Below are 62,001 nucleotides of genomic sequence, written 5' to 3'. Positions count from 1 at the left end.
AATCAAACGAGTAAATTTCTCAATCCGTAATTTTGGACCAACGGTTTAAGTCGCAATGCTTTGGAGATGATGGGAAGTTGAAGGTGACTAAGAAAGAGCTTGTTTTGAGGGTAAAAGCTACTATCCAAAGTACACAGCCCGGACCAAGCAATGAGCCCGCAACGCCTGTTCAGACCTCTTCAGTATGGGATGAGTTTGAAGCGAGTTTGAGTTCCTTGCAAGGAAACCAGCTCAGGCCGTCGTTGAGGTAGATAAGTACCTCAACGAGCCGTACTTGCACCGTAAGAATGATCCGCTGAAGTGGTGGGAAAGTAGAACGTTCACCTACCCGAATTTGTATTTTCTAATATTTAATATAAAATAAGAATATTTTCTAAAGCTGGCCAAATTTGTACAGAAAAGAGCAGTCGTCTCACTTCTGATCAGGTCAGCAAAATATTGTTTATCAGCCGTAACCTGCACAGGATGTAAAACTTTTTTACTGTGGATAATTAGTTTCGTGGACTATGTACTTTGTTGAATGCATTTTGTATAGTGCCATAAGAAATTATTTCGACATTATATTTGTATGGCTTTACAGCTCATTCGTATAATAGTGAGCATGCGTATGTGAATAAAGTTGAAATAAAATTTAGTTTTTGTACTTATTTGTACAAAGTGGATCTTAATGTACCACAAGAACAGAAAGCTCCTCTAATGAAGTTTAAGTAATTTTTGACTGGAGAAATACATCGCATTCTGTCTGTTATAGTCTCATTATCATTCTATCCCCAATGTCAGAAAATAAAGGGTAATTACAGTTCAAAAATTCGCGCTTTTTAAGAAAAGTAAATAAGTAATTGATAAATATTCTCAATGCATAGCGAAAGTACCTGTAACACGTGTAAGGCCGTGCTTCATCAACGTGTTTCTCTTTTTTTTTTTTAGCGCGAGGCCATTGCGGGCTTCCGGTCTACGCCGAGAGTTCCCTGTGAAGCACCGAGCTCCCCACTGTTAAGAAGGGCCAGCTGCAGTGCAAGTTTTGCCAACCAGTTGCGACTGTGGAGGCAACATTCCGGGAGCGTCGCCGCACACCTCTAGCCACGGCGTGACTAAGTCGACTGTGTGTGAATCCCCAATCATAACACCACGCGCCGACCAAGACGCCAGACAATGGGCGGCCGGCGGGCGCGCTGCAGTTCGGGGAATAGATGCCCCTACGGTGCCGGGTAGTCTCCCCTACGGTGCCTCGTGTCCCCTACGGTGCTTCGTCTCCCCTACAGTGCCTGGTCAACTCACCTACAGTGCTTGGACGGCCGTTTCCGTCACCTGGGTATCGGGAGAGGACCGATTCTTTAAAAACCGCTGTTGTGCGGCTGCTCAAGACACTCTCTCTCAAGCAGTCATGTTAGACTGATGTACTTTCTCAAACAGTCATGTTAGACTGATATAAATACTGTAAATAAACCCATATTCCTCGTTCTCGATACCAAGCAGTCCTTCCCTTCATCAACGTCCTCAGCGTGGATAAGTTGGACGACGGCATGGGCCAGCTACCTTCTAATTCGTGCCCAACTCCAATCTTGACAACGGATCACGAGTGATGGGATTGAACCCCCAATCATAACACCACCCGGTTGTGGTCGTTCATTCATCTTTATTCAATGTGGCCGTACGTTCCTCTGCATAACAGGAACGTTGCCAGCGCCGTAGCGCTTATCGCTACAAATAGTTTCAAATTTTCCGGAAACCCATTGGTTCCCCAGTACTGGAGCGCCGATACGACGGCGCGCAGCTTGCTCTTTCGCGCTCGGCGCTGTAGCCACGCCGCCAGGCTTCCTTGTCGAATCCCGGTTCATTCGAAGCCGGCTTGCGCCATTGCACCAGCAAAAACCAGGACTGAGATCGTCCCTAGAACTGCAGATAATGAGAGAAAAGGCACGGCGTCAATCAGGTCAGCATTTTCAAATTGAAGCTGTATGAATGTAGCAATTAGGAGGGCCACTCATATTCAGTCAATCTCAAGTGCTAGATGACCCTTCTGGAAACATCGACATGTATACGTTTTACGCAAATAGACGGTTTAACAGGAGATAAAAATAGGGAATACAAGGCGCCTACAATATTTTCTCCAATTCGGGTCAGTCGTACATGGCTCGATTGAAAAAAAAACAGACTGCACCGGTGATCTCCACTGTGGAGATTTGCATGTCGGTATCGCGCGTTCGAGTCAGAGGGCGACTTTCAGAAAGCCTGATGGTTCTGCAAATAATAAGGTACCTTCCGCCTTCATAAAAGCGTATAGGAATAAAAAGGACTGGTACTGATAGCATCGACAAAGTTTAGCGAATAAAGGTGGCTTTTTCTTTCCTCCCATATTTGTTCACGTACTCAAACTACAACGCACTTGATTAACCATTCATAACGTTATTTTCTGGTTGCCTATCTATCTAGCTATCTATATCTATCTATCTATATCTATCTATCTATATCTATCTATATCTATCTATATCTATCTATCTATATCTATCTATCTATCTATCTATCTATCTATATCTATATCTATATCTATATCTATATCTATATCTATCTATCTATCTATCTATCTATCTATCTATCTATCTATCTATCTATCTATCTATCTATCTATCTATCTATCTATCTATCTATCTATCTATCTATCTATCTAGACGCATAAATAAAAGGCTTTTTGACACCAGATGTCTACAACAAACAGAAAGATTACCTTTTTTTACTCAGCGTTGGTCACTGCATTTAAAAGAGGTTTTCACAAACCACGTACATGTAAGCACTTACTTTATGCACTAGACAAGCAGCAAGCACAGAAGCAGCTTTGAGCATTAGATTTTTGAAGGAACCACAATAGGGCGCCCGCGGCGGCCCCACGCAGCTGCCTCAAGAATATGTATGTTCAGACAGGTGAACTCGGGCGCTCAATCATCATCAGCCTGTCTTTATATCCACAAAAAGCTCAAGGGCCTCTCCCAGCAATCTCCAATCACCCATGCGATGTCTTGCGCCAGCTCATTCCAACCTTGCGCCTGCAAATTTCCTAGTTTCATCACTCCACCCAATTTTTCGCCATTCTCGACTGCATTTCCCTTCCCTCGGCACCCATTCTCCATCTCTAACGGTCCAACGGTTATCTAGCCTACGCATTACATGGCATGCCCAGCTCCATATCTCAGTATCTGTTTCCTATAATCCCGCCGCGCTCCCGCGCATGTGAGCTGCCAAATCGAACCGCCACTTTTATGAGTCCATAGCGGTAGTTTATCCGGACGTTGATGCCAGAAACTCGTGTATACGGACAATTTTTTCAGCTTTTCGTCTGCCTAACACGGAGCGCCTTCTCCGAGCACCAGCCACACGGAAGCGCTACGCTTTGTGGAAGGCCCGGATGCGAGCATGAGGGCATTAACACAGCTAACAAGTTTTAACACAGTGAACACAAGTTAACACAGTATTGTGCGCGAAGTGTTCTTGAGTTACAAAACCGTACTTTCCTTTAGCAGGCAAATCCAGCAAGTTGTGTTGGTGCAGCTCTCATCACAACAAAGTGAAGATAGTTGACCAAGCGAAATTTAGAAAAGCACTTTTCATTGAAGCTACATAACATGCGAAAGGCTGCTGAGTGTGCAATGAAAGAGCCAGACCTTCCTGTTCTATATACTGTATTTCTGCAATGTTCATAACATTTGGAATAAAAGTTACGCAGAAATAATCGATTATTTCTTGCTAATTCGACAATTACTTCCGTGGGGCAAAAAGGGTGCACTATTGCATGTAGTAACTCCAATTGGAAACTGCTGCATTCAGTGTAATTCGCTACACATATCAGTGACCCCCACTCGCTTTTGGTGTCACTGGGGTGCCATTAACGAAATATAGGATGCCATGTTTGAACATACCCCAGGATCCCATATATCTGGTCACAAAACACGATTCTATTGTGCGTTTACGAGTGCGGAACCAATGCCACGATTTTTATTTTTACTGTGTACTGTAGTTAGGAACCACTCAATTTTTTCCGGATCGTTGAAATTTGAGACTGAAAGAGCTTATTGTACACATTTTGAAAGAAATTACTGCTTTTACGTCCCGTAAGAAGGACCTCTGCTTAGTGTAGGATGTTTGTCGAAAAAGTGATAGCTCCACGTTAGATGTGCTGAAATATGCTGCTGGGACAGTTTTCCGATGCGTCAATTTCTGAATTTAACAACCATGTGGGCGTTGTGGCCTGTGAACATGCTAAGCGGACTTGGCAGTTAGCCGTCACCGTCACCATCCGACGAGGTTGTAGATATGCTGACGTATTTCTTTTCCTGTTTGCCAAGCGTTGCCCCTACTGCAATTTTGTGTTGATGTAGTGACAGGGGTTATACTGATGTTGAACTGACGTTATGAGCTGCCGCCACTAATTATGGATTATTTTCGTGCGCTTTTCCTTGTTTCTCTGCCTCGAAATATTTTACACGGTTGTTCGAATTCTATGTACACGAAGAACGACTCTACATTGACTTTGTAGACAGAAACGCTTATAAAAGTACAAATTGTTACTTTCTTGCAGTACGAATGTACATATTGTTACGGTGAAGTGAAGGAAGAAGTTGAATTCGACTAGAGGAAGACGAATTCTGGCAGTTGCCTGAACGCCGTATACACCCGTTGTAAATATACGTTATTTTACACTCGTGGGCCTGCTTTCTTCCTGCAACATCTTGGTGGAAGGTGCGGGGTCCGATCACGGAACTTCGTAGCGGACGTAATCAACCCGCCGCGACAATGGCAAATCAACCGACACACGCGACAACGCCTCGGCAGCCCGAGCCAACGGTCATCCTCACTCATCCGCGGGACACGGGCACATTTTGTGGCACGGACAACGCCGACGTCGAGGACTGGCTTACGATGCATGAGCGAATGTGCGACAACAGCAGGTGGGATCCAACAATGATGCTAGCAAACGTGATATTTTTATCTGAGAGGAACTGCGAAGTAACGTTACGACACACATGAAGCTGACCTAACGAGCTGGGATGTCTGCAAAGAAAAAATGCCAGACCTGTTCGGCAGACCTGTCGGTCGTCAGCTGGCAGCAAAAGAAGAACTTGCGTGCCGCGCTCAGACGTCCACAGAATCCTGTGTTGTGTACATTCAGGATGCGCTGGCCCTCTGTCGTAAGGCTGATAACAACATGACCGAGGCCGACAAGATTGGTCACATACTGAAAGGTATTGCAGACGATGCCTTTAATCTCCTGATGTGTAAGGATTGTGCCACTGTGGATGCAATTATAAAGGAGTGCCGGCGCTTCGAACAAGCCAAGGGCCGGCGCGTCGCTCCAACTTTCGACAGATTGCCCAATACCGCCGCGGCTGGATCAGCCCAGAGGACCGCAAGAAATAACAGGCATCGTTCGCCGTGAGCTTGAGGCCATGGCCCCGGCTCCAGTTCGTTCAGACTGTCGGGAAGGCGTGCGCGTTATCCCCCTTATACAAGTGGTCGTTCGGGAGGAAACAGCAAGTTTGGGCATTCCATCTCTGTGCTCGGTCCGCCATACAAACACCTACCAGATATCTCCGGCCGTTCGCTTTCAGACGCAAAGCTTTCCGCCAATCCGTCGCAACCCAGCTGACCTGCGCACGGCGGATGATGAACCCATCTGTTTTAATTGTTCCGGTATTGCACACATCGCCCGTCATTGCCGCAGCCACTGGTCGTCGCCTCCTCGGTGGTCGTCTCCGAGTCACTACGGCCAAGAACCAGACAATCGTACTTTTTCGCCCATACGCCGACTAGGAACATCAACGCCGACAGTGCTCCACCGAAATCCAGCCGCTCCCCGTCTCCGCAAGGTCGTAGGTCCCGTTCGCCTCTCGTTCACCGCTCCTCGTCCCCTTGTGCAACCGGTCGCTTTGCTTCGGGAAACCAGGCGGTGCAGCCCCCGGAGGTGAAGCAGCAACTCCGACTCGGCCCACAAATCCTTTGTTGACCCTGCCTACATGTGGAAACCTACTGGACATTCAAGTTGATGGTGTTCCTGTTAGGTCTCTAGTTGATACAGGGGCTGCAGCTTTCAGTCATGAGCGCTGCTCTCTGCCGAAAGCTCAAAAAGTTCTGACACCCGCCGTATTGTGCACTGTGCGAGTCGCCGATGAGAGTACTTCACCTGTTCTTGGAATGTGTACAGCACGTGTGACCATTGGGGGCCATTATACCGTTGTTTTATTTATCCTCCTTGAACCCTGTTCACCCGACACAATTATCGGCCCCGACTTCCTTTCGAAACACTCTGCCCAAATTGACTGCTCCGCAGGTGTTGTACAGTTGGATCTGCCGCTTCCTGCCGACGCAACCACTTGTGCTTCACACCGCTTATGTTCTACTGAGTTTGCAAGGCTTTCTCCACAGGCGGCTACAAATGTCTCCCTGACGCCCTGTCCTCCCGTACCTGGTGGCGAGTACGTCGTATCGCCGCTTACTGGCGTGGTTTCGTCGTGCGATATTGCCCTGCCGAGCACCTTAATCCGGATCCGCGAAAACTGCGCTCGCGTGCCCATCCTCAATTTCGGATTTTCGTCGCATGTGCTGCCACACGGTATCGCCATAGCCCATATCACTCCTTTGGAAGAATTTCAGATCTCTTCTTTGACCTCTGAATCTTTCCTCAGTACCAACGGACCTTTGTCACCCACTCCTTCGTACTCGACGCCTGCGGACGATGTTTCTAAGATGATCGCCCCTGACCTTCCTTCTGAGAAAACAACCGCTCTTCGTCACTTTCTGTCATCTTATCGGGACATCTTTGATTTGGACGACCGTCCACTTGGCCAGACATCTGTTGTCACGCATCGCATCAACACCGGTGACACCAACCCCATTCATAGGCGGCCATATCGTGTCTCCGCAACAGAAAGGGCCATCATACAGAAAGAGGTAGACAGGATGATAGACAAGGACATCATTGAACCTTCCAGTAGCCCGTGGGCATCACCAGTTGTCTTAGTAAAGAAAAAAGACAACTCGTGGCGCTTCTACGTTGACTACCGTCACATCAACAAGATAACAAAAAAGGATGTTTATCCCCTGCCTCGCGTTGATGATGCTCTTGACTGCCTTCACGGATCCCAATACTTTTCATCAATTGACCTCCGCTCAGGCTATTGGCAGATTAGCATCGATGAGATTGACCGCGAGAAAACCGCCTTCGTCACACCGGACGGTCTGTACCAATTTAAAGTCGTGCCCTTTGGATTTTGCAATGAGCCAGCTACATTCGAGCGCATGATGGACTCTCTCTTGCGCGGCTTGAAGTGGTCTACATGCCTCTGTTACCTCCACGATGTGATTGTTTTCGCCGAACTTTGAGAGCCACCTGCGACGCCTCACAACCATACTCTGCATGTTTCGCAGGGCTGGCCTTCAGCTAAACTCCTCCAAGTGCCATTTCCGTCGCCGTGAAATTAACATGCTCGGCCATCTCGTAAACGCCGCCGGAATCGAACCTGATCCACAAAAATTTCACGCCGTGTGAAATTTTCCTGTAGCTTGTTCAACGAACCATGTCCGTAGTTTTCTACGCTTATGCTCTTATTTCCGACCATTCGTGAAAAATGTTACCGACATCGCTCACCCTCTCTCACTGACTTTCTTAAGAAATAGGTCTCTTTCTCTTGGGGACCACACGAAATCGCCGGCTTCATTCCTTCCGACCTACGCGTAAACACAACACACATCCGTCCGTTTCCTTTGGCGATCGCACGGACTGAAGAGGTCAGGAAGAGTACAGCTGCTTCTTGCGTTAGACAAATAGCTTTGCAGGTGCTGAATAGCTCTTGGAATGGTCACAATAAACCACACAGAAAACAAACTGCCGCTGCAACCTAACGGTTTAGGCCTCGCGCTCCGCTTCGCTTCGAACCAGCGCCACGTTTATGCGGTCGCCGCACGGAGGCGAAAATTCACGACCGCCTCTCGTGACGTCACGTCGGCCATTACTGGCGAACCGCTCGCTTGCGGTGCGGCGTGCGGCCATGGGCGGTTTGAGCGTAAATCGGCCATAAAGGCAAATACTAAGTCGACGTGGACTGTTTAAATACCATTCCAGAAACCTCGCAACGCTTGTTTCGTGTCAAGAAAAGACTTAAGTTTACGAGTAAATTGCATCTGAAGGGTCCAAATGCCTGCGTACGTGCTATCTCCTCATACGTGGGCCGACAACGAAGACAGTGAAATGCCGGGCCGTCCACGGCGAAGGTGCAGATTAGCATTAAGGGGCCCGCATACATAGCTTCGCTGGTCATCCTTCTCCACAGAGTGGAAGGGCACCGAGTTTCATTTTTCCTTCCTCCATGTTTTTACGCTTTCGCGTGGTGAGCATGGCTGCTTACCAAAAAAAAAAAGAAACATGAAACGCTGGAAAGACGAGCTTTCAGACAAGACCAAAATGGCGGAAGTGGAGCGCGTAGTTCACGCGCTCCACACACGAAACAAGCGTTGCGAGGTTTCTGGAATGGTATTTAAACAGTCCACGTCGACTTAGTATTTGCCTTTATGGCCGATTTACGCTCAAATCGCCCATGGCCGCACGCCGCACCGCAAGCGAGCGGTTCGCCAGTAATGGCCGACGTGACGTCACGAGAGGCGGTCGTGAATTTTCGCCTCCGTGCGGCGACTGCATAAACGTGGCGCTGGTTCGAAGCGAAGCGGAGCGCGAGGCCTAAACCGTTAGGTTGCAGCGGCAGTTTGTTTTCTGTGTGGTTTATTGTGACCCTTCCAAGAGCTATTCAGCACCTGCAAAGCTATTTGTCTAACGCAAGAAGCAGCTGTACTCTTCCTGACCTCTTCAGTCCGTGCGATCGCCAAAGGAAACGGACGGATGTGTGTTGTGTTTACGCGTAGGTCGGAAGGAATGAAGCCGGCGATTTCGTGTGGTCCCCAAGAGAAAGAGACCTCTTTCTTAAGAAAGTCAGTGAGAGAGGGTGAGCGATGTCGGTAAAATTTTTCACGAATGGTCGGAAATAAGAGCATAAGCGTAGAAAACTACGGACATGGTTCGAGTTTAGAGTTCAATTTAAGGGTCCGCGTACTTCAACTTAAAGGTGCATGTGCGTGCATTCGCTGTTTTTGCCTCTTCATCATCATCATCAGCCTGGTTACGCCCACTGCAGGGCAAAGGCCTCTCCCATACTTCTCCAACAACCCCGGTCATGTACTAATTGCGGCCATACCGTCCCTGCAAACTTCTTAATCTCATCCGCCCACCTAACTTTCTGCCGCCCCCTGCTACGCTTCCCTTCCCTTGGGATCCAGTCCGTAACCCTTAATGACCATCGGTTATCTTCCCTCCTCATTACATGTCCTGCCCATGCCCATTTCTTTTTCTTGATTTCAACTAAAATGTCATTAACTCGCGTTTGTTCCCTCACCCAATCTGCTCTTTTCTTATCCCTTAACGTTACACCTATCATTCTTCTTTCCATAGCTCGTTGCGTCGTCCTCAATTTGTATTGTATTGTATTGTATTGTATTGTATTGTATTGTATTGTATTGGGTTTTATGGCGCATAAGCAACTCAGGCTATCATGCGCCAAACATATGGTATAATTTATTTCAAAATTGGGTATCCTCAGCGAAGGTCCTTGTCCGGACAAGTACTCTGAGGAGCCCAACAAACCAAATGAAGACCTCAGCCTTCTTCTCAGGACTGAGAAAATGGGTGAGGTGCATCATAAGATGCTTGAAAAAACTGGGTAATAATTTTTAGAATTAGTAGTTCTGTGATATATTATATTTCGTTTAGGATCGCTGCGTCTTTCAAAAAACTAAAAACAGATGAAGTTTCTACTAGTGGGTTATCTCCTAAAAGAAGACTGGGATGAAAGGGAATGCGTTCATTGTAAAATACAGTAAAATATTTTTTCCTTAGCCGTTTGAGTTGTGTGCACGAGAATTAAATGTGATTTACAGTGAGTGCATCTCCACATTTCTCACATAAGGGTTTGTTTTGTTTTGTCAGTAGAAAGTTATGTGTTAGGTGTGTGTGTCCGATGCGCAGGCGGCATAAAATTACTTCTATGAAACGTTCCTGATGCCTGCATGATCTCCATTCTCCTAGAATAGGTTTTACTAAATGTAGTTTGTTATTTTCTTCGCTATTCCATGTACGCTGCCATTTTTCTTTAAGCTTGTTTTTCACTAACTTCATGCAATCTGCATAGGGTATATTTAAAGTACTGACATCCTTATGGCACGCTTGAGTGGCACACGCGTCAGCTCTCTCGTTGCCTCTAATTCCTTGATGGCTTGGTATCCAACAAAGCTTAATTTCGTGTCCTTGTGTTTGAGCAGTTATTATGTTATGGATTATATTTCCTATTAAAGGTTCCCTTACGTTTCTGGCTTTCAGTGCTGTAATTGCACTTAGCGAGTCCTTGTAGATAATGCTGTTTTGAATGTTCATCTCGACTATTTTTGATACAGCCACCGAAATGGCATGACATTCGGCTGAGAAAATTGACGCGCAATGAGGACACCTGACTACATTTTCCCATTTATCTTGCACTACAGCACTTCCGACGTAAAGTGATGTTTTAGAACCGTCAGTATAAAATGCTGTGTGTTCTTTGTACTTTTTGTCTAGCGCCAAAAATTCTTGTATTATATGTTCACGTGGAGTTTGCTTTTTATGAAATTGTGTCAGTGTGTAGTCACCTACACTGGGAAAGGTGTGCCAAGGGGGTAGTGGTTCGGGTCTCTGGGCAACATCAGGCAGTGTGTCTAGAATACCTAATTCCTGGCAAATTTCTTCAAATCTGAGAATAAGGGGTCTCGTCGCATTCGGTTTGTTGTTAAAAAGCTGCTTAGACGGGCACTTCGTAACTATGGAGTAGCAGAGATGTTTTGGTAGTGAACGGGTTTTTAGGACATATGCACATGTGAGCATGGCTCTTCTATCTGCGAGGGCTGGTTCGTTACATTCGACATATAGGCTGTTTATGGGTGATGTTCTGCATGCCCCACTTGCAAGGCGCAGACCTGAGTTATGAAATGGATCTAATTGCTTCAGGTAGGACGGGCGAGCTGAGTTGTATACTATGCACCCGTAATCGAGGCAAGAGCGAACTATACTGCGGTAGATGTGTAAAAGGCAGGTCCTATCAGCCCCCCAGCGTTTATGTGAAAGCACCTTTAATATGTTTAATGATTGGGAGGTTTTCTTCTTCAGGTTCTTTATGTGTGGCAAGAAGGTCAGTTTTCTGTCAAAAATTATGCCCAGAAATTTGTGTTCACTTTTTACGGGCAATTCCGCTTCGTTCAGGTATAGTCTAGGATCTGTCTGTAGGCCACGTTTGAGTGAAAAAAGGATGGCCACCGTTTTCTGTGGGGAGAACCGGAAACCATTTCGGTCAGCCCACGTTGAAAGTTTATCTATTGTTAACTGCACTTGTCTTTCGCATGTTGCTATGTTTGAGGATGTGCAAGCTATCTGAAGATCGTCGACATAGATTTAATACATAATTGACCTTGGAATTATTTTACTGATTGAATTCATTTTAACAACAAAGAGGGTCGTGGTTAAAACACTCCCTTGGGGCACTCCATTTTCTTGAATGAAAATTCTCGACAGGGTTGAACCGAGGCGTATATGGAATGAACGGTTTGACATGAAGTCTTTTAGACAGTTCAGCATCCTGCCACAAATGCCAAGTTCAGCCAAATCGTGAAGAATTCCGTACCTCCAGGTTGTGTCATAAGCACTCTATAAATCGAAAAAAAAAACAGCAAGACATTGTTGTTTGTGTATAAAGGCTTCACGGACAGTATTTTCAAGACGAACCAGGTGGTCTGTTGTCGAGCATGCCTTTTTGAAACCGCACTGATGAACATAGAGAAGCTCACGGGCTTCTAGCACGAAGGTCAATCTCATATTCACGATACTTTCAAAGGATTTTGCGAGGCAGCAGGTGAGCGCTATGGGCCTGTAACTACTCGGAGAAGTTGGTGGTTTTTCGGGCTTTAAAAATGGAACGATGATGGCCTTCTTCCAGGCTTCGGGTAGTTTACCCGATACCCAAACCTTATTAAAAAAACCTGCCTCTACGGCAGGTTCAGAGAGTAAGCCTCCAGAAAGAGTGAGCCTCCAGGTTCCTGCCCCATAGGGGCAGAAACCTGGAGGCTTAGCGCGAACCTTGAGCGTGAACCTTGAGCGCGACACGCAAGTTCTTTTTTTTTTTTTTTTTGCCGCCAGCTGGCGACCGACAGGTCTGCCAAACAGGTCTCTTTGCAGACATCCCAGCTCATTAGGTCAGCTTCGTGTGTGTCGTACCATTGCCTCGCGGTTCCTCTTAGGTAAAATATCAGTTTGCTAGCATCATTGTTGGATCCCACCTGTTGTTGTCGCACACTCGTTCGTGCATCGTAAGCCAGTTCTCGACGTCAGCGTTGTCCGTGCCACAAAATGTCCCTGGATCCCGCGGATGAGTGAGGATGACCGTTGGCACGGGCTGCTTAGGCGTTGTCGCTTGTGTCGGTTGATTTGCCATTGTGGCGGCAGGTAGATGACGTCCGCTGCGAAGTTCCGTGATTGTACCCCGCACTTTCCACCAAAATGTTGCAGGAAGAAAGAAAGCCCACGAGTGTAAAATAACGTATATATACAACTGGCGTATATGGCGTTCAGGCAACTGCCAGACTTAGTCTTCGTCTAGTCCAATTCAACTTCTTGGTTCCCTTCACCGCAACAATATTTTCGGCCCTACTTTTGTCTTTCATGTGACGCGTTTCCCCTTAATAGTTTACCGGTTCACTGACCATAGTCAACTACACAAGAGAACGCATATAACAAAAAAATGACAACCATTCCACTCTGTGAAGATGGAATGGCAGCGAAAGCTGACGATCGACAGTCAAAGCTCTCAAACGAAAAGCAAAGTGCTTTCGCTGGCATTCCATCTTCACAAAGTGGAATGGTTGTCATTTTCTTATTGTCCTAATCTCTGGTCATCGTGACGATATAGGTACGCACACACACACTGGCGTATCGCCTAGCTCTGCTCTTAAATGTATCCGTCACGTAAGACGATGAATGGCTCACACCCTTTAGTCAACGGCTCATACCCCCGTAGGGGCGGCCTCCCAATTACGACGACAGAAAAGTGAATTCTACGATGCGATGGTGAGCGGCAACGGAGCCAGCTACATGTAGAAGGCGGCGACAACGACGACGAACGCGCGAGCAGTGGCACTAGCGAGTTCGCGCCGTTGGTGCCGAGAATTTTCAAGTCCTTTTTGTCTTCATTTGAAAAATTTGTACGAAACATTTTGAAAAAAAAAATAAAGACGTCTGTTCTTACCCGTGTGCCTGGGACCTCTTTGAGTCCCACGTGTGACAAGTGAACTATTGTTCAAGGGCGCGTTACGGTTTCCCGAGCCCACAGGGGTAAGTGCCTTTGAGCTTGGACTCTTTCTGCACTATAACCAGGATAGGCCCACATTTCTGTTGCCGGACGCAGCAAAACTACGGAAGGTTAGTCATGTACAGCCTTCGCTGTAATATATCTTACCCATGCCGAAGAGAACATTCCACCAGGTGGGCAAGCAGGTGCTGAAAAAGAAAGAGAGAAAAGCTTCTGTCGTGATAGAAAAAGAAGAGATTTTCCTCCTTTTCAAGGTCTTGTCGATTGCATGAGGGCAATATTACGGGGGCGTAAAGTAACTAAGAGAAGAAGCCTATAGCTCTTCAGAGAAGGAATGCGCCTGTTTAGTTTGGCAGTCCACAAGCTGTCGTGTTACTTGTACGAACCGAGATTCATCCTCGATTTATCACCACTGCCTTCTGACATGGCTCAATGGAATGTCACAGAAAATGGCCGCTTGCTCCGATGGAGCCTCCCCCTCCAGCAGCACAACTTCTCCGTTAGTTATAAGAAGAGGACGTTGCGTAGCAATGCGGAATTGAGCAGGCTGATCTGAAACTCATTCTGCGTTTAGGCATCCCGACTAACTTTTGTTGTTGTTGTTTTTTCGTTATTTTAAGCGAAGATGAAAGCCTCTCATTTAGCAGGACTCCATTCACGATTGCTAACTTAGTCGGTACGAAATTCTTTCAAAATTTGCATAGCGAAATGCAGTATTTGTTGTTTTTGCACTCATGCTTTCTTTGAAGCCTGGCGGGTCTAAAGCGAGATCCGGGATACTTCATCTAAGCGCAGAGCCGTGTTGTGGGGTTCCACTTGCTGTTGCTTCTCATTGTGAGATGTCTTGGGGTGTACGTGAGCATTTCGAAGCTGGTTGCTGCAAGCCACGTCATTCCCCTTGCCACCAGCCATTCTCTTCCTGCCCAGCCGTTATCAGCACTGGCCAGTCGAGGTTTTCCGAGCAGGAGCTGTTACGATCAGCCAGCAGGGGTAATGGCCTCTCCGGCCCCACTGCGCCGAATCGTTTCGTAAAACCCACAATGCGTACCCCCCCCCCCCCCCCCCCCCCGCCCCAGGAGGCCTTACGGTGCCAGTAAGTCTAGAAACGTTGGGCGGACCGAGTATAGTGAGCTGCTTCGCTGTCGCCTTCACGGACCAGTTGGGGCAAGAAAACTAAACGGGCGCTCTATGGCGTTCCACCACGGCCTGCGGTATCGCCACGGCCTTTTCACAGACGCGGTAGTTAACCAAGTTGTGCCAGCCTAAGTCAAGCGTTACAACTCCTGTGTACGAGGCGCCCCTCCTTTCGGTGCGTTCAGTGAAATAAAAGTGCGGGAGTGAGTGTGTGAACCCACGCCCTCACAGGCGGGTACTTGGAAGACTTTTGACGCTTCGACTGGACGAAGGTTGGACAATAGTTTTCCCTAGCCTGGGGATCTAGGGAGGACAGAGGGTGTTTAAGCAGCCGTTCGCGGTTTGTGTGTTTGCTTCGTTTTCAGTCATGCTAGAATGACGAAATGCGACGTCCTCCACCTTTCATGTAGATATTGTTCATAAATCCCGCACGCATCGTTCTCGATGAGAACAAGTTCCTCCCTTCAACAACGTCCTGTCGGACGTCGTTGAGTCGGACGGCGGCATGGGTCAGCTACCCCTTTTGACATGGCATATCCCAACTCTTACACTTGCCAAGAATAGATTTCCAGTGCTGAAGAAAAAGCACCTCCAGCAGTTTCCTAAAGTTTTCAGGGTTGTAGACGCTGCTATATCATCTGGCCGATTATTCCATAACGCAATGGCGCGTGGCAATGCAGATACGTTAACATAATCCGCAGCCAAACTTTACTGTTCAATTTTTTGAAATATCGGTGCCGGTCATACGCGCGAAAATACGGTAATTTACTTATACTGTCTTTCCTCTGCATTTTTCCACTCGTCTGCGTCATTTCACGTTACGTACTGGCGGACCTACCATGTCTTTTCCTTTTTTTCTGCGAAGATCCAAAATCGCGCGCTCCAATCCATGACTTTGATCTCCTGCACGAACACATCAACAACAGGCGGATCTTATTATGTATGAAAATTTAATGTTTAAACGTAACATCCTACATCTCAAGTCTACTTCAAAAAATACCAAGAAGGATTCATGAGTTCGGAAACTGAATCAAAAGCTAAATTACTCTGCAGTGACCGTAACGGGCACCAGCATGCTGCCTACAATTGCTTTATGCAGCCGCGTGCGGATGCAATTTGAGCCTTACGCCGCACATAAACAAGCCGGCTTGCATGACGCGCACATCACTGAGACAATGTTGCCAATATGCTGAACGGTATTGCTGGTGATGTATTCAACCTACTTGTCCAACTTGTATCGTCAGTTACCGCAGCCGTCGAAGAATGATACCGCTTGGTACTGGCGTATACTTTAACAGTGTGTCTATCCATTTAGTAAACATGGCCATGCTTTAAAACGCAGCTGTCACACACCCTGTAAACGAGGCGCCAGCGCCGGACCAAATTGCAAAGCCGACTTATCAGCTTCCGAAAATAACCCCACGAAAGCACGGACAATTAATAAGGGGCCCTCTGGTGCGCAAGCGAACGCCGGTTGTGCACCAAAGACCTCCCAGAGTTGTCGAAATTCTCAAATAAGCCGGTTACATACACACATGCACACTTCGGCTAGACGCATTGCAATGCAATTCAGATGGGTGCTAATAAAATTCTGGAAAACCACTAACGACAAACCCTAAGAGTTCGACATGTGCAGTAGAGAATGAATAGGGATACCAGATGTACACTCGTATTCACCCTTGAGGGTATTGAGCCAGACGTCCTCGACGTAACTCGAGACACATCTCAAAGAAGGGGCCTTCTGGAAATGCAGACGCCCGAGGAACTCGTCCGCTAGCTTGTCAGGGAATCCTCTTCGGCCGACGGTCGGCATACGCGTCACAGTGGGGCGGTCCGATTCTGCCCGATTCCAGCACGGCGCTTGTATTGTCTTCGCCGGCATTTCTCGAACTTTCTGACGGAGTTGTGTTCCAATGGCATGAACAAAGCCTGTAAATCTACCGGACATTTCACACGTTTTCGGCCATGGCCACAGAAGCGTCTTCAAAGAAGGTGGCGACTCATCCGCCGGCGCCCGCTGTGGCTGTCCCACTCAATGTGCCACCTCACGCCGTAAACAGGCCAGTGGCCGTATGACCAGCCGCTACCCTCGGCGCAGTTCCGACAGGAATGCGCCGCCTCGACTGGGACGACGTGGATGCCCGATGTTCCTAGTCGCTAAAGCACGCCACGTCAGACGGTGCAGTTTCGCTTTCCCGTCTCGTATTAATAGCGGACGCTCAGAACAAAGTGTGTAGTTTTTGTACGTAGATGGCGTACATGGCCGTCTTGAGTAGACGGGGCGCATTACCACAGGGAGCCAATCGGTCATGAACCAGGTAAAGGAAATTAAAAATTTTGAATTTGAATCTTATAAATGAAAATTATAGCCCCTGATTAGGCAGTGTTGACGGTAAGCAGAGCGATGTCTCTCTTTAGGTGTTGCGAAGCATTCCATTGCCTTAAACTTGCCGTGATCGCAAGAATAATGGAAGATCTGTCAGAGGCAGTTGCGAAAGTTGTAACAGCCATGCAAAGCGACACGACCACTAAGTGGAAGAATTCTTTTCGTATCAGGAACCATGGAGCGCAATCGTTTCCTTCTCGTTCTCATTTGTTTTCCTCTGATATCAAATTTCGCACTGCTGTAGGATCGAGTGCACATGCAAGCGATACCTTTTGGATGAAAATGAATCTCCAGAACTGTAATTTGGAAGACGTCTTCATTTCTCAGCTTCTAGGAAACTACTTTTACAGGATCCCCTTCGATAGTTTAGCTTAAACTTGGAATTTACGAGTGTTGTTTCCTTTGCAGCTACTGTTCGTTTTTTCAACTAAAGGATTATTTTCGGAAAAAAATTTCTTTTGACGAAGAGGATTTGATGCTAAACAGGCGTACTTTAAAATTTTTCTCTAATATTGACCTATTACTATTCACTACGTGCTTATATTGCCTAATGTCTCTTTTCTATATTCAGTAGGAGCTTCATTTCAATTTATATTTTTCAATATTCACTTTATATTTGTGACCCCTCACACCTCCCAACATGTTCGTCAATCCGCCAGAGTGCGCTTCGACAATAGCCGAAGAATACACAGCCCACAAACCACTGGAACCATTCTTAAGGATGTTTAGCCACATTGACAGATAGGAAGGAAAGTGTACACACACGCCTGCGTGTAGTTGTCCTCGTTATCAACGGGCCTTAGCAATCCTAAGTGTGTCTTACCAGCCAGCCCGAGTTTCAACGATTGCTAGTCTAACCACTACTGCGTTCTCACACTGCAAGGGTGTGTCACCATGGGCGTGGGTGGCTCCACACAGGCAGAATGAACAAACATATTACACGACTCAATCGGAGGATATAGGAGAGAACATGATGGTGACGATTACGTAACAATTTCCCAAAGCCACTGGGCGCTATAGGCAACGAACTTGGCGATACCATAACACAAAAAATATGCAAAAGAAAATATGAAAAAAAGGCTCATCATCAATAAACAAGCTGTACGTAAGTATTTCATTTAAAAATTTCGGAGGGACTTTAGCGCTGCACATTGTGTCATCATTTGCCCGCCCTGTCTTTTGCTTCCGGCTTCCTGTATTAAACAATAAAAACTCATTCGAACTTACTAATTGCACTTAACTGCCATCCCCCGGTGCTACCGCCGTTGTCGTGTCATCGTAGTCATTCCAGCTGCGTCATCTGGCTAATACCACGCCTTCGACGCGCCATTATCGTCAAACTGACGTGGTCAGGCCGTTTCCGTACCATTGCCATCTTTTCAGGCACGTTATGCTATCATGATGAAGCCCGAAATATTATATATATATATATATATGGCACAAACCCACTGTGGGGGATAGGCCACGAAACGATAGGTAATATGATTGCGAAATGCAATAAATAGTTAATAAATACATAAGTAATAAAAAGGAAAATAAATGAATAATCAGACAAGAAAACCAAACCGATAATAAATGAATTAAACCAATATATATTAGGGTAGGCAGCCTGGCTTAAATAGTAATAGTAGATAGTAAGGGGTAGACGTAAAAATGAGGACATTAAATTTTGAATAATAATATTAATAATATTGTTGCTTTGAATTTGTCTTTTAACTTCGTATTTTCTAAATCTACAATGTATTGTGAAAATAGACTAATATTGAAAAAAATCGAAATATTAATAAGGCAATCTTATTGTGTCACAGAGGAAATTTTAAATGGCTCGGCAAACGTTCCAGTGGCTGTATTCAAAGGCGTTGCTCTACGTGAGAGTATTCTAACAGTACTGCATAAAGAAAGTACATTTAGAAGCGGAATTTCTCAGCATCGTTTTCCGTGAGTAGAAAACCACCGACACGATAAGATTTGATCGATGGATTCCAGCTTATTGCAGAGGAATCATACAGGGGATACCACCAGACGACTTCTGTGCAAGTTAAAATTAAGTGGTGGAATACGGCAACGGGCAGCCTCGTGAATGATACTTCGAATTGCCGGTTAGGACACCATTGTCGATTCCAAGAATAATTTAGATGCATAAAATTTGCAGATTTTACTATTCAGTGGCTTTTGTTGTGTTCGGTCAAAGAAAACTGCGTTATATCTGGCTGCAGTGGAATATGTGCAGTTGCCAGCAGCAGAGACATGGCCGGACCTTTTCAAGAAGCTCGTGCTTAAGAATCGGCTGTTTCATTACGATGAACGAATTTCATTAGGTCTAGGTGGCCTGATACCTATATTAACCGAACTAAACTTAAGTGGAGAGGAGGAAATGAATAAAACGTGTTCAAAGGTATCGAATTCGAATACGCGTTAAGCACATTGCATACAGCACGAGAATCTCCGACAATCACAACTTTTGTAACACGAAGGGGTAATTTTCGCAAATCAAGAACTATTGCCACAAGTTAGGCCTGAAAGGCTGACGTGTAATCTGGCAGGCGGACTGTTTCTAATACCGCGCGCTAGTCATTTCGCCTTGCTCGCTATGTTTCCTGTCAATGCTGAAATATCTTCGGAGCGTGATCGTCCTTGCCGCACTACAGACGCGGCAGTATCCACCGACTCACCCAGCTCACCGATCTCCCACGGTGATAATATCAATGGGGTATAAAGACGTCACCACTAACTCTTTTCCTCTACCGACTGTTCCGTCGATCCCTTACCTTACTCGTCAACTGAGGCCCAGGCTGAGACAAGAAGCCGCATCGAGAGATGCGTTTATTGAGATGCGTTGTGGAATCTCGCATCGAGAGATGCGAGATTAGATGCGAAGTTATGTTCGGGTATTGGTGGTTGAGAGCCTTCAGTTTAGTTCTTCGTAAACTTTTACTCTTGTGCAGCGCGACGGTCAGGTTTGGTCGAACTCAAGGGGAACGTGAACGCTCGCTTTGGCGGCACGAAATTTTGTGGCAAAATTCGAGGTTCCAAGTTGAGTGGTTTGATGAAATTTTGATAGGAAGCCTGGTGGGTTAACAGCTGATTCCGGCGTTTGCATGCTGAGGGGTATTGTGTTGCCGGTATCGACTCTTCTGTACAGGTTGTTGTGCGATGGTTGCAGGCATTCCAAGTGCGCAGGGGTTGCAGAGAGCAAAGCCATTTTCTTGCTCGCCAGCCATTCTCTTCCTGCCCAACGGTTGTCAGCACTGGCGAGTCGAGATTTTCCGGGTTAAGGAGGAGCTGTTAGGAATGGCCTGCCGAGGTGCCAACATGTATGGTTTCTCAGCCAGCTGCAGCAGCAGGGTTGGCGTTTTCTGGGAAGCCACCGTGATCCTCTAGCCGAACGGCGTGACTCAGTCTACGGTTTGCGGAGGACTATACGTCGCGTCAGCGACTCTCCGTCGCGGACAAGCCGAAAGGAGTTCGACGAAACAGGCTTTGTTACTGAACCCGCCACCGCCGATATCGTCTGCCGTGAGCGGGGGAGTTCCCGAGGGAAGGTAATTGGCGGCATCTCCCCAAGCGCCTTTCAAGACGTAAGCCCCGAGTTCTGCGAAGCCCGTCTCACCTCGGTGTGGGCAGTGAAACCAGTGCGTACGTGTGTGTGTAAGCCCTCCCGCTCAAAGGCGACTCGGCTACGATGACTGGTCGAACGTTTCCCTCACCTAGAGATCTATAGGGAGCACGGAGTGTTTATAAGCAGCTGTTTGTCGGCTGCTAACGTGTGCTCGTCAGTGTGCTCGTCATCGTGCTCGTGAGCTTTGTGCTGTAGGAGTCGTCGGATGATCTCGCCACTGCCACAAGGTGAAGGGGTTGTAGGTCGTAGGAAGGAACTTGGGAGGACAGGACTAGGCGTACAGGGTTTATTTACAGTATTTGCATTTTAAACAAGAGACATTCGACTGTCTAGCGTGGCTCCCAAATGGCGCACGCAAGACGAGCATACAGCACACAGCTTACCAGCACGCTGACGAGCACACCTAGCAGCCGACAAACAGCTGCTTATAAACACTCCGTGTTCCCTAGATCCCTAGGTGAGGGAAAAACGGCACTTCACCGCCGATTCGCAGCGTCCAAAGTCAACGCAGTCGACCCGTCGGTTCTCCATTATCTTGAGTCTTGAAGGGCGCATGGGGAGGTTCCGCCAATTACCTCCCCTCGAAAACTCCCCCGCTCACGGCAGACCAGGTTGGCGGTGGCGTGTTCCGTAACAATAGTTGGTCCGCCGATCGCGTTTAGTCACAACGGCGCCGAGGGTGTGTTGAAGCGGCACCTCCTCGAGGTCCCTACGAAATGAGACATCGCAGCAATTGTGATAAGCTTTCATGGTTCCCTTCGGAGAAGCTCGCAACGCTCGCAGCTGCAGCTGGCTGAGAAAACTTGCAGGACGCATGTCGGCAGGCCAATCCTAACAGTGCTCGTATGCTATATGCTTCGTCTTGCGTGCACCATTTGGGGATCACGCTAGACTGTCGAATGCATGTCTTGTTCTAATGTAAATATCTGTATATGAATCCTGCTCGTCTAGTCCTGTTCCCCGAAGTTCCTCCCTACAACCTACAACCCTCACTATTGGTGGCAGCGGCGAGATCGTCCAACTCCTACAACTAACTATGTCAGCGGTGGGATCGTCCTCCAAAATCTGACAGCCTGCGACCTCTCTGGGTCCCACGTGCGACAAGAAAATAGTTCAAGGGCGCGTTACAGGTTCCCGAACCCACAGGGGTGTGTGCCATTGAGCTTGGACCCTTTCTGCACTATCACCAGGTTCGGCCCACATTTCTGTTGCCGGACGCGGCATAACTACGGAAGGTTAGTCATGTACAGCTTTCGCTGTAATATAACTTACCCATCCCGAAAATGATATTCCAGGAACTTGGCATGCACGTACTGAAAAAAACAGAGAAAAGCTATTGTCATGATAGAAAAAGAAGAGATTTTCTTCCTTTTCAAGGTCTTGTCGATTGCATGCCCACTCGCCCACAAAATATTACGGGGAGCGCGAGCTCGTGACGAAACAGCCCTCCTCCCCTTCTAGCGGCGCACCCCCGTTGTCGAGATGGATCAACGCCTGCGCGCATGCGCGTCCTTCCAAGATTGCAGGCACGCATGTTTCCGCGCTTCCTCCTTGCGCGCCGGCGATATGCGAATGTAGCCGGGAGGCGCCCCTCTTGGGATTGGCGCTGTGGCGGCTTCGGCGGGCAAAGCTTGGCTTATACAACGGAAATCGAGAGGTCATTTCCGTCTTGCCTCTCTCCTTGTATGGAGCGCGTTTTCTGCCACGCTCTCATGCGGGAGAAGGCCCCGTTCGTAAGAAGAAAGCAACAACGAAGATTGGCAACGACAAGGCCAGAAAAAAAAAAAAAAGACTTGTTGCGTCGCCGCTATAAGGGGAGGAGGGCTGTTTCGCCACAAGCTCGCGCGCCCCACAATATATTGTGGCCGACTGTACTTGTTAGGTGAGACTAAAGTACCTACCGTCTTCATTAAGTCTGGAGTGCAAAGGTACGTCCTCACTTGCGGAAATAAGCGCGCGCTTATTTAGGCAGCGTTTGTGGTGTCGTCTTCTCGTTTCCTGTCTACGTTTTGCGCTGTCAAGCAGGATGGAAAATTAACAAGCCCAAGCTGTTATTCTAGAGAATTTTTTAAACGCGCGGCTTTGCGCGCGTTTATTTCCTCAAATGAGGCCGTACGTTAATTCATTGTTGTCGGTTCGTGCAAGCGCGCTACTGCGGCCGGGAAGTCCAGTCTTGGTTTAGGTTAGGATAAGACGAGATTCGGATTTAAGTCTAGACTTAGAGGCTCCCGTTTGGGCAATCGGCCCCTCGTATCGACTCTCACTCCGCCAAGGTAACCGCGTGAAGCTGACTTCCTGGCTTGACTGCCCGGCTGCGTATTTCCAAATGCTAGTAGGTACAGCGGGGCGTGGCACTTGCGCAGACGACGGACGTTTGCGCGCATGCGCGAGTAAGAGCAGGTGCGAGAGAGGATATGTGAGCACTTTTGCTCCTTGAATATACGCCTCCGCCTGGCACTATGGAGGAGTTTCTTGGCGCATGTTATGTTTTTGTCCTCAACGCGTGCCGGCAGAAGTCGCGGGGCGCGGTAGTGCTGACCTTAGCATCGCAAGTTGGCGGCTCGACGCAATTATATTTATTCAATCGTGTTTTTGACTAATTTAAACAACGAGTCATTATTTCGCATTATGGGTGGCGCTTCCAGGACACCAAAGCGGTAACGGGCACATCAAAGCTAGAACCCGGACTGGTCGGTGGGTTGGGGCTCGCAGAGGCCTGCGCGTGCCAGGAGAATATAAGATCGGCTGTCCGCAAATTTTTTATGCGAACACCCCCTTGAGCGCTTCGGCCTCCGCGGCCCCAACACACGGCCAGCCCTGCTTCCAGCTTTGATCCCCCCGGTACCGCTTGTGTGTCCCGCAGATTTTGCGCCACCTGCTTTAACATAACCTCATATCCTCTCCAATGCCTCCGTTTGCCGGTTACATGTGCCCTCCTGGAGCATCGCTCGTAAAAAATTCAATCTATCCTCGCGACGAAAGAAGTTACTCGCGACTTATACAACACCATTCAGAACCTTGCCCCTTAAGACAAAGCGATCACCAAATAGAGCGTCCGTGGCCACTGCCTCACCGCGCGGGCAGCCAGCGGCGGAGCGTAAACAAATTGGACCGCACTCCGCAATGCCGGCATGCCTAGGGGACAAACGCAAACAACACGCGTTAAGAAACCTCCTCTGTTGTACCTAGCCAGACTCACATAAGGAGCAATGGCCCCCAGATATTCTCTCTCGCACCCGCTCTTACTCGCGCCTGCGCAGAAACGTCCAGCGCCGTGAAAAGCGCCACGCCCCGCTGTACCTACTAGCAATTGTAAAACGCTGCCCGGCTCTGCCTTGACCTAAGGAAAATTTAGATTTCCTAAGTATGATACAGCCGGTAATATTGCTACGGACCAGCCCCATTGATGAGAAAGAGGCCAATCGGTTCTACGATTGACGGCGACAATTCTTGAGCTGACGCAAGATGTCACTTTTCAGTCAGGTATTCGTATTCGTTTGTCTACCGGATTTTTGCGCGTATAACCCGCCACGACGTATTAACCGCACCCCGTATCACAACAGCCTTGAAAGAATAAAAAATATATCCCCGCGAATAATAGGAAGAAATCTCAGTAGACCACACTGCTGAAATTTTTGCAAGAGCAGTCTCCATTCGCAGATGCGCGACCCATCTACGTCATCATCATCAGAGTCAGCGCAGTTAAATACATTGTGGCTCTACATCTCGTGCGGGGATACTGCCAAGTTCCCCTACCAGAAATTGCTATGAATCATTTATCTCACCTGCAGGCAGTTTTCGCCCACTCGTTCTCAGCTTCGGGCTGAAGAACGCGTCATTTAGCTTCTCTTAGTTGACGGATATTGCCGCAGTTGAGGGAAGCAGCTTAACGATGAAAGTGGAAAAATGTATGTTGTCTGGCTGCTCGCAGGTTACTTATCCGGGCCATGTTGTCGGCCAGAGCACGAGACGGCCGGCCTAGCTGAAAACAGGTACGATTGGAGATTTTTCACAGCCATGCACGAAAATAGACATTCGTTCATTTTTAGAACTCGTTGTACTATGAACGGTACACATTCCGAATTACTCGCAAATGGCAAGTCCTTTCACGGACGCACTCCTAAAGGGTGCACCAAGTAGAGTGCACTGGGATAATATCAAAGAGAACACTTTCCAAGGTTTGAAAATGCTTTTAAAGTTTCTTGTCCTAGGCTTCGCGCGCCAGACTATACAAAGGAATTCATAGTTCAGTGCGACGAAAGCGACAGGGGAATGGGCGTGGTACTAAGTCAGGTCGGCGATGATAATGAGAAACATCGTATTCTCTATGCCAGCCGTAAAGTAACTAAGAGAGGAAGCCTATAGAGCTCTTCAGCGAAGTAATGTGCCTGTTTAGTTTGGCAGTCCACAAGCTGACGTGTTACTTGTACGAACCGAGATTCATCCTCGATTCATCACCACTGCCTTCTGACATGGCTCAATGGAATGTCACAGAAAATGGCCGCTTGCTCCGATGGAGCCTCCCCCTCCAGCAGCACAACTTCTCCGTTAGTTATAAGAAGAGGACGTTGCGTAGCAATGCGGAATTGAGCAGGCTGATCTGAAACTCATTCTGCGTTTAGGCATCCCGACTAACTTTTGTTGTTGTTGTTTTTTCGTTATTTTAAGCGAGGATGACCGCCTCTCATTTAGCAGGACTCCATTCACGATTGCTAACTTAGTCGGCACGAAATTCTTTCAAAATTTGCATAGCGAAATGCAGTATTTGTTGTTTTTGCACTCATGCTTTCTTTGAAGCCTGGCGGGTCTAAAGCGAGATCCGGGATACTTCATCTAAGCGCAGAGCCGTGTTGTGGGGTTCCACTTGCTGTTGCTTCTCATTGTGAGATGTCTTGGGGTGTACGTGAGCATTTCGAAGCTGGTTGCTGCAAGCCACGTCATTCCCCTTGCCACCAGCCATTCTCTTCCTGCCCAGCCGTTATCAGCACTGGCCAGTCGAGGTTTTCCGAGCAGGAGCTGTTACGATCAGCCAGCAGGGGTAATGGCCTCTCCGGCCCCACTGCGCCGAATCGTTTCGTAAAACCCACAATGCGTACCCCCCCCCCCCCCCCCCCCCCCCCCACGTGGCCTTACGGTGCCAGTAAGTCTAGAAACGTTGCGCGGACCGAGTATAGTGAGCTCCTTCGCTGTCGCCTTCACGGACCAATTGGGGCAAGAAAACTAAACGGGCGCTCTATGGCGTTCCACCACGGACTGCGGTATCGCCACGGCCTTTTGACCGACGCGGCAGCTAACCAAGTCGTGCCAGCTTATGTCAAGCGTTACAACCCCTGTGTACGAGGCGCCCCTCCTTTCGGTGCGTTCAGTGAAATATAAGTGCGGGAGTGAGTGTGTGAGCCCACGCCCTCAAAGGCTTGGAAGACTTTTGACGCTTCGACTGGACGAAGATTGGACAATAGTTTTTCCTCGCCCAGGGATCTAGGGAGGACAGAGGGTGTTTAAGCAGCCGTTCTCAGTTTGTGTGTCTTCTTCGTTTTCAGTCAAGCTAGAATGACGAAATGCGACGTCCTCCACCTTTCATGTAGATATTGTGCATAAATCCCGCACGCATCGTTCTCGGTGAGAACAAGTTCTTCCCTTCAACAACGTCCTGTCGGACGTTGTTGAGTCGGACGGCGGCATGGGTCAGCTACCCCTTTTGACATGGCGCATATCCCAACCCTTACACTTGCCAAGGATAGATTTCCAGTGCTGAAGAAAAAGCACCTCTAGCAGTTTCCTAAAGTCTTCAGGGTTGTAGATGCTGCTATATCATCTGGCCGATTATTCCATAAGGCAATACCGCGTGCCAATGTAGATACGTTAACATAATCCGCAGCCAAACTTTACTGTTCAATTTTTTGAAATATCGGTGCCGGTCATACGCGCGAAAATACGGTAATTTACTTATACTGTCTTTCCTCTGCATTTTTCCACTCGTCCGAGTCATTAAACGTTACGTACTGGCGGAAGCAGCGTTCATTGCGCTCGTCACGGAGCTACTCAGCAGGACCTACCATGTTTTTTCCTTCTTTTCAGCGAAGAGCCAAAATCTCATGCTCCAATCCATGACTTGAATCTCCTGCACGAACACATCAACAACAGGCGGATCTTATTATGTATGAAAATTTAATGTTTAAACTTAACATCCTACATCTCAAGTCTACTTCAAAACATAGCAAGAAGGATTCATTAGTTGGGAAACTGAATCAAAAGCTAAATTACTCTGCAGTGACCGTAACGGGCACCGGCACGCTGCCTACAATTGCTTTATGCAGCCGCGTGCGGATGCAATTTGAGCCTTACGCCGCACATAAATAAGCCGGCTTGCATGACGCGCACATCACTGAGACAATGTTGCCAATATGCTGAACGGTATTGCTGGTGATGTATTCAACCTACTTGTCCAACTTGTATCGTCAGTTACCGCAGCCGTCAAAGAATGATACCGCTTGGTACTGGCGTATACTTTAACAGTGTGTCTATCCATTTAGTAAACATGGCCATGCTTTAAAACGCAGCTGTCACACACCCTGTAAACGAGGCGCCAGCGCCGGACCAAATTGCAAAGCCGACTTATCAGCTTCCGAAAATAACCCCACGAAAGCACGGACAATTAATAAGGGGCCCTCTGGTGCGCAAGCGAACGCCGGTTGTGCACCAAAGACCTCCCAGAGTTGTCGAAATTCTCAAATAAGCCGGTTACATACACACATGCACACTTCGGCTAGACGCATTGCAATGCAATTCAGATGGGTGCTAATAAAATTCTGGAAAACCACTAACGACAAACCCTAAGAGTTCGACATGTGCAGTAGAGAATGAATAGGGATACCAGATGTACACTCGTATTCACCCGTGAGGGTATTGAGCCAGACGTCCTCGACGTAACTCGAGACACATCTCAAAGAAGGGACTTCTGGAAATGCAGAGGCCCGAAAAACTCGTTCGCTAGCTTGTCAGGGAATCTTCTTGGGCATGCGGTCGTTATACGCGTCACAGTAGGGCGGTCCGATTCTGCCCGATTCCAGCACGGCGCTTTTATTGCCTTCGCCAGCATTTCTCGAACTTTCTGACGGAGTCGTGCTCCCATGACATGAACAAAGCCTGCAAATCTTCAGGACATTTCACGCGGTTTCGGCCGTGGCCACAGAAGCGTCTTCGAAAAGGGTGGCGACTCATGCGCCGGCGCACGCTGGAGCTGTCCCACTCCTTTGTGTCATCTCACGCCGTAAAAAGGCCAGTGGCAGTATGACCAGCCGCTACCCTCGGCGCAGTTCCGACAGGAAGGCGCGGCCTCGACTGGGACGACGTGGATGCCCGATGTTCCTAGTCGCTAAAGCACGTCACGTCAGACGGTGCCGGACGATGCAGTTTCGCTTTCCCGTCTCGGATTAATAGCGGACGCGCAGAACAAAGTGTGTAGTTTTTGTACGTATATGGCGTACATGGCCGTCTTGAGTAGACGGGGCGCATAACCACAGGGGGGCAATCGGTCATGAACCAGGTCAAAGGAAATTAACAATTTGGAATTTGAATCTTATAAATGAAAATTATAGCCCCTGATAAGGCAGTGTTGACGGTAAGCAGAGCGATGTCTCTCTTTAGGTGTTGCGAAGCATTCCATTGCCTTAAAATTGCCGTGATCGCAAGAATAATGGAAGATCTGTTAGAGGCAGTTGCGAAAGTTGTAACAGCCATGCAAAGCGACACGACCACTAAGTGGAAGAATTCTTTTCGTATCAGGAACCATGGAGCGGAATCGTTTCCTCCTCGTTCTCATTTGTTTTCCTCTGTTTGATATCAAATTTGGCACTGCTGTAGGATCGAGTGCACATGCAAGCAATACCTTCTGGATGAATCTCCAGAACTCTAATTTGGAAAACGTCTTCGTTTCTCAGCTTCTAGGAAACATTTACAGGATCCCCTTCCATAGCTTAGCTTAAACTTGGCATTTACGAGAGTCGTTTCCTTTGGAGCTACTTTTCCCTTTTTTCAACTAAAGGATTATTTGGGGAAAAAAATTTTTGACGAAGACAAGGATTTTATGCTAAACTGGCGTACTTTAAAATTTGTCTCTAATATTGACCTATTACTATTCACTACGTGCTTATATTGTCTAATGTCTCTTTTCTATATTCAGTAAGAGCTTCATTTCAATTTATATTTTTCAATATTCACTTTATATTTGTGACCCCTCACACCTCCCAACATGTTCGTCAATCCGCCAGAGTGCGCTTCGATAATAGCCGAAGAATACACAGCCCACAAACCACTGGAACCATTCTTAAGGCTGTTTAGCCACATTGATAGATAGGAAGGAAAGTGTACACACACGCCTCCGTGTAGTTGTCCTCGTTATCAACGGGCCTTAGCAATCCTAAGTGTGCCTTACCAGCCAGCCCGAGATTCAACGATTGCTAGTCTAACCACTACTGCGTTCTCACACTGCAAGGGTGAGTCACCATGAGCGTAGGTGGCTCCACACAGGCAGAATGAACAAACATATTACACGACTCAATCGGAGGATATAGGATAGAACATGATAATGATGATTACGTAACAATTTCCCAAAGCCACTAGGCGCTATAGGCAACGAACTTGGCGATACCATAACACAAAAAATATGCAAAAGAAAATATGAAAAAAAGGCTGATCATCAATAAACAAGCTGTACGTAAGTCTTTCATTTAAAAATTTCGGAGGGACTTTAGCGCTGCACATTGTGTCATCATTTGCCCGCCCTGTCTTTTGCTTCCGGCTTTCTGTATTAAACAATAAAAACTCATTCGAACTTACTACTTGCACTTAACTGCCATCCCCCGGTGCTACCGCCGTGGTCGTGTCATCGTAGTCATTCCAGCTGCGTCATCTGGCTTATACCACGCCTTCGACGCGCCATTATCGTCATACTGACGTGGTCAGGCCGTTACCGTACCATTGCCATCTTTTCAGGCACGTTATGCTATCATCATGAAGCCCGAAATATTATATATATATATATATATATATGGCACAAACCCACTGTGGGGGATAGGCCACGAAACGATTGGTAATATGATTGCGAAATGCAATAAATAGTTAATAAATACATAAGTAATAAAAAGGAAAATAAATGAATAATCAAACAAGAAAACCAAACCGATAATAAATGAATTAAACCAATATATATTAAGGTAGGCAGCCTGGCTTAAATAGCAATAGTAGATAGTAAAGGGTAGACGTAAAAATGGACATTAAATTTTGAATAATATTAATATTGTAGCTTTGAATTTGTCTTTTAACTTCGTATTTTCTAAATCTACAGTGTATTGTGAAAATAGACTAATGTTGAAAAAAATCGAAATATTAATAAGGCAATCTTATTGTGTCACAGAGGAAATTATAAATGGCTCGGCAAACGTTCCAGTGGCTGTATTCAAAGGCGTTGCTCTAAGTGAGAGTATTCTAACAGTACTGCATAAAGAAAGTACGACATTTAGAAGCGGAATTTCTAAGCATCGTTTTCGGCGAGTAGAAAACCACCGACGCGATAAGACTTGATCGATGGATTCCAGCTCATTGCAGAGAAATCATACAGGGGATACCGCCAGTCGACGTCTGTGCAAGTAAAGATTAAGTGGTGGAATACGGCAACGGGCAACCTCGTGGATGATACTTCGAATTGCCGGTTAGGACACCATTGTCGATTCCAAGAATAATTTAGATGCATAAAATTTGCAGATTTTACTATTCAGTGGCTTTTGTTGTGTTCGGTCAAAGAAAACTGCGTTATATCTGGCTGCAGTGGAATATGTGCAGTTGCCAGCAGCAGAGACATGGCCGGACCTTTTCAAGAAGCTCGTGCTTAAGAATCGGCTGTTTCATTACGATGAACGAATTTCATTAAGTCTAGGTGGCCTGATACCTATATTAACCGAACTAAACTTAAGTGAAGAGGAGGTAATGAATAAAACGTGTTCAAAGGTATCGAATTCGAATACGCGTTAAGCACATTGCATACAGCACGAGAATCTCCGACAATCACAACTTTTGTAACACGAAGGGGTAATTTTCGCAAATCAAGAACTATTGCCACAAGTTAGGCCTGAAAGGCTGACGTGTAATCTGGCAGGCGGACTGTTTCTAATACAGCGCGCTAGTCATTTCGCCTTGCTCACTATGTTTCCTGTGAATGCTGATACATCTTCTGAGCGTGACCGTCCTTGCCGCACTACAGACGCGGCAGTATCCACCGACTCACCCAGCTCACCGATCTCCCACGGTGATAATATGAATGGGATATAAAGACGTCACCACTAACTCTTTTCCTCTACCGACTGTTCCGTCGATCCCTTACCTTACTCGTCAACTGAGGCCCAGGCTGAGACAAGAAGCCGCTTCGAGAGATGCGTTTATTGAATCTCGAATCTCGCATCCAGAGATGCGAGATTAGATGCGAAGTTATGTTCAGGTATTGGTGGTTGAGAGCCTTCAGTTTAGTTCTGCGTAAACTTTTACTCTTGTGCAGCGCGACGGTCACGTTTGGTCGAACTCAAGGGGAACGTGAACGCTCGCTTTGGCGGCACGAAATTTTGTGGCAAAATTCGGGGTTCCCAGTTGAGTGGCTTGATGAAATTTTGATAGGAAGCCTGGTGGGTTAACAGCTGATTCCGGCGTTTGCATGCTGAGGGGTATTGTGTTGCCGGTATTGACTCTTCTGTATAGGTTGTTGTGCGATGGTTGCAGGCATTCCAAGTGCGCAGGTGTTGCAGAGAGCGAAGCCATTTTCTTGCTCGCCAGCCATTCTCTTCCTGCCCAACGGTTGTCAGCACTGGCGAGTCGAGATTTTCCGGGTTATGGAGGAGCTGTTAGGAATGGCCTGCCGAGGTGCCAACATGTATGGTTTCTCAGCCAGCTGCAGCAGCAGGGTTGGCGTTTTCTGGGAAGCCACCGTCATCCTCTAGCCGAACGGCGTGACTCAGTCTACGGTTTGCGGAGGACTATACGTCGCGTCAGCGACTCTCCGTCGCGGACAAGCCGAAAGGAGTTCGACGAAAAAGGCTTTGTTACTGAACCCGCCACCGCCGATATCGTCTGCCGTGAGCGGGGGAGTTCCCGAGGGAAGGTAATTGGCGGCACCTCCCCAAGCGCCTTTCAAGACGTAAGCCCCGAGTTCTGCGAAGCCCGTCTCACCTCGTGTGGGCAGTGAAACCAGTGCGTACGTGTGTGTGTAAGCCCTCCCGCTCAAAGGCGGCTCGGCTACGATGATTGGTCGAACGTTTCCCTCACCTAGAGATCTACAGGGAGCACGGAGTGTTTATAAGCAGCTGTTTGTCGGCTGCTAGCGTGTGCTCGTCATCGTGCTCGTGAGCTTTGTGCTGTAGAAGTCGTCGGATGATCTCGCCGCTGCCACAAGGTGAAGGGGTTGTAGGTCGTAGGAAGGAACTTGGGAGGACAGGACTAGGCGTACAGGGTTTATTTACAGTATTTACATTTTAAACAAGAGACATTCGACAGTCTTGCGTGGCTCCCAAATGGCGCACGCAAAACGAGCATACAGCACACAGCTTATGAGCACGCTGACGAGCACACCTAGCAGCCGACAAACAGCTGCTTATAAACACTCCGTGTTCCCTAGATCCCTAGGTGAGGGAAAAACGGCACTTCACCGCCGATTCGCAGCGTCCAAAGTCAACGCAGTCGACCCGTCGGTTCTCCATTATCTCGAGTCTTGAAGGGCGCATGGGGAGGTTCCGCCAATTACCTCCCCTCGAAAACTCCCCCGCTCACGGCAGACCAGGTTGGCGGTGGCGTGTTCCGTAACAATAGTTGGTCCGCCGATCGCGTTTAGTCACAACGGCGCCGAGGGGGTGTTGAAGTGGCACCTCCTCGACGCCCCTACGAAATGAGACACCGCGGCAATTGTGATAAGCTTCCACGGTTCTCTTCGGGAAACCTCGCAACGCTGGCAGCTGCAGCTGGCTGAGAAAACTTGCGGGCCCGCATCTCGGCAGGCCATTCGTAACAGTGCTCGTATGCTGTATGCTTCGTCTTGCGTGCACCATTTGGGAATCACGCTAAACTGTCGAATGTATCTCTTGTTCTAATGTAAATATCTGTATATAAATCCTGCTCGTCTAGTCCTGTTCCCCGAAGTTCCTCCCTACAACCTACAACCCTTACTATTGGTGGCAGCGGCGAGATCGTCCGACAACTCCTACAACTGTATGTCAGCGGTGGGATCATCCTCCAAAATCTGACAGCCTGCGACCTCTCTGGATCCCACGTGCGACAAGAAAATAGTTCAAGGGCGCGTTACAGGTTCCCGAGCCCACAGGGGTGTGTACCATTGAGCTTGGACCCTTTCTGCACTATCACCAGGTTCGGCCCACATTTATGTTGCCGGACGCGGCATAACTACGGAAGGTTAGTCATGTAGAGCTTTCGCTGTAATATATCTTACCCATCCCGAAAATGATATTCCAGGAACTCGGCATGCACGTACTGAAAAAAACAGAGAAAAGGTTTTGTCATGATAGAAAAAGAAGAGATTTTCCTCCTTTTCAAGGTCTTGTCGATTGCATGCCCACTCGCCCACAAAATATTACGGGGAGCGCGAGCTCGTGACGAAACAGCCCTCCTCCCCTTCTAGCGGCGCACCCCCGTTGTCGAGATGGATCAACGCCTGCGCGCATGCGCGTCCTTCCAAGATTGCAGGCACGCATGTTTCCGCGCTTCCTCCTTGCGCGCCGGCGATATGCGAATGTAGCCGGAAGGCGCCCCTCTTGGGATTGGCGCTGTGGCGGCTTCGGCGGGCAAAGCTTGGCTTATACAACGGAAATCGAGAGGTCATTTCCGTCTTGCCTCTCTCCTTGTATGGAGCGCGTTTTCTGCCACGCTCTTATGCGGGAGAAGGCCCCGTTCGTAAGAAGAAAGCAACAACGAAGATTGGCAACGACAAGGCCAGAAAAAAAAAAAAGACTTGTTGCGTCGCCGCTATAAGGGGAGGACGGCTGTTTCGCCACAAGCTCGCGCGCCCCACAATATATTGTGGCCGACTGTACTTGTTAGGTGAGACTAAAGTACCTACCGTCTTCATTAAGTCTGGAGTGCAAAGGTACGTCCTCACTTGCGGAAATAAGCGCGCGCTTATTTAGGCAGCGTTTGTGGTGTCGTCTTCTCGTTTCCTGTCTACGTTTTGCGCTGTCAAGCAGGATGGAAAATTAACAAGCCCAAGCTGTTATTCTAGAGAATTTTTTAAGCGCGCGGCTTTGCGCGCGTTTATTTCCTCAAATGAGGCCGTACGTTAATTCATTGTTGTCGGTTCGTGCAAGCGCGCTACTGCGGCCGGGAAGTCCAGTCTTAGTTTAGGTTAGGATAAGACGAGATTCGGATTTAAGTCTAGACTTAGAGGCTCGCGTTTGGGCAATCGGCCCCTCGTATCGACTCTCACACCGACAAGGTAACCGCGTGAAGCTGACTTCTTGGCTTGACTGCCCGGCTGCGTATTTCCAAATGCTAGTAGGTACAGCGGGGCGTGGCACTTGCGCAGACGACGGACGTTTGCGCGCATGCGCGAGTAAGAGCAGGTGCGAGAGAGGATATGTGAGCACTTTTGCTCCTTGAATATACGCCTCCGCCTAGGCACTATGGAGGAGTTTCTTGGCGCATGTTATATGTTTTTGTCCTCAACGCGTGCCGGCATAAGTCGCGGGGCGCGGTAGTGCTGAACTTAGCATCGCAAGTTGGCGGCTCGACGCAATTATATTTATTCAATCGTGTTTTTGACTAATTTAAACAATGTGTCATTATTTCGCATTATGGGTGGCGCTTCCAGGACACCAAAGCGGCAACGGGCACATCAAAGCTAGAACCCGGACTGGTCCGTGGGTTGGGGCTCGCAGAGGCCTGCGCGTGCCAGGAGAATATAAGATCGGCTGTCCGCAAATTTTTTATGCGAACACCCCCTTGAGCGCTTCGGCCTCCGCGGCCCCAACACACGGCCAGCCCTGCTTCCAGCTTTGATCCCCCCGGTACCGCTTGTGTGTCCTGCAGATTTTGCGCCACCTGCTTTAATATAACCTCATATCCTCTCCAATGCCTCCGTTTGCCGGTTACATGTGCCCTCCTGGAGCATCGCTCGTAAAAAATTCAATCTATCCTCGCGACGAAAGAAGTGACCCGCGACTTATACAACACCATTCAGAACCTTGCCCCTTAAGACACAGCGATCACCAAATAGAGCGTCCGTGGCCACTGCCTCACCGCGCGGGCAGCCAGCGGCGGAGCGTAAACAAATTGGACCGCACTCCGCAATGCCGGCATGCCTAGGGGACAAACGCAAACAACACGCGCTAAGAAACCTCCTCTGTTGTACCTAGCCAGACTCACATAAGGAGCAATGGCCCCCAGATATTCTCTCTCGCACCCGCTCTTACTCGCGCCTGCGCAGAAACGTCCAGCGCCGTGAAAAGCACCACGCCCCGCTGTACCTACTAGCAATTGTAAAACGCTGCCCGGCTCTGCCTTGACCTAAGGAAAATTTAGATTTCCTAAGTATGATACAGCCGGTAATATTGCTACGGACCAGCCCCATTGATGAGAAAGAGGCCAATCGGTTCTACGATTGACGGCGACAATTCTTGAGCTGACGCAAGATGTCACTTTTCAGTCAGGTATTCGTATTCGTTTGTCTACCGTATTTTTGCGCGTATAACCCGCCACGACGTATTAACCGCACCCCGTATCACAACAGCCTTGAAAGAATAAAAAATATATCCCCGCGAATAATAGGAAGAAATCTCAGTAGACCACACTGCTGAAATTTTTGCAAGAGCAGTCTCCATTCGCAGATGCGCGACCCATCTACGTCATCATCATCAGAGTCAGCGCAGTTAAATACATTGTGGCTCTACATCTCGTGCGGGGATACTGCCAAGTTCCCCTACCAGAAATTGCTATGCCGCATTTATCTCACCTGCAGGCAGTTTTCGCCCACTCGTTCTCAGCTTCGGGCTGAAGAACGCGTCATTTAGCTTCTCTTAGTTGACGGATATTGCCGCAGTTGAGGGAAGCAGCTTAACGATGAAAGTGGAAAAATGTATGTTGTCTGGCTGCTCGCAGGTTACTTATCCGGGCCATGTTGTCGGCCAGAGCACGAGACGGCCGGCCTAGCTGAAAACAGGTACGATTGGAGATTTTTCACAGCCATGCACGAAAATAGACATTCGTTCATTTTTGGAACTCGTTGGGTACTATGAACGGTACACATTCCGAATTACTCGCAAATGGCAAGTCCTTTCACGGACGCACTCCTAAAGGGTGCACCAAGTAGAGTGCACTGGGATAATATCAAAGAGAACACTTTCCAAGGTTTGAAAATGATTTTATAGTTTCTTGTCCTAGGCTTCGCGCGCCAGACTATACAAAGGAATTCATAGTTCAGTGCGACGAAAGCGACAGGGGAATGGGCGTGGTACTAAGTCAGGTCGGCGATGATAATGAGAAACATCGTATTCTCTATGCCAGCCGTAAAGTAACTAAGAGAGGAAGCCTATAGAGCTCTTCAGCGAAGTAATGTGCCTGTTTAGTTTGGCAGTCCACAAGCTGTCGTGTTACTTGTACGAACCGAGATTCATCCTCGATTTATCACCACTGCCTTCTGACATGGCTCAATGGAATGTCACAGAAAATGGCCGCTTGCTTCGATGGAGCCTCACCCTCCAGCAGCACAACTTCTCCGTTAGTTATAAGAAGAGGACGTTGCGTAGCAATGCGGAATTGAGCAGGCTGATCTGAAACTCATTCTGCGTTTAGGCATCCCGACTAACTTTTGTTGTTGTTGTTTTTTCGTTATTTTAAGCGAGGATGACCGCCTCTCATTTAGCAGGACTCCATTCACGATTGCTAACTTAGTCGGCACGAAATTCTTTCAAAATTTGCATAGCGAAATGCAGTATTTGTTGTTTTTGCTCTCATGCTTTCTTTGAAGCCTGGCGGGTCTAAAGCGAGATCCGGGATACTTCATCTAAGCGCAGAGCCGTGTTGCGGGGTTCCACTTGCTGTTGCTTCTCATTGTGAGATGTCTTGGGGTGTACGTGAGCATTTCGAAGCTGGTTGCTGCAAGCCACGTCATTCCCCTTGCCACCAGCCATTCTCTTCCTGCCCAGCCGTTATCAGCACTGGCCAGTCGAGGTTTTCCGAGCAGGAGCTGTTACGATCAGCCAGCAGGGGTAATGGCCTCTCCGGCCCCACTGCGCCGAATCGTTTCGTAAAACCCACAATGCGTACCCCCCCCCCCCCACCCCCCCACGTGGCCTTACGGTGCCAGTAAGTCTAGAAACGTTGCGCGGACCGAGTATAGTGAGCTCCTTCGCTGTCGCCTTCACGGACCAATTGGGGCAAGAAAACTAAACGGGCGCTCTATGGCGTTCCACCACGGACTGCGGTATCGCCACGGCCTTTTGACCGACGCGGCAGCTAACCAAGTCGTGCCAGCTTATGTCAAGCGTTACAACCCCTCTGTACGAGGCGCCCCTCCTTTCGGTGCGTTCAGTGAAATATAAGTGCGGGAGTGAGTGTGTGAGCCCACGCCCTCAAAGGCTTGGAAGACTTTTGACGCTTCGACTGGACGAAGATTGGACAATAGTTTTTCCTCGCCCGGGGATCTAGGGAGGACAGAGGGTGTTTAAGCAGCCGTTCTCAGTTTGTGTGTCTGCTTCGTTTTCAGTCATGCTAGAATGACGAAATGCGACGTCCTCCACCTTTCATGTAGATATTGTACAAATATCCCGCACGCATCGTTCTCGGTGAGAACAAGTTCTTCCCTTCAACAACGTCCTGTCGGACGTTGTTGAGACGGACGGCGGCATGGGTCAGCTACCCCTTTTGACATGGCGCATATCCCAACCCTTACACTTGCCAACGATAGATTTCCAGTGCTGAAGAAAAAGCACCTCTAGCAGTTTCCTAAAGTCTTCAGGGTTGTAGATGCTGCTATATCATCTGGCCGATTATCCCATAAGGCAATAGCGCGTGGCAATGTAGATACGTTAACATAATCCGCAGCCAAACTTTACTGTTCAATTTTTTGAAATATCGGTGCCGGTCATACGCGCGAAAATACGGTAATTTACTTATATTGTCTTTCCTCTGCATTTTTCCACTCGTCCGCGTCATTTCACGTTACGTACTGGCGGAAGTAGCGTTCATTGCGCTCGTCACGGAGCTACTCAGCAGGACCTACCATGTTTTTTCCTTCTTTTCAGCGAAGAGCCAAAATCTCATGCTCCAATCCATGACTTGAATCTCCTGCACGAACACATCAACAACAGGCGGATCTTATTATGTATGAAAATTTAATGTTTAAACTTAACATCCTACATCTCAAGTCTACTTCAAAACATACCAAGAAGGATTCATTAGTTGGGAAACTGAATCAAAAGCTAAATTACTCTGCAGTGACCGTAACGGGCACCGGCACGCTGCCTACAATTGCTTTATGCAGCCGCGTGCGGATGCAATATGAGCCTTACGCCGCACATAAGCCGGCTTGCATGACGCGCACATCACTGAGACAATGTTGCCAATATGCTGAACGGTATTGCTGGTGATGTATTCAGCCTACTTGTCCAACTTGTATCGTCAGTTACCGCAGCCGTCGAAGAATGATACCGCTTGGTACTGGCGTATACTTTAACAGTGTGTCTATCCATTTAGTAAACATGGCCATCCTTTAAAACGCAGCTGTCACACACCCTGTAAACGAGGCGCCAGCGCCGGACCAAATTCCGAAGCCGACTTACCAGCTTCCGAAAATAACCCCACGAAAGCACGGACAATTAATAAGGGGCCCTCTGGTGCGCAAGCGAACGCCGGTTGTGCACCAAAGACCACCCAGAGTTCTCGAAATTCTCAAATAAGCCGGTTACATACACACATGCACACTTCGGCTAGACACATCGCAATGCTATTCAGATGGGTACTAATAAAATTCTGGAAAATCATTAACGACAAACCCTAACAGTTCGACATGTGCAGTATAGAATGAATAGGGATACCAGATGTACACTCGTATTCACCCGTGAGGGTATTGAGCCAGACGTCCTCGACGTAACTCGAGACACATCTCAAAGAAGGGACCTTCTGGAAATGCAGACGCCCGAGGAACTCGTCCGCTAGCTTGTCAGGGAATCCTCTTCGGCCGACGGTCGGCATACGCGTCACAGTGGGGCGGTCCGATTCTGCCCGATTCCAGCACGGCGCTTGTATTGTCTTCGCCGGCATTTCTCGAACTTTCTGACGGAGTTGTGTTCCAATGGCATGAACAAAGCCTGTAAATCTACCGGACATTTCACACGTTTTCGGCCATGGCCACAGAAGCGTCTTCAAAGAAGGTGGCGACTCATCCGCCGGCGCCCGCTGTGGCTGTCCCACTCCCTGTGCCATCTCACGCCGTAAACAGGCCAGTGGCCGTATGACCAGCCGCTACCCTCGGCGCAGTTCCGACAGGAAGGCGCGGCCACGACTGGGACGACGTGGATGCCCGATGTTCCTAGTCGCTAAAGCATGTCACGTCAGACGGTGCCGGAGGATGCAGTTTCGCTTTCCTGTCTCGTATTAATAGCGGACGCGCAGAACAAAGTGTGTAGTTTTTGTATGTATATGGCGTACCTGGTTCTCTTGAGTAGACGGGGCGCATAACCACAGGGGTGCAATCGGTAATGAACCAAGTGGTTAAATAAAGCGGATAAGGACAAAGGAAATTAACCATTTGGAATTTGAATCTTATAAATGAAAATTATAGCCCCTGATTAGGCAGTGTTGACGGTAAGCAGAGCGATATGTCTCTCTTTACGTGATGCGAAGCATTCCATTGCCTTAAACTTGCCGTGATCGCAAGATTAATGGAAGATCTGTCAGAAGCAGTTGCGAAAGTTGTAACAGCCATGCAAAGCGACACGACCACTAAGAGGAAGAATTCTTTTCGCATCAGCAACCATGGAGCGGAATAGTTTCCTCCTCGTTCTCTTTTGTTTTCCTTTGTTTGATATGAAATTTGGCACTGCTGTACGATCGAGTGCACATGCAAGCAATACCTTCTGAATGAAAGTGAATCTCCAGAACTCTAATTTGGAAAACGTCTTCATTTCTCAGCTTCTAGGAAACTACTTTTACAGCATCCCCTTCGATAGTTTAGCTTAAACTTGGCATTTACGAGAGTCGTTTCCTTTGGAGCTACTGTTCCCTTTTTCAAATAAAGGATTATTTGGGGAAAAAAATTTTTTGATGAAGACAAGGATTTTATGCTAAACTGGCGTACTTTAAAATTTTTCTCTAATATTGACCTAATAATATTCACTACGTGCTTATACTGTCTAATGTCTCTTTTTGTATATTCAGTGAGAGCTTCATTTCAATTTATAGGGGCGTCCGTCAAACAACCGCGGCGGTTACCGGAATCCGTGAGGAAACGGCATAGAACGCCCTCCTCCAGGACTATCTTGCTCCCGTCGTCGGTGACGGCGACAGCGAACCATCAATCCACACTCGATTCGCCAAACGTGTGTCGCCCTGTTGTCGCCGCAGGTATTTCCGAGGGGACGCATTGTTAGCTTCACGAAGCGATTCGTCACAGTGGTGCAGGAGAGGCCAGAAGGTCCCTCCGCCACTGGCCAATAGTAACAATTGCCATAATAGCTGTTCAGCCTGGTGAGGAGTTCATTTGTCAGCTGACCTCTCCCACCAGTGCTTCGGTTTCCCTCGCCGTTTTGTTTCTGCCCTATTTTACGCAGTGCCATCCCCATGTGCGTTTGGACATAATTCGTACAGTTCTCCTTCTGGACATCGGCAAATCCATAGACTTGTGCTTCTCGGATAGCAGTCAATGTGCGGCTGTCACCATCCCACACGATGGTTGTGTACCTCAATCCATGTCGATCTAAAAACCTTCGAAACAGTGTGAGGCCAGCTTCGACGTCCATGTGACCAGCTTTGCTGTCACTATTTTTCGGCACTGCTGTGTTCCCTTCCATTTTGCGTAGCCGTGAGATTCGGGCGTCGGCCCAAGTTCGCACTCGAAACAAATGTTTCGGCCTACAACATAGTCCAGCACGTAAACTGTGAACAACTACTATAACAGCACCGACGCCTAGAGGAGTGACCGCGAGCCATCAAACTGCCGTCATAACACAGTGTTGTGCTTCCTCTATGACAGACACATATGCGCTCATAGAATGTGGTCGCTTTCTGTGCACACTGGCTCACAGCGACCTCCGCCGCTTGCGTGGCAGCAGGTAACAAAGTTCGCTTCAAATGGTGCCGAAAAGGGCGGCGATGTATCCCACTGTGGGACAATCCCATTGCCGCAAGTGCATCGTTCGTGGCTGTCTGGCCATTTCTTGCAGACATCATCGCCCACGTAGTCGAGAGGTTGATGCTGAATATGGGTTGCCTGTCTTCTTACCATCAACTCGGGGCGAGCTCCGTCCGGCCGCGGTGTCTCCACAACTGTCGCAAACAACAGCTTCACTGCGAGGCCGTAGTCGCGTAATCACCTCTCGCTAGTCGCGCTGGTTCGTTGCACGTTTCGCATCGCAGAACTCGAAGGAGCGAATTCATGTCCCGCGGGTCCACTATGCCATGTAAGGAGCGGTAGGCTGATCTGACGCTGCTCAGCTCTGCGAAAGGCCCCACCTTTCGCGCCGTTGCCGGTGCCGCCGAAAGCCCCTCCAGTGCGACCTTCCTGACAGGCACGTGCCTCGCACACGTCTCCGACACCGATGGGTGTCTCTGCTCGCACGGCCGCAGTCGACATCGCGCGCGCTATCGCGGGAAGCGTCTTCGCGCACATCTCGGTCGCGAATACCATCGACGTTTCGTTTGCACTTTACGCGGCCGGAGTCCACACGGCGCACGCTTTCCGGGGAAGCACCCTCGGTCACCACGGCGTCATCAGGTGATGTCGGAGCCCAACTGTTGCTCACATGCTCCCGCGACGGAGTAGAGCAGCTACAGAACCCTTTCTGCCCTTGCCTTTCTTTCGCGTGTGGTTAAAATTATGCAGAGATCGGAAGTTCTTCGCACCGCCGTGCATGGTGAACCGCACGGTCGCGTCAGGGATGGCACACCACGTATAACACGCGCGTTCCTGCTATGCTGCCGGCGTCGTTCCTCGCTTCAAATGCGTTGCCTTGAAACGCGCAGAATGACCGGGGAGCCAGACCCATCACGACATAAAATTTTCAAAGCGTCGCTTTGCGCTTACCACCGCAGTTAGTCAGCGCTCTCACCTCGAAAGCTGTCCAGAGTGTGCCCGAGCGTGGTCTATTGACTCATCCAATAAGCTATTGTGTACCGTAAACTCTTATCCGTATTTTCTTTCTGATTGTTTGTTCTGCTGTCTTGCACCTATATAGAATGAAGCGAGATTTTTCGCGCGATAGTTATTCGTCGCGTGTTTGTGCGGTAAAAGCTTCTGCAGTGCGTCTTTCGTTGTGAGAGAAATAAACAGCACTAGCCTGCACACTAAACGCCGAAGTCGTCGCCTCTCCTCGAGATTTACGCGCACTATTTTGCGAGATGGTGTGGTGCGACGTAGCTACGCTGCTGGAAACGCGCATACTGAGCTCTCGCCTATTTCTTGAGGGGCAGAATGCATTGAGCAGAACGACAGCACCGACCGGGACCGTTTGCCATAACAATGGGCCAGAAGTGCCTCAAATGTGGTCAGGGTCCCCGCCCGCCAGTCCATCGTTGTTTCCTCGGCCACAAGATGGGACGAATTTCTTTTTTTTTTTCACACAGGGAAGCAGTCGCATGCGGACCTTCGACGCTCGCTTGATCGCCTGCACACATTTGCAGGGGGGCGAAATACATCACTGTTTCCCAGAAGGTGCCCCAAACGCGACGAATCGCAGGCGGAAGGGCGGCGCGATCGTCTTCACACGTTTGCAGGGCGAGTGATTTCCTCGTTTCCCTAAAATCGCCCCGACACGCGACCAGTCGTCCTTGAGGTGGCCCTCGCGGTTTATTGGGCACCGCCTCCGTTCGTTATACAGCCTTAGCACTTGTCTGCTGCATGCTTAAGAGGCAAGCCGCGTGGTGATTCGGTGCGTTAGCTGACTGACACAAAATGGACAAGACTGCTTCACAGACTTGAATTCTTTACCTCAACCTCGGCGCGCGTTTGCCACCCCTATGCAACCAAAGGGAGCCGACTAAATCTATCGCTTCCCTATCATCTGAGGGCCTATATTTACCATCATCCCATTCCTCTAAATTTTTCATGACCAAGCTTCAAGATTGTTACGTTACGCTCCCTCCTAGTTTTACAGCTAAGCTGTTAAGGGGTAGTTCCCCCAGGATAGTGTCCGTGTGTAGAAACAAAATCCCGAAGATAGTGCAATGCCGGTCCGACCCGCGGCGGAGGGAAGCAGGCGTCAAAGGGACACTAAAGGCAAATACTAAGTCGACGTGGACTGTTTAAATACCATTCCAGAAACCTCGCAACGCTTGTTTCCCGTGTCAAGAAAAGACTTACGTTTACGAGTAAATTGCATCTGAAGGGTCCAAATGCCTACGTACGTGGTACCTCCCCATACGTGGGCCGACACCGAAGATAGTGAAATGCCGGGCCGACTCACGGCGGAGGTGCAGACCGGCATTAAGGGGCCCGAACACACAGCTTCGCTGATCATCATTCTCCACAGAGTGGAAGGGCACCGAGTTTCAGTTTTCCTTTCTCCGTGTTTTTTCGCTTTCGTGTGGTGAGCATGGCTGCTTACCGGAAAAAAGCATGTAACACTGGAAAGACGAGCTTTCAGACAAGACCAAAATGGCGGCGGTGAAGCGCGTAGTTTACGGGCTGCGGCTGGTTGAAATAGGGCAAGTTTAGAGTTCTATTTAAGGGTCCGCGTACTTCTACTTGAAGGTGCATGTGTGTGCATTCGCTGTTTTTATCTCTTATAATTCGTAAAATCTGAGTAATTTTGAAACCAAGAGTTGCAGGTCGGTGCAGAAAGGTCTCAGGAACGCGAAAATGAAGAGAGTGAGAAAGATATATATATATATATATATATATATATATATATATATATATATATATATATATATATATATATATAAACGCCAACCATATATATATGGTTGGCGTTTTCTGGGAAACCACCGTCATCCGCTAGCCGAACGGCGTGACTCAGTCTACGGTTTGCGGAGGAATATACGTCGCGTCAGCGACTCTCCGTCGCGGACAAGCCGAGAGGAGTTCGACGAACCAGGCTTTGTTACTGAACCCGCCACCACGGACATGGTCTGCCGTGAGCGGGGGAGTTCCCGAGGGAAGGTAATTGGCGGCACCTCCCCAGGCGCCTTTCAGCCCCCACCGAAAGCCCAGAGTTCTGCGAAGCCCGTCTCATTCGGTGGGGGCAGTGAAACCAGTGAGTACGTGTGTGTGTAAGCCCTCCCGCTCAAAGGCGGCTCGGCTACGATGAATGGTCGAACGTTTCCCTCACCTAGAGATCTAGGTAGCACGGAGTGTTTATAAGCAGCTGTTTGTCGGCTGCTAAGGTGTGCTCGTCAGTGTGCTGGTCATCGTGCTCGTGAGCTCTGTGCTGTAGGAGTCGTCGGACGATCTCGCCGATGCCACCAGGTGAAGGGGTTGTAGGTCGTAGGGAGGAACTTGGGAGGACAGGACTAGGCGTACAGGGTTTATTTACAGTATTTACGTTTTAAACAAGAGGCATTCGACTGTCTAGCGTGGCTCCCAAATGGCGCACGCAAGACGAGCATACAGCACACAGCTTACCAGCACGCTGACGAGCACACCTAGCAGCCGACAAACAGCTGCTTATAAACACTCCGTGTTCCCTAGATCCCTAGGTGAGGGAAAAACGGCACTTCACCGCCGATTCGCAGCGTCCAAAGTCAACGCAGTCGACCCGTCGGTTCTCCATTATCTTGAGTCTTGAAGGGCGCATGGGGAGGTTCCGCCAATTACCTCCCCTCGAAAACTCCCCCGCTCACGGCAGACCAGGTTGGCGGTGGCGTGTTCCGTAACAATAGTTGGTCCGCCGATCGCGTTTAGTCACAACGGCGCCGAGGGTGTGTTGAAGCGGCACCTCCTCGAGGTCCCTACGAAATGAGACATCGCAGCAATTGTGATAAGCTTTCATGGTTCTCTTCGGAGAAGCTCGCAACGCTCGCAGCTGCAGCTGGCTGAGAAAACTTGCAGGACGCATGTCGGCAGGCCAATCCCAGCAGTGCTCGTATGCTGTATGCTTCGTCTTGCGTGCACCATTTGGGAATCACGCTAGACTGTCGAATGCATGTCTTGTTCTAATGTAAATATCTGTATATAAATCCTGCTCGTCTAGTCCTGTTCCCCGAAGTTCCTCCCTACAACCTACAACCCTTACTTTTGGTGGCAGCGGCGAGATTGTCCGACAACTCCTACAACTGTATGTCAGCAGTGGGATCGTCCTCCAAAATCTGACAGCCTCCGACCTCTCTGGGTCCTACGTGCCACAAGAAAATAGTTCAAGGGCGCGTTACAGGTTCCCGAACCCACAGGGGTGTGTACCATTGAGCTTGGACCCTTTCTGCACTATCACCAGGTTCGGCCCACATTTCTGTCGCCGGACGCGGCATAACTACGGAAGGTTAGTCATGTACAGCTTTCGCTGTAATATAACTTACCCATCCCGAAAATGATATTCCAGGAACTTGGCATGCACGTACTGAAAAAAACAGAGAAAAGCTATTGTCATGATAGAAAAAGAAGAGATTTTCTTCCTTTTCAAGGTCTTGTCGATTGCATGCCCACTCGCCCACAAAATATTACGGGGAGCGCGAGCTCGTGACGAAACGGCCCTCCTCCCCTTCTAGCGGCGCACCCCCGTTGTCGAGATGGATCAACGCCTGCGCGCATGCGCGTCCTTCCAAGATTGCAGGCACGCATGTTTCCGCGCTTCCTCCTTGCGCGCCGGCGATATGCGAATGTAGCCGGGAGGCGCCCCTCTTGGGATTGGCGCTGTGGCGGCTTCGGCGGGCAAAGCTTGGTTTATACAAGGGAAATCGAGAGGTCATTTCGGTCTTGCCTGTCTCCTTGTACGGAGCGCGTTTTCTGCCACGCTCTTATGCGGGAGAAGGCCCCGTTCGTAAGAAGAAAGCAACAACGAAGATTGGCAACGAAAAAGTCAGAAAAAAAAAAGACTTGTTGCGTCGCCGCTATAAGGGGAGGAGGGCCGTTTCGCCACAAGCTCGCGCGCCCCACAATATTTTGTGGGCGACTGTACTTGTTAGGTGAGACTAAAGTACCTACCGTCTTCATTAAGTCTGGACTGCAAAGGTACGTCCTCACTTGCGGAAATAAGCGCGGTCCTTATTTAGGCAGCGTTTGTGGTGTCGTCTTCTCGTTTCCTGTCTACGTTTTGCGCTGTCAAGCAGGATGGAAAATTAACAAGCCCAAGCTGTTATTCTAGAGAATTTTTTAAGCGCGCGGCTTTGCGCGCGTTTATTTCCTCAAATGAGGCCGTACGTTAATTCATTGTTGTCGGTTCGTGCAAGCGCGCTACTGCGGCCGGGAAGTCCAGTCTTAGTTTAGGTTAGGATAAGACGAGATTCGGATTTAAGTCTAGACTAAAGGCTCGCGTTTGTGCAATCGGCCCCTCGTGTCTACTCTCACTCCGCCAAGGTAAGCGCGTGAAGCTGACTTCCTGGCTTGACTGCCCGGCTGCGTATTTCGAAATGCTAGTAGGTACAGCGGGGCGTGGCACTTGCGCAGACGACGGACGCTTGCGCGCATGCGCGAGTAAGAGCAGGTGCGAGAGAGGAAATGTGAGCACTTTTGCTCCTTGAATATACGCCTCCGCCTAGGCACTACGGAGGAGTTTCTTGGCGCATGTTATATGTTTTTTGTCCTCAACGCGTGCCGGCAGAAGTCGCGGGGCGCGGTAGTGCTGAACTTAGCATCGCACGTTGGCGGCTCGACGCAATTATATTTATTCAATCGTGTTTTTGACTAATTTAAACAACGTGTCATTATTTCGCATTATGGGCGGCGCTTCCAGGACACCAAAGCGGCTACGGGCGCATCAAAGCTAGAACCCCGACTGGTCCGTGGGTTGGGGCTCGCAGAGGCCTGCGCGTGCCAGGAGAATATAAGATCGGCTGTCCGCTCATTTTTTATGCGAACACCCCCTTGAGCGCTTCGGCCTCCGCGGCCCCAACACACGGCCAGCCCTGCTTCCAGCTTTGATCCCCCCGGTACCGCTTGTGTGTCCCGGAGATTTTGCGCCGCCTGCTTTAATATAACCTCAGGTGCTCTCCAATGCCTCCGTTTGCCGGTTACATGTGCCCTCCTGGAGCATCGCTCGTAAAAAATCCAATCTATCCTCGCGATGAAAGAAGTGACCCGCGACTTATACAACACCATTCAGAACCTTGCCCCTTCAGACACAGCGATCACCAAATAGGGCGTCCGTGGCCACTGCCTCACCGCGCGGGCAGCCAGCGGCGGAGCGTAAACAAATTGGACCGCACTCCGCAATGCCGGCATGCCTAGGGGACAAACGCAAACAACACACGTTAAGAAACCTCCTCTGTTGTACCTAGCCAGACTCACATAAGGAGCAATGGCCCCCAGATATTCTCTCTCGCACCCGCTCTTACTCACGCCTGCGCAGAAACGTCGAGCGCCGTGAAAAGCGCCATGCCCCGCTGTACCTACTACCAATTGTAAAACGCTGCCCGGCTCTGCCTCGACCTAAGGAAAATTTAGATTTCCTAAGTATGATACAGCCGGTAATATTGCCATGGACCAGCCCCATTGATGAGAAAGAGGCCAATCGGTTGTACGATTGACGGCGACAATTCTTGAGCTGACGCGAGCTGTCACTTTTCAGTCAGTTATTGGTATTCGTTTGTCTACCATATTATTGCGCGTATAACCCGCCACCACGTATTAACCGCACCCCGCATCACAACGTCCTTGAAAGAATATAAAATATATCCCCGCCTATAATAGGCAGAAATCTCAGCAGACTACAGTGCTGAAATTTTTGCAAAAGCAGTCTCCATTCGCAGATGCACGACCCATCTACGTCATCATCATCAGAGTCAGCGCAGCTAAATACATTGTGGCTCTACATCTCGTGCAGGGATACTGCCAAGTTCCCCTACCAGAAATTACCAGGCGCTATGCCGCATTTATCTCACCTGTAGGCAGTTTTCGCCCACTCGTTCTCAGCTTCGGGCTGAAGAACGCGTCGTTTAGCTTCTATAAGTTGACGCATATTGCCGCAGTTGAGAAAAGCGGCTTAACGATGAAAGCGGAAAAATGTATGTTCTCTGGCTGCTCGCAGGTTACTTATCCGGGCCATGTTGTCGGCCAGAGCACGAGACGGCTGGCCTAGCTGAAAACAGGTACGATTGGAGATACTTCCCAGCCGTGCACGAAAATAGACATTCGTTCATTTTTGGGACTCGTTGGGTACTATGGTACATTTGGGTAAACGGTACGTTGGGTACATGGTACACATTCCGAATTACTCGCAAATGGCAAGTCCTTTCACGGACGCACTCCTAAAGGGAGCACCATATAGCGTGCACTGGGCTAATATCAAAGAGAACGCTTTCCAAGGTTTCAAAACGCTTTTATAGTTACTCGTCCTAGGCATCGCGCGCCAGACTATACAAAGGAATTCATAGTTCAGTGCGACGCAAGCGACAGGAGAATGGGCGTGGTACTAAGTCAGGTCGGCGATTATAATGAGAAATATCGCATTATCTATGCCAGCCGTAAAGTAACTAAGAGAGGAAGCCTATATAGCTCTTCAGAGAAGGAATGTGCCTGTTTAGTTTGGCAGTCCACAAGTTCTCGTGTTACTTGTATGGACCGAGATTCATCCTCGATTCATCATCACTGCCTTCTGACATGGCTCAATGGAATGCCACAGATAATGGCCGCTTGCTCCGATGGAGCCTCACCCTCCAGCAGCAGAACTTATGCGTTATTTATAAGAAGAAGACGTTGCGTAGCAATGCGGAATTGAGCAGGCTGATCTTAAAATCGTTCTGCGTTTAGGCATCCGGGCTAACTTTTGTTGTTATTGTTTTTTCGTTATCTGCTGTTGCTTCTCATTGTGAGATGTCTTGGGGTGTACGTCAGCATTTCGCAGCTGGTTGCTGCAAGCCACGTCATTCCCCTTGCCACCAGCCATTCTCTTCCTGCCCAGCCGTTATCAGCACTGGCCAGTCGAGATTTTCCGAGCCATAAAGGAGCTGTCACGATCGGCCAGCAGGGGTAATGGCCTCTCCGGCCCCGCTGCGCCGAATCCTTTCGTGAAGCCCACAATGCGCACCCCCCCCCCCCCTTCCCCAGGAGGCCTTACGGTGCCAGTAAGTCTAGAAACGTTGGGCGGACCGAGTATTGTGAGGTGCTTCGCTGTCGCCTTCATGGTCCAATTGGGGCAAGAAAACTAAACGGGCGCTCTATGGCGTTCCACCACGGACTGCGGTATCGCCACGGCCTTTTGACAGACGCGGCAGCTAACCAAGTCGTGCAAGTTTAAGTCAAGCGTTACAAGCCCTGTCTACGAGGCACCCCTCCTTTCGGTGCGTTCAGTGAAATAAAAGTGCGGGAGTGAGTGTGTGAACCCACGCCCTCAAAGGCGGGTACTTGGAAGACTTTTAACGCTTCGACTGGACAAAGGTTGGACAACAGTTTTCCCTCGCCTGGGGATCTAGGGAGACAGAGGGTGTTTGTGCAGCCGTTGTCGGTTTGTGTGTTTGCTTCGTTTTGAGTCATGCTAGAATGACGAAATGTGACGTCCTCCACCCTTCATGTAGATATTGTACAAAAATCCCGCACGCATCGTTCTCGATGAGAACAAGTTCCCCCCTTCAACAACGTCCTGTCGGACGTTGTTGAGTCGGAGGGCGGCATGGGTCAGCTACCCCTTTTGACATGGCGTATCCCAACTCTTACACTTGCCAAGAATAGATTTCCAGTGCTGAAGAAAAAGCACATCTAGCAGTTTCCTAAAGTTTTCAGGGTTGTAGACGCTGCTATATCATCTGGCCGATTATTCCATAAGGCAATGGCGCGTGGCAATGCCGATGCGTTAACATAATCCGCAGCCACACTTTACTGTTAAATTTTTTGTGTTATCGTTGCCGGTCATACGCGCGAAAATAGGGTAATTTACTTATACTGTCTTTCCTCTGCATTTTTCCACTCGTCTGCGTCATTTCACGTTACGTACTGGCGGAAGTAGCGTTCATTGCGCTCGTCACGGAGCTACTCAGCAGGACCTACCATGTCTTTTCCTGCTTTTCGGCGAAGAACCAGAATTTCATACTCCAGTCCATGACGGGAATCTCCTGCACGAACACATCAACAACAGGCGGATCTTATTATGTATGAAAATTTAATGTTTAAACGTAACATCCTACATCTCAAGTCTACTTCAAAACATACCAAGAAGGATTCATGAGTTCGGAAACTGAATCAAAAGCTAAATTACTCTGCAGTGTCCGTAACGGGCACCGGCACGCTGCCTACAATTGCTTTATGCAGCCGCGTGCGGATGCAATTTGAGCCGTACGCCACACATAAATAAGCCGGCTTGCATGACGCGCACATCACTGAGACAATGTTGCCAATATGCCGAACGGTGTTGCTGGTGATGTATTCAACCTACTTGTCCAACTTGTATCGGCAGTTACCGCAGCTGTCGAAGAATGATACCGCTTGGTACCGGCGTATACTTCAACAGTGTGCCTATCTATTTAGTAAACATGGACATCCTTTAAAACGCAGCTGTCACACACCCCGTAAACGAGGCGCCAGCGCCGGACCAAATTCCGAAGCCGACTTATCAGCTTCCGAAAATAACCCCACGAATGCACGGACAATTCACAAGGGGCCCTCTGGTGCGCAAGCGAACGCCGGTTGTGCACCACAGACCTCCCAGAGTTGTCGAAATTCTCAAATAAGCCGGTACATACACACATGCACACTTCGGCTAGACACATCGCAATGCTATTCAGATGGGTACTAATAAAATTCTGGAAAATCATTAACGACAAACCCTAACAGTTCGACATGTGCAGTAGAGAATGAGTAGGGATACCAGGTGTACGCTCGTATTCACCCGTGAGGGTATTGAGCCAGACGTCCTCGACGTAACTCGAGACACATCTCAAAGAAGGGACTTCTGGAAATGCAGAGGCCCGAAAAACTCGTTCGCCAGCTTGTCAGGGAATCTTCTTGGGCATGCGGTCGTTATACGCGTCACAGTGGGGCGGTCCGATTCTGCCCGATTCCAGCACGGCGCTTTTATTGCCTTCGGCGGCATTTCTCGAACTTTCTGACGGAGTTGTGCTCCCATAGGATGAACAAAGCCTGCAAATCTTCCGGACATTTCACGCGTTTTCGGCCGTGGCCACAGAAGCGTCTTCGAAAAGGTTGGCGACTCATCCACCGGCGCACGCTGGGGCTGTCCCAATCCCTGTGCCTTCTCACGCCGTAAACAGGCCAGTGGCCGTGTGACCAGCCGCTACCTTCGGCGCAGTTCCGACAGGAAGGCGCGGCCACGACTGGGACGACGTGGATGCCCGATGTTCCTAGTCGCTAAAGCACGTCACGTCAGACGGTGCCGGAGGATGCAGTTTCGCTTTCCCGTCTCGTATTAATAGCGGACGCGCAGAACGAAGTGTGTAGTTTTTGTATCTATATGGCGTAGCTGGTTCTCTTGAGTAGACGGGGCGCATAAGCACAGGGGTGCAATCGGTAATGAACCAGGTGGTTAAATAAAGCGGATAAGGACAAAGGAAATTAACAATTTGGAATTTGAATCTTATAAATGAAAATTATAGCCCCTGATTAGGCAGTGTTGACGGTAAGCAGAGCGATATGTCTCTCTTTACGTGTTGCGAAGCATTCCATTGCCTTAAACTTGCCGTGATCGCAAGATTAATGGAAGATCTGTCAGAAGCAGTTGCGAAAGTTGTAACAGCCATGCAAAGCGACACGACTACTAAGAGGAAGAATTCTTTTCGCATCAGGAACCATGGAGCGGGATCGTTTCCTCCTCGTTCTTATTTGTTAATTTTCCTCTGTTTGATATCAAATTTGGCACTACTGTAGGATCGAGTGTACATGTAAGCAATACTTTCTGGATGAAAGCGAATCTCCAGAACTCTAATTCGGAAAACGTCTTCATTTCTCAGCTTCTAGGAAACTACTTTTACAGGATCCCCTTCGATAGTTTAGCTTAAACTTGGCATTTACCAGAGTCGTTTCCTTTGGAGCTACTGTTCCCTTTTTCAACTAAAGGATTATTTTGGAAAAAATTTTTTTTGACGAAGGCAAGGATTTTATGCTAAACTGGCGTACTCTAAAATTTTTCTCTAATATTGACCTAATACTATTCACTACGTGCTTATACTGTCTAATGTCTCTTTTTGTATATTCAGTGAGAGCTTCATTTCAATTTATAGGGGCGTCCGTCAAACAACCGCGGCGGTTACCGGAATCCGTGAGGAAACGGCATAGAACGCCCTCCTCCAGGACTATCTTGCTCCCGTCGTCGGTGACGGCGACAGCGAACCATCAATCCACACTCGATTCGCCAAACGTGTGTCGCCCTGTTGTCGCCGCAGGTATTTCCGAGGGGACGCATTGTTAGCTTCACGAAGCGATTCGTCACAGTGGTGCAGGAGAGGCCAGAAGGTCCCTCCCCCACTGGCCAATAGTAACAATTGCCATAATAGCTGTTCAGCCTGGTGAGGAGTTCATTTGTCAGCTGACCTCTCCCACCAGTGCTTCGGTTTCCCTAGCCGTTTTGTTTCTGCCCTAAATTACGCAGTGCTATCCCCATGCGCATTTGGACATGATTCACACAGTTCTCCTTCTGGACATCGGTAAATCCATAGACTTGTGCTTCTCGGATAGCAGTCAATGTGCGGCTGTCACCATCCCACACGATGGTTGTGTACCTCAATCCATGTCGATCTAAAAACCTTCGAAACAGTGTGAGGCCAGCTTCGACGTCCATGGGACCAGCTTTGCTGTCACTATTTTTCGGCACTGCTGTGTTCCCTTCCATTTTGCGTAGCCGCGAGATTCGGGCGTCGGCCCAAGTTCGCACTCGAAACAAATGTTTCGGCCTACAACATAGTCCAGCACGTACACTGTGAACAACTACTATAACAGCACCGACGCCTAGAGGAGTGACCGCGAGCCATCAAACTGCCGTCATAACACAGTGTTGTGCTTCCTCTATGACAGACACATATGCGCTCATAGAATGTGGTCGCTTTCTGTGCACACAGCGACCTCCGCCGCTTGCGTGGCAGCAGGTAACAAAGTCCGCTTCAAATGGTGCCGAAAAGGGCGGCGATGTATCCCACTGTGGGACAATCCCATTGCCGCAAGTGCATCGTTCGTGGCTGTCTGGCCATTTCTTGCAGACATCATCGCCCACGTAGTCGAGAGGTTGATGCTGAATATGGGTAGCGTGTCTTCTTACCATCAACTCGGGGCGAGCTCCGTCCGGCCGCGGTGTCTCCACAACTGTCGCAAACAACAGCTTCACTGCGAGGCCGTAGTCGCGTAATCACCTCTCGCTAGTCGCGCTGGTTCGTTGCACGTTTCGCATCGCAGAACTCGAAGGAGCGAATTCATGTCCCGCGGGTCCACTATGCCATGTAAGGAGCGGTAGGCTGATCTGACGCTGCTCAGCTCTGCGAAAGGCTCCACCTTTCGCGCCGTTGCCGGTGCCGCCGAAAGCCCCTCCAGTGCGACCTTCCTGACAGGCACGTGCCTCGCACACGTCTCCGACACCGATGGGTGTCTCTGCTCGCACGGCCGCAGTCGACATCGCGCGCGCTATCGCGGGAAGCGTCTTCGCGCACATCTCGGTCGCGAATACCATCGACGTTTCGTTTGCACTTTACGCGGCCGGAGTCCACACGGCGCACGCTTTCCGGGGAAGCACCCTCGGTCACCACGGCGTCATCAGGTGATGTCGGAGCCCAACTGTTGCTCACATGCTCCCGCGACGGAGTAGAGCAGCTACAGAACCCTTTCTGCCCTTGCCTTTCTTTCGCGTGTGGTTAAAATTATGCAGAGATCGGAAGTTCTTCGCACCGCCGTGCATGGTGAACCGCACGGTCGCGTCAGGGATGGCACACCACGTATAACACGCGCGTTCCTGCTATGCTGCCGGCGTCGTTCCTCGCTTCAAATGCGTTGCCTTGAAACGCGCAGAATGACCGGGGAGCCAGACCCATCACGACATAAAATTTTCAAAGCGTCGCTTTGCGCTTACCACCGCAGTTAGTCAGCGCTCTCACCTCGAAAGCTGTCCAGAGTGTGCCCGAGCGTGGTCTATTGACTCATCCAATAAGCTATTGTGTACCGTAAACTCTTATCCGTATTTTCTTTCTAATTTTTTGTTCTGCTGTCTTGCACCTATTTAGAATGAGGCGAGATTTTTCGCGCTATAGTTACTCGTCGCGTGTTTGTGCAGTAAAAGGCTCTGCAGTGCGTCTTTCGTTGTGAGAGAAATAAACAGCACTAGCCTGCACACTAAGCGCCGAAGTCGTCGCCTTTCTTCGAGATTTACGCGCACTATTTTGCGAGATGGTGTGGTGCGACGTAGCTACGCTGCTGCAAACGCGCATACTGAGCTCTCGCCTATTTCTTGAGGGGCAGAATGCATTGAGCAGAACGACAGCACCGACAGGGACCGTTTGCCATAACAATGGGCCAGAAGTGCCTTAAACGTGGTCGGGGTCCCCGCCCGCCAGTCCATCGTTGGTTCCTCGGCCACAAGATGGGACGAATTTCTTTTTTTTTTCACACAGGGAAGCAGTCGCTGCGGACCTTCGACGCTTGCTTGATCGCCTGCACACATTTGCAGGAGGGGGGCGAGGGGGCCGAAATACATCACTGTTTCCCAGAAGGTGCCCCAAACGCGACGAATCGCAGGCGGAAGGGCGGCGCGATCGTCTTCACACGTTTGCAGGGCGAGTGATTTCCTCGTTTCCCTAAAATCGCCCCGACACGCGACCAGTCGTCCTTGAGGTGGCCCTCGCGGTTTATTGGGCACCGCCTCCGTTCGTTATACAGCCTTAGCACTTGTCTGCTGCATGCTTAAGAGGCAAGCCGCGTGGTGATTCGGTGCGTTAGCTGACTGACACAAAATGGACAAGACTGCTTCACAGACTTGAATTCTTTACCTCAACCTCGGCGCGCGTTTGCCACCCCTATGCAACCAAAGGGAGCCGACTAAATCTATCGCTTCCCTATCATCTGAGGGCCTATATTTACCATCATCCCATTCCTCTAAATTTTTCATGACCAAGCTTCAAGATTGTTACGTTACGCTCCGTCCTAGTTTTACACCTAAGCTGTTAAGGGGTAGTTCCCCCAGGATAGTGTCCGTGTGTATAAACAAAATCCCGAAGATAGTGCAATGCCGGTCCGACCCGCGGCGGAGGGAAGCAGGCGTCAAAGGGACACTAAAGGCAAATACTAAGTCGACGTAGACTGTTTAAATACCATTCCAGAAACCTCGCAACGCTTGTTTCCCGTGTCAAGAAAAGATTTACGTTTACGAGTAAATTGCATCTGAAGGGTCCAAATGCCTACGTACGTGGTACCTCCCCATATATATACGTGGGCCGACACCGAAGATAGTGAAATGCCGGGCCGACCCACGGCGGAGGTGCAGACCGGCATTAGGGGCCCGCACACACAGCTTCGCTGATCATCATTCTCCACAGAGTGGAAGGGCACCCAGTTTCAGTTTTCCTTTATCCGTGTTTTTTCGCTTTCGTGTGGTGAGCATGGCTGCTTACCGGAAAAAAGCATGTAACACTGGAAAGACGAGCTTTCAGACAAGACCAAAAGGGCGGCGGTGGAGCGCGTAGTTTACGCGCTGCGGGTGGTTGAAATAGAGCGAGTTTAGAGTTCTATTTAAGGGTCCGCGTACTTCTACTTAAAGGTGCATGTGTGTGCATTCGCTGTTTTTATCTCTTATAATTCGTAAAATATGAGTAATCTTGAAACCAACAGTTGCAGGTCGGTGCAGAAAGGTCTCAGGAACGCGAAAATGAAGAGAGTGAGAACGATATATATATATATATATATATATATTCGGCCCAACTTTTGTCTTTCGTGTGACGCGTTTCCCCATAATTTACCGGTTGTTTTCTTGCTCTCACGATAGTCTACTACACAAGAAAACGCATATTCCACTCTGGGAAGACTATTCCACTCTGTGAAGATGGAATGGCAGCGAAAGCTGACGATCGGCAGTCAAAGCTCTCAAACGAAAAGCCAAGCGCTTTCGCTGCCACTCCATCTTCACAGAGTAGAACGGTTGTCCATTTTTTTATTGTCCTAATATCTGGTCATCGTGGCGATATAGGTACGCACACACACTGGTGTATCACCTAGCTCTGTTATTAAATGTATCCATCACGCAAGACAATGAATGGCTCACACCCCTTTAATCAATGGCTCATACCCCCGTAGGGACGGCCTCCCGATTACGACGACAGAACAAAAGTGAATTCCACGCTGGGACGGTGATCGGCAACGGAGCCAGCTGCATGTGGAAGGCGGCGTCGACGACGACGAATGCGCGAGCAGTGGCACTAGCGAGTTCGCGCGGTTGGTGCCGAGAATTTTCAAGTCCTTTCCGACTTTGTACCAAACATTTTTTTTTTTTTTGAAAAAAGAAAAACATCTGTTCTTACCCGTGTGATTTGTTAGGAATGGCCTGCCGAGGTGCCAACATGCAAGATTTCTCAGCCAGCTGCAGCAGCAGGGTTGGCGTTTTGTGGGAAACCACCGTCATCCGCTAGCCGAACGGCGTGACTCAGTATACGGTTTGCGGAGGAATATACGTCGCGTCAGCGACTCTCCGTCGCGGACAAGCCGAGAGGAGTTCGACGAACCAGGCTTTGTTACTGAACCCGCCACCACGGACATGGTCTGCCGTGAGCGGGGGAGTTCCCGAGGGAAGGTAATTGGCGGCACCTCCCCAGGCGCCTTTCAAGGCGTAAGCCCCGAGTTCTGCGAAGCCCGTCTCACTCGGTGGGGGCAGTGAAACCAGTGAGTACGTGTGTGTGTAAGCCCTCCCGCTCAAAGGCGGCTCGGCTACGATGTCTGGTCGAACGTTTCCCTCACCTAGAGATCTAGGTAGCACGGAGTGTTTATAAGGAGCTGTTTGTCGGCTGCTAAGGTGTGCTCGTCAGTGTGCTGGTCATCGTGCTCGTGAGCTCTGTGCTGTAGGAGTCGTCGGACGATCTCGCCGCTGCCACCAGGTGAAGGGGTTGTAGGTCGTAGGGAGGAACTTGGGAGGACAGGACTAGGCGTACAGGGTTTATTTACAGTATTTACATTTTAAACAAGAGACATTCGACAGTCTAGCGTGGCTCCCAAATGGCGCACGCAAAACGAGCATACAGCACACAGCTTATGAGCACGCTGACGAGCACACCTAGCAGCCGACAAACAGCTGCTTATAAACACTCCGCGTTCCCTAGATCCCTAGGTGAGGAAAAAACGGCATTTCACCGCCGATTCGCAGCGTCCAAAGTCAACGCAGTTCACCCGTCGTTTCTCCATTATCTTGAGCCTTGAAAGGCGCATGGGGAGGTTCCGCCAATTACCTCCCCTCGAGAACTCCCCCGCTCACGGCAGACCAGGTTGGCGGTGGCGTGTTCCGTAACAATAGTTGGTCCGCCGATCGCGTTTAGTCACAACGGCGCCGAGGGGTTGTTGAAGTGGCACCTCCTCGAGGTCCCTACGAAATGACACACCGCGGCAATTGTGATAAGCTTCCATGGTTCTCTTCGGGAAAGCTCGCTACGCTGGCAGCTGCAGCTGGCTGAGAAAACTTGCAGGCCCGCATCTCGGCAGGCCATTCCTAACAGTGCTCGTATGCTGTATGCTTCGTCTTGCGTGCACCATTTGGGAATCACGCTAAACTGTCGAATGTATCTCTTGTTCTAATGTAAATATATGTAAATAAATCCTGCTCGTCTAGTCCTGTCCACCGAAGTTCCTTCCTACGAGCTACAACCCTTATTACTGGTGGCAGCGGCGAGATCGTCCGACAACTCCTACAACTGTATGCCAGCGGTGGGATGGTCTTCCAAAATCCGACAGCCTGTGACCTCTCTGGGTCCCACGTGTGACAAGAAAATAGTTCAAGGGCGCGTTACAGGTTCCCGAGCCCACAGGGGTGTGTGCCATTGAGCTTGGACCCTTTCTGCACAATCACCAGGATCGGTCCACATTTCTGTTGCCGGACGCGGCATAACTAAGGAAGGTTAGTCATGTACAGCTTTCGCTGTAATATATCTTACCCGCTCCGTAAACAATACTCCAGGAACTGGGCATGCAAATGCTGAAAAAAACAGAGAAAAGCTTTTGTCACGAGAGAAAAAGAAGAGACTTTCCTCCTTTTCAAGGTCTTGTCGATTGCATGACCACTCGCCCACAAAATATTACGGGGAGCGCGAGCTCGTGACGAAACGGCCCTCCTCCCCTTCTAGCAGCGCACCCCCGTTGTCGAGATCGGTCGACGCCCTCGCGCATACGCGTGCCTCCAAGATTGCAGGCGCTTATGTTTCCGCGCTTCCTCCTTGCGCGCCGGCGATATGCGAATGTAGCCGGGAGGTGCCCCTCTTGCGATCGGCGCTGTGGCGGCTTGAACGGGCAAAACTTGGTTTATACAACGGAAATCAAGAGGTAATTTCCGTCTTGCCTGCCTCCTTGTATGGAGCGCGTTTTCTGCCACGCTCTTCTGCGGGAGAATGCCCCGTTCGTAAAAAGAAAGCAACAACGAAGATTGGACACGACAAGGTCAGAAAAAAGAAAGACGACTTGTTGCGTCGCCGCTATAAGGGGAGGAGGGCCGTTTCGCCGCAAGCTCGCGCGCCCCACAATATATTGTGGGCGACCGTACTTATTAGGTGACACTAAAGTACCTACCATCTTCATTAAGTCTGGACTGCAAAGGTACGTCCTCACTTGCGGAAGTAAGCGCGCGCAAAGCGGCGCGCTCATTTAGGCAGCGTTTGTGGTGTCGTCTTCTCGTTTCCTGTCTATGTTTTGCGCTGTCAATCAGGATGAAAAACCAACAAGCCCAAGCCGTTATTCTAGAGAATTTTTTAAGCGCGCGGCTTTGCGCGCGCTTATTTCCTCAAATGAGGCCGTACGTTAATTCATTGTTGTGGGTTCGTGCAAGCGCGCTACTGTGGCCGGGAAGTCCAGTCTTGGTTTAGGTTAGGATAAGACGAGATTCGGATTTAAGTGTAGACTTAGAGGCTCGCGTTTGTTCAATCGGCCCCTGGTGTCAACTCTCACTCCACCAAGGTAACCGCGTGAAGCTGACTTCCTGGCAAGACTGCCCGGCTGCGCATTTCCGATTTCTAGTAGGTACAGCGGGGCGTGGCACTTGCGCAGACGACGGACGCTTGCGCGCATGCGCGAGTAAGAGCAGGTGCGAGAGAGGAAATGTGGGCACTTTTGCTCCTTGAATATGCGCCTCTGCCTAGGCACTACGGAGGAGTTTCTTGGCGCTCGTTATATGTTCTTGTCCTATACGCGTGCCGGCAGAAGTCGCGGGGCGTGGTAGTGCTGAACTTAGCATCGCAAGTTGGCGGCTCGACGCAAATATATTTATTCAATCGTGTTTTTGACTAATTTAAACAACGTGTCATTATTTCGCATTATTGGCGGCGCTTCCAGAACACCAAAGCGGCAACGGGCACATCATTGGGGACCACGACACCGCAGCTGTGATGCCACGCTCACTTTTCATGCTTGCGCAGGTGTTGATGGCGATGCTCGGTTCACCGCCTGCCGTCGCACTGCAGCGCCTGGGTTATCCATCGGAAAATACCGGACCTAATGAAGACACCGAGCTGAAAGGTTTACGTTGGATGCGCAGTCAATCGTCGAGTCCGTCACTGGATCATCCACCACTTCTGGATACGACTGCATTGCTCGGCTGGCAACATGGAACCTTATCTACGACAAGCACAGTACTAAAGCACACCCATTTCGACAGCACTTCGGGCCACGACACCGCAGCTGTGATGCCACGCTCACTTTTCATGCTTGCTCAGGTGAGCCTAAATGGTGCTTTTTCTTTTCGTAACAACGATGTGTTCTTATTAGCGGTGTCGTGGCCACCCGATTCAATGAAGTGTTTTTGTGATTGTGTCTTGCATCTATGGCGCCTTTTGCTGCTTGGGGGCGACGTAGAGGCAAACCCGGGTCCCATGACTAAACCACAAGAAGAAAAGCTTGATTTTGTATTCAGCACTGTTCAGAGACTGGAATCTAATAGTATAGGTATTTTAGAATCTGTTAATAAGGTACTACAAATCCATATCGGCATAAAAAGTGACCTAGACCAACTAAGTCGACGTGTTTCTGAATTTGAAACTAAAATTCTGTCTAATGTATCTGAGAAAGTAGCACTTAACTGCGAAGAACGCTTTTCTAAAATGCAGAATCAACTTGATGATTTCGAGCGAAAGATAACTTCAGGGCTTATGTCAGGGGGGGCTAATGCGCACTCTTTTCCAACCCACGAAGTGAGCATCTCCAAAATAGAAGACAAAGTCGACGATTTAGAAAACCGCTCCCGCAGGTGCAATTTACTATTTTACGGGCTTTCTGACTCTGAACAGAACGAACGATGGGAAACTTCTGAGCGCCTGGTTCAGGAATATTGCGACAATCATCTTGGTATGAAAGTTTCCTCAATAGCAAGAGCACACATATTAGGTCGTTCCTCTAACGATAAAAAGCGACCGATTATTCCAATGACAAAGAAATTGATGCACTACTTGGCTGTGGTTACAAACTAAAAGATAAACCTTTTAGCATTTCCCATGACTACTCTGAAACAGTGCGAAATAAACGCCGCAACCTTCTGCTGTTTTCCAAAACAATACGAAAGGAAGGCGATCGTGTGCGACTCGTGTTCAACAAGTTCTTTATTAATAATGACGTTTATCTCTGGGATAGCGATCAGAAACGCGCGAAGCGAGTGTCTGAAAGAGCTACAGAATGACGAGTGTCATGTGATCACACTAACCATGAATCCACTGGACCGATATCGAGGAAGAATGACGCCCAAGACCGCATTCCTTTCCTTTACACGAACATAAGAAGTGTCATTTCTAAAACAGTACAGCTATCATCCATCATTGACTCATGTTCAGCATCGATAGTGATACTAACTGAAACATGGCTTACCGATACTGTCCCCGATACCTGCATTCTGGAAAGCTGGACTTCATTTAACTACTTTCGATGTGACAAGAAAAATCGTATAGGTGGTGGCGTTTTGGTGGCAGTGCAAAAAAATCTTTTCGCCACACGTATTCACCTTGACACTTTTTTAGAGTGTGTGTGGGTTTCCATAAAACATAAAGCAGGCCTTATAATCATTGGTGCTTTTTATCGACCTCCTGACATGGGCAATACGTTTTCTCGTGAATTCCAACGGCTCCTTGAAATCATTACTGTTCGCTTTCCTAAATCTCTAGTACTAATTTTCGGTGATTTTAATTTCCCCGAAGTTGATTGGGCTAACCTTTCAACAGCAACCTACCTATCTGAGACCCACAGTTTCCTGCAGTCATGTCTCGACTTTTTTTTAACACAGCTTATCACCTGTCCTACGCGATCTTCGGCTACATCCGCTAATATTTTAAATCTAGTATTAACCAGTGATCCTGACGTGTGCTTCGACTTAACTCATCAAGATGGGCTATCTGATCATGATATCATAACAGGTAGTCTTGCAGGTTCCCTTCCAAGACGTCCGTGCTCTGATAAGTACATCCGATGTTATAATAGAGCGGATTTTGACAGCATAAACTCCGCACTATCTGACTTCTCTTTACATTTCCTGAATAGATGCCAATTTCAAACCATCGAACATAATTGGGCTGAACTTAAAACCATTCTCACTGAACTAATTAATCGATTCGTCCCTCTAACAAAAATAGCCTGCACCCCGACAGCGCCGTGGTTTACCGTAAAGCTTCGGCGCCTTAATAATAAGAAAAAGCGTTTATATCGTAAAACCGATAAAGCCCGCGACTCAGATTCCTGGCACCGTTATAAGACCTGCGATAAGCAATATCAATCACTGCTAAAATCATCTAAACGACATTTCTTTGCCCATGACCTATATTCTATGCTCACTAACAATCCTCAACGTTTTTGGCGCGTAATAAACCCGAAGAGCTATCCCGATTTAACACTAGTTGATGAGCACGGTGATATGGCCCACCACTCGGAATGTGCTGATTTATTGAATAGCGCATTTTCATCTGTATTTACACAGGAAGACACCATATCTTCACCAACCCTT

General features: G+C 48.9%; 1 protein-coding gene across 2 annotated transcripts; it reads right to left on the bottom strand.

The window, feature by feature from the left end:
* Nucleotides 1-1,616: 1,616 nt before the first annotated feature.
* Nucleotides 1,617-26,678, bottom strand: LOC129380906 (uncharacterized). Of its 2 annotated transcripts, XM_055063109.2 has the most exons (5): nucleotides 26,617-26,678; nucleotides 21,833-21,873; nucleotides 15,394-15,458; nucleotides 13,569-13,609; nucleotides 1,617-1,896 (listed from the first exon to the last, which is right to left on the bottom strand). In XM_055063109.2, exons 1-5 carry the CDS (start codon nucleotides 26,667-26,669, stop codon nucleotides 1,641-1,643), a joined length of 456 nt encoding a protein of 151 aa, XP_054919084.1. In that variant the 5' UTR covers nucleotides 26,670-26,678; the 3' UTR covers nucleotides 1,617-1,640. The 2 variants fall into 2 exon arrangements, 1 of the variants encoding a protein (XP_054919084.1); XR_008609107.2 differs by lacking the exon at nucleotides 15,394-15,458.
* Between the last annotated feature and the right edge of the window lie 35,323 nt (nucleotides 26,679-62,001).

The sequence above is a fragment of the Dermacentor andersoni genome, chromosome 3 (genome assembly GCF_023375885.2).
Source record: "Dermacentor andersoni chromosome 3, qqDerAnde1_hic_scaffold, whole genome shotgun sequence".
Classification (NCBI taxonomy): Eukaryota; Metazoa; Arthropoda; class Arachnida; order Ixodida; family Ixodidae; genus Dermacentor; species Dermacentor andersoni.
Note: the sequence above shows the minus strand (reverse complement) of the source record. Positions and strands in the feature narration are given on the sequence as shown.

Excerpts from the sequence above, each read along its gene's own strand:
- LOC129380906 (XM_055063109.2), bottom strand. The coding sequence starts at position 26,669 with ATGGATTGGAGCATGAGATTTTGGCTCTTCGCTGAAAAGAAGGAAAAA. Across the intron at positions 13,610-15,393 it reads GAAAAAAAGGAAAAGACATG|CACCTGCTTGCCCACCTGGT; the intron begins GTAGGTCCGCCA and ends TTTCTTTTTCAG. Across the intron at positions 1,897-13,568 it reads GAATGTTCTCTTCGGCATGG|TTCTAGGGACGATCTCAGTC; the intron begins GTAAGATATATT and ends CATTATCTGCAG.